This window comes from Capsicum annuum, chromosome 8, assembly GCF_002878395.1.
Source record: "Capsicum annuum cultivar UCD-10X-F1 chromosome 8, UCD10Xv1.1, whole genome shotgun sequence".
Taxonomy (NCBI): Eukaryota; Viridiplantae; Streptophyta; class Magnoliopsida; order Solanales; family Solanaceae; genus Capsicum; species Capsicum annuum.
Genome location: NC_061118.1, coordinates 151,952,860 through 152,024,948, shown reverse-complemented (window position 1 = coordinate 152,024,948; position 72,089 = coordinate 151,952,860). Strand labels below are relative to the sequence as shown.

The following is a 72,089-nucleotide window of genomic DNA, read 5'->3' as shown; positions in this document are numbered from 1 at the left end:
ACACCAGAACCAGCACCAGCACCAGCACCAGCACCAGCCAAGGGCAGTAGGCGGGCCAAAGTCCTAGCAGGTGCATCAAACCTAGCCAACCTTTTACCAACAGGAACCGTCCTGGCTTTCCAAACTCTAGTGCCATCTTTCACTGATGGAGGTTCCTGCCTTGTCACTCACAAGTACCTCACCGAAGGCCTCATCATCCTCTGCGCCGCAGCCTGTTTTTTCTCCTCCTTCACGGACAGCTTCCTCGACAAAAAAGGGAAAATATACTACGGAATAGCCGTGCCCAAAGGCTTCTACGTATTCAACATTGATCATATTCATCGTGATGAGTTCACTACAGTCCTCATGAAAGATTATTTAAGAAGCTACCGTCTTAAGAAAATGGACCTTATTCGTGCCCTTGTGTCACTCGTGATGTTCTTGATGTTTGCACTAGGTGATGCCAATGTGCAGGACTGCTTTTGGCCGAAAGCTAACCCCAACATAAAAGCTTTGTTCATGAATTTGCCATTGGCGTCCGGACTTTTCTCTACCTTCTTCTTCAGTATTTTTCCTACTACACGTAGGGGAATCGGCTACGCAGATTCGCCTAGAGAAGGTCCAAATTTTGATGATCATCATGTCTCTGTTCTTCCTATAGCTAACTCTACTCCAAATAACAAATGAAGCATGCCACGGATATATATGTGTGTCGTCTTACGCATTCAACCAGTTACAAGTACATTATTATGGTGATAACTCATATATATATACATAACTGTACTAAAACTGAGACTCGTCTCGATCTGTAATTGAAAAGATAAACATCCTATATTTAAGTATCCACTCTATTCTTTTGCGCTCTGTATTGTGCATAGAAGAGAATGTTTTCCGGTTTTCTTATATTTGGTAGGTCAAGATGTTCGGAACATTTTCTCTAGAAGATTAAATTCCTTAAAAATGAGAAAAATGACTTTTCTAATGAACGTGGAAAATCAAGTTCGATAAATGACATTTCATGTTCATTGTTTCCTTGCTCCATGCAACGCGCCCATCCCCCACTCCCCGAACCTCCATGCCCCATCCTATTCCCCATTCAACCCCAATAGTGTTTTGCTTCATTATATATAAATGTTTTTGGGATAATATTTTTTCATTTATGTATGAAACACTACCAAAAAAAAAAAAAGTAAGAAATTCACTTATTTTCTAATAAATGTGCATTTTCCACTGGAAACACTTTCCTTCCTACCAAACACACCCTACAATGTGAATTTCCACAGTTTTACGAGCATCACAAGTCTATTTGGTAGTTCAATGAAGTGTGTTTAGCATGGGGTAAGTCATGATCCGAAAAAATCAAATAATGTTATCAGTATATATGTCTCATTGTTAGGAAAATATTTTTACACGTGATACAAATGATTTGTTTTCTAAAGATTTTTTGATAAAGTTTTGAAACTGAAATAAGTATTGTTATCAGTTATTGTAAATATGGATTTATTATTTTAGTATATCTCTACAAACCTTTCTTATTTTTATTAATGAAACGTACAAAACCACCACTGGTAGTAAGATTAGCACATCAAAATATGATCTGTCAAGTTTGGATGGGTTGGGTTGAACATTTTCAAGATCAATTGCCCAAATCTATTCATCTAAAATTTGTGCTAATTTGGGTTAATGAAAAAATAACATAAACATACAACTTAACTTATCATATTTACAGAAATTCTCACTTAATTAAAAAAATCTTAACTAATTATATATCTTCGTTGGATGTATTGGGTGCTAATTATATTAAATTATAATTAAAATTATTTTTGTATAAAAACGTTTTTGTTTTGTTTTAATATGTTAGATATAACCTTAATTAAGAAAAGAAACATTATTTTGATAATTAAATAAATTATATAAGAAGACAAAAAGAAATATTTGATTGGAGTTGGGCAGTTCATGATGACCCATTATTTAGTCTCTTTTGACTTGACTCATTACTCCCTCAATATTTTTCAATTGCTGCTCGTTTTTCGCAAATTAAGATAGTTAAATTTCAAAGTTAAATTAACTTAGATTAATTTAGTTTGTTAAAATTAAAATTTAGATTTTCAAAAACTACGTGAAAAAGTATCATAAATTATAATATTTTTTAATTTGATTAAGAAATACATGTTAAAATATTAATTAAAATTTGTACAATTTGACTCTAGAAACGAAAAGGAGGCAATTAAAAGGAATGGAGGGAATAGTTATTAATTAAAATCATTTTAATCCACTAAAAAATCTGTCCAATCTATCCATATATTTGACACCACTAAAAAGGACAAAATTAATTAGGAGATCCATGTAACTCATGTGAGAATTTTGGATCTACAACAAAGAACTTGTTCTTCGACTTGACAAAATTAAGGAGAATGCGAATCTATGAAGGGGACTTGGCCCCTCTCGTCCATATAACAAGAAGCAAGTGACTTGCATCATGAGATGGCTAATTATAATACACTTTTAGTATCCGGTTCTTCTTTGAACTTTGCACATAGCAGACATTTTAGTGCACATGCTACCCTTTTATAATAAGATGACTTGAATTATGAGATGACTAAGTATAAGAGAATTTTGTGGTCCGATTTTTTTCCGAATTTCGCACATAACCAGCGTTTTAGCGCACAGGAGGCATTTTTACAATGAGATGACTTGCATCATTAAACAATAAGGACCACAATTAGTGGCATACATAATTTGCTTTTCCATTCTCATAAATATATTCTACAAGGAATCAATGCCTTGCCTTCAACTGGGAACCTGATTCTACCGTTTACCATGCAATTTATGTGATTGCACTCAAAAAACTTTCAACACAGAGAATTATATATTCTTCCTTAATTTTGTTATCAAAATATTTTCCTTGTTGCAAAAATGTAATTATATTTTGACACACAAAGTCGTCGAGAAGTCGTTTGGATTGTTGGGTTATTGGATCTTTTTCCCTTCTTATGTAGATAAATGAAGCCCAATTTAGATCAACCCACTTTTGTCATAGACCCATTACTATGGGGCATATATATTGATCTTTTTAGGTCTTATTCACTATCACAAAAAGAGAGTTTTCAGCAGCCAAAAAGAGACAAACAAAGCTGATTTTCGCAAACAAAGCTGATTTTCGCACCTAAATTTCAGCCACAGCTGTCAACTTCAAATTGCGATTCCCGCTTCGTTTCTTGTCCGATTGAGTTGATTTTTGGACTGCTTGTTTCTCTCATCTCAATCTTTGATTAGGAACTGATGGAGCTTGATTTGGTGGCCTGTAGCTCCTGTTCTTCATTCCCGAACAGTAGCTGCATTTTTTGTGCTTCACTCCTTTATTTCTCTAGTGTTAGGTGTTGTAGTTTATGTATTCTTTCTTGTTGTTTGACACTTGTTTTGTGGCCATTTTGGAGAACAATGTTGTAACTATTTGTTAATTATAGTGGAGGTTTGGTCCCGTGGTTTTTACTCTTCACACCGAAGCGTTTTCCACGTAAATTTGGTGTCTTGTGTGATTGCCTTTATTCTTACCCTATCGTATTTGTGTGGTAATTCATTTGCTGCCATATTATTTTGTTTTGCTTGATTTGCTTGTCTCCTCTTAGTTCAAATTGGAAAGGAAAGTTTGGACTTGAGTATTCTTCTGCTGCTATCCTGTCGGGCTCTTTCATAGTGCCTCTATCTTTTCCAACAAAGTGGTATCAAAGTGTTAGTTGTTACTGATTGTTGATTTGAATGATGGAGGAAAATATGAGCAAGATAGTGTGTTTGAATGGTAGTAACTATCATACTTGGAAAGGCAAGATGAAAGATCTTCTATTTGTCAAGAAAATGCATCTACTTGTGTTTGCATCTACTAAACCTCAATTCATGACAGATGAGGATTGAGAATTTGAGCACTTACAAGTTTGTGGTTATATCAGACAATGGGTTGAAGATAATGTTAGAAATCATATTGTGAATGAGACACATGCCAGAAGTTTGTAGGACAAGCTCGAGACACTTTGTGCTTCGAAGACTGGCAATAACAAGTTGTTCCTGCTTAAGCAATTGATGAATATCAGGTATAAAGAGGGCATTTCTATTTCTGATCATATAAATGATTTTTAGGGTGTCCTTAACCAGTTGTTTGGAATGGGTGTTAAGTTTGATAAAGAAATTTAGGGACTTTGGCTTTTTAATACTCTGCCAGACGCTTAGGAGACTCTTTGAGTTTCTTTGACTAATTCTGCTCCCGGTGGTGTTGTAACTATGGAATATGTTAAGAGTGGTGTCTTGAATGAAGAGATGAGAAGAAGATCTCAGGCTTTATCTTTTTCATCTTCACACTCTGATATTTTGGTTACTGAAGGAAGGGGCAGAAACAAGTCCAGAGATCTGAATGATAGAGATAAAACTAGAAGCAAGTCGAGGTCCAAATTGAAGAATGTTACATGTGACTATTGCAACAAAAAATGGCATATCATGAAATATTGTTACAAGCATAAGAGAGATATTAGACAGCAAAAAAATGAAGGCGCAGTTGTTGCTAATGATGATCTTTTTGTTGCTTGTGGTGAGAATGCCATCAATCTTGTTCGTGATGAGTCTAGCTGATTTGTGGATTCTGGTGCTACTTCTCAGGTTACGCCAAAGAAGGAATTATTTTCTTCTTATACTCCAGGTAATTTTGGAATATTAAAAATAGGCAATAATGATGAAGTTAAAGTACTTGGCATTGACACTGTTTGTTTGGAAAGTAACAATGGTTCCAAACTAGTTCTCAATAATGTCAAGCATGCTTCAGATGTTCTCTTAAATTTAATTTCTGTAGGGAACCTTGATAATGAGAGTTATGTTAACACCCTTGGTGCTAGCCAGTTGAAGCTTACTAGAGGTTCGATGATTGTGGCTCGAGGTGACAAGTTGTCTAACTTGTACGTATTTCAGAGCTCTACCTCTAGAGGCTTGATAAACTTGATGGAGAATGATACTTCATTAGAGTTGTGGCATAGAAGGTTGAGTCATATGAGTGAGAAAGGGATTGATAGTTTGGCTGAGAAAAATTTACTTTCTGGAGTGAAATAAGCAAAGTTGAAGAAGTGTGTTCATTACTTAGTCGATAAACAGAAAAGAGTTTCTTTTCAGAATCATCCGCCTTCAAGAAAGCTTGATTTGCTGGAGTTGGTGCATTCTGATTTGTGTGGTACTTTTAAAGTAAAGTCTCATGGTGGTGCACTTTACTTTGTGACTTTTATTGATGATCATTCTCGCAAATTTTGGATATTTTCTTTAAAGTCCAAGGATCAAGTACTTGATGTGTTCAAATATTTTCAGGCCTTGGTTGAGAGACAGACAGGAAAGAATTGAAATGCATCAGTTCAGATAATGGTGGTGAGTATATTGGTCCTTTTGATAGATATTGCAGAGAGCAAGGTATTCGACATCAGAAAACTCCTTCAAAAATACCTCAGTTGAATGATTTAGCAGAGAGGATGAACAGAACTCTAGTTGAGAGGGTTAGATGTATGCTTTCAGATGCTAAGCTGTCAGATTACTTTTGGGCAGAAGCACTTAATACTGCTACTTCTGTTAGCAATTTATCTCCTATTGTTTCTTTGGATGGTGATGTCCCTAATAGAGTTTGGTTTGGTAAGAATGTTTCTTATGATCATCTTAGAGTCTTTGGCTGTAAAGCTTTTGTGCATGTTCCTAAAGATGAAAGTTCAAAGTTGGATATTAAAACTAGGCAGTGTATCTTTATTGATTATGGTCAAGATGAATTTGGCTATCGTTTCTATGATCCAGTTGAGAAGAAACTTGTTAGAAGTCGTGATGTTGTGTTCTTTGAAGACCAAACAATTAAAGATTTTGACAAAGCTGAGAAGGTTGGTTCTCAGAGTAGTGGAAGTCTAGTTGATGTTGATCCATTTTCTTTGACTACTTCTCTAGAAAAAAATCTTCATGATGATAAAAATCAAGTTGATAATGAAGATGATGATCATGTTTAGAATGACCAACATGATGTTGTTGATGCTCCAGTGCAAGTTGATATGGTTGATTAGAAACTAGTTGTTGATGTTTCGGAGAGTTCTCTTAGACTATCTACTAAAGAGAGAATACATTCATCTCTTTAGACTATCTACTAAAGAGAGAATACATTCATCTCTTTATTCTCCCAATGAGTATGTACTCTTGACTGACGGAGGAGAATCTGAGAGTCTTAGTGAGGCCATGGAAAGTGAAGAAAAAGAAAAGTGGTTTGATGCTATGGAAGATAAAATTAAATCTTTGCATGATAACCATACCTTTGATTTGGTTAATCTGCCTAAAGACAGAAAAGCTTTGAAAAACAGGTGGGTTTTCGGGCGAAGCATGAAGATGGTAACCCAATTCCACGGTACAAGGCTAGATTAGTTGTGAAGGGATTTAACCAGAAAAAGGGAGTTGATTTTGATAAAATATTCTCTCCAATTGTGAAGATGTTATCTATTTGTGTGGTTCTAGGCTTAGCTGCAAGTCTAGATTTAGAGGTTGAGCAAATGGATGTTAAAACTGCTTTTCTTAATGGTGACTTAGATGAAAAAATTTATATGGAGCAACCCGAAGGTTTTGAAGTCAAGAAAAAAGAGAATTATGTTTGCAAATTGAAGAAGAGCTTGTATGGTTTGAAACAAGCTCCTAGGTAGTGGTACAGGAAGTTTGGTTCCTTTCTGAGTCAGCAGGGCTTCAAGAAGACTACTTTAGACCATTGAATTTTTGTGCAAACATTCTCTGATGGTGACTTTATCATTGTGTTCTTTATGTTGATGACATAATTGTTGTTGGTCATAATGATTGCAGGATTCAAAAGTTGAAGCAAGAGGTGAGTAAGTCTTTTTCTATGAAAGATTTAGGACCAGCAAACCAGATTCTTGGCATGCAGATTGTCCGTGACAGAAAGGCCAAGAAGTTGTGGTTATCACAAGAGAAGTACATTCAGAAAGTACTTCGAAGGTTTAACATGGACCAGGCTAAGGTTGTCAGTACACCTTTAGCTATGCATTTCAAGTTGAGCATGAAGCAGTGTCCTTCCAGTGATGATAAGAAGGAAGATATGAAGAAATTTCCTTATGCTTCAGTTTTTGGTAGTTTGATGTATGCAATGGTTTGCGCAAGATCGGATATTGCTCATGTTGTTGGTGTTGTTAGTCATTTTCTTTCTAATCCGGGAAGAGAACATTGGAATGTTGTGAAGTAGATTATGAGATATCTTTGTGGAACTTCTAATTTGAGTTTGTGTTTTGGTACAGGGACGCATATTCTTTGTGGTTATACTTATTCAGATATGGTCGGTGATGTTGATACTCGCAAGTCTACTTCAGGGTATTTGGTTACTTTTACAAGGAGAGCTGTGTCTTGGCAATTTAGGTTGCAAAAATGTGTTGATCTATCTACTACAGAAGATGAGCTTATTGCAGCCGTTGAAGCTAGTAAAAAATTGCTTTGGATGAAGAAATTCTTGGGGAAACTTGGTTGTGCTCAAGAGAGGTACGTTCTTCATTGCGACAGTCAAAGTGTCATACATCTTGGCAAGAATTCTACATTTCATGGTCGGTCTAAACACATTGATATGAGATACCATTGGATTCGAGATGTGTTGGATTCTAAGTTGTTTGAACTTGAGAAGATTCATACGGGTGATAATGGTTCCGACATGATGACTAAAGCTTTGCTAAGAGGAAAGTTTGAAGATTGTTGCATGATCGTCGGGATGACGGTCTCCTCCACATAGTTGGGAGGGGAGAATTGTTGGGTTATTGGATCTTTTTCCCTTCTTATGTGGATAAATGAAGTCCAATTTGGACCAATCCACTTTTGCCCATAGACCCATTACTATGAGACATATATCTTGATCTTTTTAGGTCTTATTCACCATCACAAAAAGAGAGTTTTCAGCAGTCAAAGAGAGACAAACAAAACTGAGTTTCGCACCTAAATTTCAGCCACAGCTGTCCACTTCAAATTGCGATTTTTGCTTCGTTTCTTGTCCGATTTAGCTGATTTTGGACTGTTTGTTCCTCTCATCTCAATCTTTGATCAGGAACTGACGGAGCTTGATTTGGTGTCTTGTAGCTCCTGTTCTTCATTCCCGAACAGTAACTGCATTTTTTGTGCTTTCACTCCTTTATTTCTCTAGTGTTTGGTGTTGTGGTTTATGTATTGTTTCTTGTTGTTTGACACTTGTTTTGTGGCCATTTTGGAGAACAATATTGTAACTATTTGGTGATTATAGTGGAGGTTTGGTCCCGTAATTTTTACTCTTTCACACCGAAGCGTTTTCCTCGTAAATTTGGTGTCTTGTGTGATTGCCTTTATTCTTGCCCTATCGTATTTGTGTGGTAATTCATTTGTTGCCATATTACTTTGTTTTGCTTGTCTCCTCTTAGTTCAAATTAGAAGGGAAAGTTTAAACTTAGGTATTCTTCTGCTGCTACCCTGTCGGGCTCTTTTATAGTGCCCCTATCTTTCCCAACATGGATATGCCTACCATCGAAAACACTGTTTAAAATAGATCACCAGCTCATCTTGAACTAATTTATTTACCCTAATTATTGGTTTCGTTAATTTTCATCGGCCAATTTTTGAACGTCTTATAAATCGTTGACTTTTGTAGTTCTATTTTACAGAATTAATTATAAGAGACCAATTCTAGATCACTATAAAAACTTTACATACCAATTCTTCTTGTTAAAAATTTAATCAGAATACTAAATAAAAGTATAATATTTCAACCCAAAAATGAGGTAATTGAGTGAGCGAGGTTTCTTTCTCAACAAAAAAACAAAAATACTTCATAAATCATAATGTATCATGCAGCTGGACTTCGTTGCCACGACATAGCGGGGGACAATGGGCTTCATTAAATAATTGGACCAAATCTAAAAGACAACAATGGGCCGGAGTCATGGTAATAATAAGGGACAACAACATAAATCTCGATAATTTGGAGGCTCAATTATAATCATTTTAATATTTTATATAATCAGTGTACATGTCGATTTTAGATTTGTAGAGATACACAACTAACTCTCAATATATCCAACAAAGATATAATTTTTTCTTTGTAAAACATACTTAGCTCACGATATATATATTTTTTATTTTGAGTCTGTCGAGATACATAATACATTCAACAAAGATATATTTTTTTCATTGTAAAGATACATAATTAGCTTCCAATACATCCAATAAAGACGCATAATTAGTTGGTATTCTTATAAATTACTTTCTAAGGACAGGAATTTGTGTAAATATGATAAGTTAAGGTGTATGTTTGTGTTATTTCCTAATAATATTTTAAAACCCAAATTTTGTAAAAACTAAAAAGTACATCTCTGACATGTAATAAACAATCTTAAAAGTATACGCGGTGTCATTTTTCCTATTGATAAACTATTATTCAATAAATTTTTTAAAAATTACACAAACCCACAATTTAAGATTCACTTATTACAAAAAATCTCATCTCTCCAAACATATTACAAAAATTTTATTTTTCTCTAAAAAAATAAAAATACATATACATAGCTTTCTATGTATATATCGGCCCTATATATTATGGATATGAATCGGCTTTGTTATGTATATGTCGGCCTTGTCATACTTGTTATGTATATGAATCAGACTTTTTATGTATATGTCAGTCTTGTCATATACAAAGGTTTCTATGTATATGTCGGTCTTGTTATATATACAAATCGAGAGAGATAATAAAGTAATTAAAATATTGAAAGAGAATGTAAATAATTCTAATAAGATTAATAAAAAGTTAACAATATTTTTATTAAGAAAACATATTTGTTGAAAATAAAAATAGCAACCTGAATGAAAATTGAGAAGACAAGTTTCACAAGTTGTATTCTACAACCACATCCTGTCACCCCTTATTTGAAATATCCCTGATTCATATTTCTCATCCCACCTCATGCCTATATTACATGCAAGTATTTTAAGAATAATTTTTTTTTTTTTTTTACTACATATCAAGCATAAAAAAAAAAAAAGAAAAAAGAAAAAAAGTTAACAACATCACTTATTTTTCAAAAAAATATCTTTGGCTAGAAAACATATTTGTTGGTAGTAGCAAAGACAGCCTTGGACAAGATAAACTCTGGAGGAGTGGAAGGTACATAATTGGAGTAATAATTAGCGGCAATGGGTGACGAAAGGGGAGGTTGGCTACCAGGAATTAAATTGAGGAATACACACACAAAATGTGTCAACTCCTTATTCAACATATACGTTGAAATTTGAATCAACTAATTGCACCGTATACTTAAATTCAGTCTTCTTGAAATAAAATATAGACTTTCGATTTTATTTTACTCAACTTATGTTACATCTATATTTTATAAAAAAAATAATATATATATATATATATATATATATATATATATATTGAGTTTATTTTATTAAACTAACTTCATTAATTATAATTTAACAATTTAAATTTATCTATTACTATTACTTTAGGCATAATTTAATAGTGGAATGCTATAGAAAAAAAAGATAAATTTCTCTTGACTTCATAAGTTGAAATAATTATTTTAAGCTAAAGAACCAAGTAAACTGTAAGGATGGGAGTATATATGATTATATCCGAAGTGTTTTATTCTCCTTTAGTCAGGGACGAAGCTAGTCTAATAATTGTGGTTTATTTGAACTTTCTTTGATTAAAAATTATATTATTAATATATAATTAAAATAATTCTTATGTATATATTATTGATGTTGAACCTTATTCGATGAATTTTTCTTCAGATTTTGAATCTCTCAGCAAAATTTTTGACTCAATCTCTGTCTATACTCAGTTTATGTAGAAGTTTTTTATAAAGATTTTGGTGGTGCGGTACTTGGCTAATTTGCATACTCTTGATAAAATTATTATTTATAAATATACAAATATCAAAAATTTATTTTGAATTATAAATTTTAAAATTCTTTCTTCTTTCTAAACTGTTGTATCCAGTTAACTAATATCACCACAAACTGGGGTGTACGGAATACGAAGAAGGTACACCTCTGAGTGTAAAGATCATTTGTATTTTTAATCGAAGAATATTTAAAGGATGAAATACGCAAGTTACTTTAGGATATGTCAAAAATATGAAATATATAAATAAATAAGAGACGTTAGCGGATTCAAAATTTTTAAATCATAAGTGTTTAAGTATTTTTAATATGAAAATTGCTACATAGAGTGGATGCTCAATCACTATATTTAAATTAATTACCATATTTTATACATAAGTAATAGTGTTTCTCTAAAAAGCAATGGACGCTTAAGCACCGATAGTGTATACATAGGTCCGCCGGCGATGAGAGGAGTGAGCAAGGATGTAACGAAAATAAGGGGTAATTGGTTAAAAGATCTTATGCTAGTACTAAATTCTATCCAAGCAATATCATGTCTGATAGCTAGTTAAAAAATAAATTATTCATATATAAACTTAGCACAATATAATTTATAATTTAGAAATCTATTTAATTAATAGATATTTAAGTTATGAAAAAATTTATAAGTGATTTTTTTGTTTTATGAATTAATTTCTCTAATCAGCTATCAAACGAGCCCGAGTTAATTGGATGTGGTGTGGGTGTGTGGAAGTTGGGAAAGGATGGATAGTGGGACCCAAATGAACGGAATCCTGGCCTCTTCAGAGTTCAGATAGCTGGCCTCAATTTCTTCCCTTGTTGTTGTTGCTGCCCTGGCCCTCTTTCCACCATACTTTCCCCACCCATATTTTCTGCCTCCCACCTATTTATCTGTTGCTACTATACAAAAAAAAATAAATCATATATCATTTAAATGAAAGTTTAGTTAGTGAGTACTAGTTGAGCTTCGCCAGTGGAGTAGTTTGTAGCCATGTAGATTCCCCCAACATCATAATTCATACATCAACAATTAGAAAGAGAATGTAAGTTGGATGAGATTTTTAAGAGTCCAAGCAGATCTCAAATGGACGGACATTATTTGCAATCGTCAGTCACAACTGTAATGGTTGCTAAGACTTCTGACATGATGCTAACTAAACAACTTCCTTTGTTCCCACATTCCTTTAACTTTTACAACAACAATTCACTACTATATGGTGTACAATGCCTCCTTTTATTTCATTTTACTTAACTCTTCTATTAAAATATTTATTTCAATTCATCTGATTGATTTATAAAATTAATAATTTTTTTTGGCTATCAATTTTATTTCTATCATTAAATGACTACATAAATAATTGTAGATAAATTTAAATTTTTTAAACATAATTAATAAGATTAGTTTACTAAAATAAGAGACCATTTTGGTCATAAAAAGTTTTTCCCTTTTTTTCAATTTTTTTTTTCACTTTAGTAAAAACTATGTTGTTTAGCCATGGAAATTCCAAAAACATTTTCAACTTGTTATTTGAAAAGTGAAAATAAGTAGGCGTTTGGCCATAAAAATTAAAGATTTTTGAAGTTGGAGTTGGAATTGAAGTTGGAGTTGTGTTTGACCATGTATTTTTTGAAAGATTTTTTTTTGACTTTTGAAAAGTATTTTTTAAATGTAATTTTATGTCCCTAACTTTTAAAAACTATTAAAATTGCCCAAATAACTACTTTACCTACTAACTAACATACAATCAAATGTGATTCTTAAACAATGAGAAAGATTCAAATAATTTTTGTTATGGTATTAACCTTTTTGTAACATCAGCTAACCAAATAACAATACAACTAGGGTGGACATTCGATTTGTTCGACTTGATTGTCTAATATCGATTCAGTTTTTCAATTTTTGGATTGACAAAAATGACAACCGTAACCAAATCGAAATAAATTTGATTTGATTCAGTTTCTATAAATTCGGTTCGGTTATTTCTAATTTTTATTTCGATTTTTAAGATTAAAGTAGTAAGTTTTTCTTTGTCATGACTGAACATTTAAAATTGATGATTTTGTTTAGAAAATATAATTTTTTTTCAAACCTATTTTTCATTTCCAAATATAAATAACTCACCATGGATGAAATGAAATGAAATAACCCAAAAAACATTATTTATACTGATTTCGATTTTTCGATTTAACCATTTTTTTGGAAAATAAAAAATCGAACCGTTTAATCGAATTTCTAAAATTTGAAATCGAAATTCAAAAAAACGAAATCAAAATTTTCAAATTGATCCAAACAAGACAAGATTTGGTACATCTTGTATACCATACCAGCAAGACAAGATTTTCAAATTGATCCAAACAAGTAAGCATTTGTACGAAGTTAATAGGCAAGATAGTAAACCATTGTACATATTTCTTGATGAGTAAGTATTATGTAATGGGCAAAGAAAAATAGGCAGTTAACAATTGGAGTTATATTAAAAAAAATAGGCTTTGTGTAATATTAAAAAAGATTGGGGCTATATGTAGAAATAATAAAAATTGAAATTGGAAAAAAAGTGAAAACAACAAAAAGTTGTTTTCACTTTTCACAAAACAAATTTGGAATTGTTTTTGGAATTTCTATGGCCAAACACCACAAATTTTATTAAGTGAAAAAATATTTCGAAAAAAAGTGAATAATTTTTATGACTAAACGACCTTTAAGTTTTTGTTGTTTTTACTTTTCTCCAATTTCATTTTCAACTTTTGTTATTATTACATATAACCACAATTTTTTAAATTTTTTTACAAAAATATCCTCTTTAACTTCAGCTAACCACCAATTTTGCTGTGGCTACGTGGGTTGAAAAAGAATCAAGATTTCATTTGTTTTACAGTTCCTGTTGTTTATATCAGGAAACATTTGGAGGTTTCAAGAGAATTTGTTAATGAGTGACAATTTCGTTTCTATTCTTCGAAAACCTGTGATTTTCTTTCTATTTCTAGTTTTAACAACAAGGTTACGTTTTAAGAACTTGAATTAACAGTTTGGTTCATGCAGCCAAATGGAATTTTGATGCAACAAAGGGTATAATAATTTGTCGGATTGTGCTTCAAACTCAAAGCTATTATAGCTTTAAAGGCATTAAACTAGTTTGAAAGAATTACATTTGGTTGTATGTTAGTAGATAAGTTAGTTAGTTGGGTGATTTTGATAGTTTTTTAAAAATTGGGGATATAAAATTATATTTAATTTTTTTTTTTCAAAAGTCTATATTTTTCTTTTCAAAAAGACATGGCCAAACACAACTCCAACTCTAATTTCAATTCCATTTTCAAAAAAATTCAATTTTCATGGTCAAACGCTTACTAAATCTATAAGTATGAATTGAAGAGGATAGAGACTATGCAGACCTAACTCTTGCCACGTAAATATAAAGGGATTGTTTTTAATGAACCCTCAATTTAAAATATAGCATATTCAAACAGTTTCAACAACAACAACAACAAACCCAGTGTATTCCCACCTAGTGGGGTCTGGGGGGGTAAGATGTACGCAGTCCATACCTCTACCTCTAATGAGGTAGAAAGGCTGTTTCCGATAGACCCCCGACTCAAGGCACGAGATACCACACAAACACATAGTGCACCACAGAAGCAGATTACATAACATAAATACGGCACCCATAAGTAATATAAAGCAGAGGAAAGCAGGGGAAAGCACACAGATTTGTATATTTTATGTAGTCACTAAATGATGGGGTAATATTGAAAGAACATGATAAACTTTTCTTAACTTCATAAATTGGACAACTAAATTAAAGCTATTATTTTTAATAAGAGGGACAACTAAAAATGAAACGGAGGAAATAAATTTTTGTTATATATAATATTATTACTATAAAAATTCTTAGTATATATTAGGTCGTCATCATCTTTTAGATAATATTTTATAAAGAAACTCGCAAATTTCCATGCTGAATATAAGGTAGTAGTTGTTTTACACCAAGAATTGGTAGAGACATTAAATTAAAGAAAAATAGTGGCTAATAAATTGAACAAGTTGTTGTCGAGTGAGTCTCGTTGCCATTTCCATTGCCCTGCCCTAAAAATATGTAATACATCACATGACATCCTTCTCTTATCTATAGTGTGAGGACCTTAAAATACTGCCCCTCCAATTTATGATTATGTGGATACCAAGCTGCATCGACCAAGCCCAATCCGTTATTCTTAAAAAATGTATTTTATAATTTTCAAAAAAAAAAATAAAAAAATTAATATAAATATTTGCAAGATAATATTTATATGGCGTTAGCATATACTCGCTACTCAAATCTCCTATGCCTATCAATAAATTGCAATAATTTTGATACAATACATATTAAATTCAACTTCAAGTAAAAACTTAATTATATAACCTTAATCTGAAATCATTATTAGTTTTTGCAAATATCTTAAATATAACCTCACAAAAAATAATTTTGTTAGATATAAACCTGTTCAATCTAGTTCATTGAAGCTTCACTTAATCAACATGCATGCTTACTCAAATCGAATAAAAAAACTTCTTCACTCCGACCAAAAGACGAGTTGAACTTAGTCGGCCCAACATAACTTTGACTGCTCTAGACATGAAAGGCACAAAGTATAGGTCATGAGGATAAAGATGTTGAGTTAGGGAGGGATAGAATTTCTTTTTTAAATGAAATAAATAAGAAAAACGTCACACCATCTTATTTATTCCGAGATTTATGTATGATACTTTTTTCGAGATTTATATAACTGAAAAAGAAGAAGATTTTTGTGCACAACACTTTTTGTACCACACATAAATGTTTAATAGTACATGTTCTTTAATATTGAAGTGTCTAATAAAAAATTGGGTCTGAATTCTCGGAACAAGTTTAAGGCTATTGATGAGTAGATTCATTACAAAAATTATTTTTAAAAGAAAAAAAAAATCTCAAAGCCCTTATATATATCCAATCTTGCAAGCTAAGCTCAAAAGACATACTACCATTATGATGACGAGCTTTTGTAATAAAAAAGTCCACCCTTTCTTGTGTGTATCAAATTCCAAAGACAATGGAACCCTGATGGACCTTTCCACCCCCCGTATAAATATTCTCACAACCCCATCAATCGGCGGCGACATCTCTGCAGTTGACACTCAAAAGCCTACCAGTTACGTCGACTCCGGCCACATGACACCGCCAGCTGCTGTGGCGAAGAAAGATCCCGGCGGAATTGGGTTCTTAGATGAAGTCGGCGGGAGTGTTGATGGACTAATGTCATGTACAGAGAGTCTTGGTTTTGAGAGTTCTGATGAGAGGACAGTAGATGATCAAATTGATCATATCGAAGAACTAGGTTTGTTTGCTAGGAAATCAAATAATTGTACTAGTAATATGTCTGGGACTAATTCAAGGTGCTGGCAAAGAAGTAGTAATTTTGGGGAGAAGAAAGAGAAGAAGGAGTTTCCGCCGCCATTATCGTCGTTGAGCCAAGATGGAAAGCCCAATTTCTTCATGCGTGCGGTGAGGAAAGATGGACGGTTAGAATTGACCGAGGTGAAAATTGATCGGCCTGAAACTCTCCGTGCTTCCCGCCAAGATGGACGGTTGAGATTGCATTTTATTCGCAACCTCGAAGAAGAAGACGAAAATTACTATTTTCCCGCGGAAACAGAGGAACGTCTAGACGATGAAGAGGAAGTAATTGAAACAGATGAAGAAAATGATGATGAAGAGGAAGAAGAAGATGTTGCGGAGTGGAAGTTTCCGGTGACACGTGGAGGAAGTAGAGATTGTCATCGGAGATGCTACGGCAGACACCATGATAATCTACATGTATGGAGGCAACGCTGTGTAACAACTAGGTGAATTATAATAATTAAATGAGAAATTGGACATTAGTTTTATTTAAATTAAATGCAGTAGGGACCAAGACGACATGGCCATCCATGTGAATCCGTTTACAGTACTCTGCCATTTCAGGGGAATCTAAGAAATTGTAAAAATGAGGACCCAATGAAGTTTGGAAATAAGAAGCTGCAGGCAGTGAAATTAAGGGCCTCGAATTGCTAGGAGTTGGGGAAATAAATAAAAAAAAGCATTGGGATTCTGTATTGCTGCAACAGAGCAGTAAATTGTGTGATGTGTCGACTGAGGAGTATCAGGGGAGGGAGGGGACAGAGAAGAGAATAATCAGTTACCTAAATTTTCTGAAAACAAATTACAGTACCTACGTGACAGACAAAACCAAGAATTATTTTTGGTTAAGAATACTAAATTTGGAACTTTCAGTTGAAGCACAAGTTGTACTTGTACCATAAACAGTAATGAACGTACTAATACGTATTTGTTTTATTTGTTAAAAGTTACTAATTACTAGTGCTGTACTAGAAAAACTTTTAAGTTAAAACTGGTACTCTTATAATATACTACTATGACGTAATTTCCAGTTGTGGGGAGAGATTTTTGTGGCAGATTTCATACGGAAGCATTATGAGATGGGTCTGGCGGCGATGAATTTTCTTCTTTTTTTTAGTATTTGCTTGATTTGCACACCCTTATCAGATAGTATATTTTATTTTTTAGGAAAAAAATCTTCAAAATAACGGCAATATCAATCCTCCTGAGAAGAACTCTTAGAATTACGCAAGGGGTTTTTAGTCTAAATTTAAGCATAAAGGGCCAACTTGTTGATGAACAAAGGCGGCTTAATATGATTGAAGACTTAAAAGGGTCAAATTTGTTTTTAAACTTACATCTATATTTGGTTTAAATCTATCTCCTGTTTTGAAAATAAAGATGAATTTTCACGTAGTTCAGAGGCAAATTCCATCCTTATTGATAATGACAAAGATATATTCACAACAATTCAAGATAAATTTAATATAATCCTTTATCCTAAATTTAAAGAAAGAATGATATACTATAATTGATCCAGATACTAGCTAGGTACATATTTTATTCCATTATTATCTACAAAACAAATAATTTGAATTGCGTTTTCAATAATATATTGATATTATAAAAATTGGACTCTCATCGCATGATCGCTAATATGACATTATAATCACTTTACCTTAATTATTGTGACAGAGATACTCACTTTGTAATTGATTTATTATCTTTGATATCATTATCGATTGACACTTCATAATACAGTAACCTTTTTCTGGTACCAACCATTGGGCTTTTATTAATTATTAGGGCATGAATATTGTGTGATAGAATCCACAAGAGCAAGATATGTTCAAATTTGCTTTGTGTAAGAAAAGGACATGACAAAAATGATATTGAAGTGGGAAATATATAAATAATCATATTAGTTCAAATACTAGACAGATGTATAGTTGCAGAAGAAGTAATTGGGTGGAAAGATTTGAAATAGTACGTAAAAAATGGGGAAATGCATGCTACCCAAACTTTGGCTCATTAATAATTATATTATCAGCAATCAGAGATGAAGCCAAACGTGACACTAATTGTGGACAATAATTATTGAGCTGGTGTGACAACTGTGTGGGTCTAAAAAAATAGACCTCCAAAAGTAATTGAAAAGGACATAAACAAGAAAATGACACTATAATACTTGACACTTCCAATCATCATAATAAGAAGAATAAACATCAAAGCAAATTCATAGAAATTTCCTTTGTGATGGACCCCTTGGCCCTTGTAGATATTTAGTGAATTATGGCATCATGATTCTTGGTCCAAGAATATACTCCAAGGCTATTTTATCATATTCCATTCAATACAAACTAGAGGCCTCCACACCAGTAATAACAAAAGGGTCATTCCACAAATAACAAATAGTTTTTCGCCGACTATAAGTTTATAAGTAATATCCCAGAAGGTATGTCATAAAAGACTTAACAAAGTTATGGAGCGAGGCAATAATTCAATTTCAGAATCCACAAATTATGTCATAAAAGGCATAACAGGTTATATTTTATACCACTTAATTTATTCCTACATAACTTATGTTGAGTAAGACAGAAAATTATTTTTAGAACCCACATAAGTTATGTTGTAAAAGAAAAAACTTAATTCCTTCAAAATTTATGCCTTCTAAGGTCAAAGTTCTCTGAACTTAAGTCGAGTGAATTAGGTCAAGAAAAATAGAGGCGGATTCAAAATTTCAAACTTGTGGGTTCCCAATAATAAAACTGGAAAAATAAGTCAAGTAAATTAGGTCAAGAAAAACAGAAACGGATCTAAGATTTCAAACTTGTGGGTTCCCAATAATAAAGCTGAAAAAAAATTACCAAGATAGTAGCATGGCATACATCTCAAGTATGCTCCTCCTACCACTAAGTTATCCTATTATTTTATTATGAGTTCCTACTCGTTAATGTTTAAACTCATTGAAAATTTTTCTAATATAATTATAAATTTTACGATAACGGGTGGGATTTCTTGGAACCCCCACCGAATACTGTAGATCTGCCCCTCAAGAAAAACATAACTTAATTTATATAGAATCTATGCCGTGCGAGGCAACAATTCTTTTAACTTATGCACCGAACACATCAGGTAATCGAAAAACTACACAATTATGCTGCATAACGGAATTCCTGCCGAACTTATGTGGAGCAAGTTAATATTTCTCTCAACTTATATCGAACAAATTAAGTCATATATAAGGGTAAATTAAAGATCAATCATATTCTATATATTAGAAGAGTGACTTCAACATGTCAATTTATTGACATTAAATTTAATTTTAAAGGTATTAAAGTCATTTTAAAATTTTGCAAGATCAAGTTGCTTTGTCTTTTGTGTTGGTTAGTTGGACCGCACCAAAAATTTAAAAACAAGCTCATATTTTTATGTGTAATTATAGACCTTGCCATCCCATTAACTTTCATATTTGACGAATATCAACACGTGGCCCTTCCATCTATTTCTCATTTGTATTTTTCATTTAATCTCCCATGTATTTTCATTTTCATTTCCCAATTTGAGTGGTGCATTATTTTTATTAGGATTATAAAAAATTTTAAATCTAATATATTTAAGTAAGTTACTAAGAAAATAATTCATAATAATTAATATAATTAAAAAAGTGAATAAATTTTATTCTGTATTGAAATTTTATATTAAAAAAATATTTCTTTTAACTTTTTTATTTTAATAAATTCAGAAAGATTTATTATTTTTTTCTAATATTATTTTTATCATTAAATATATGAAATACTAAAACCAAATTTAAGCTTTAACGTATACTTAATAAAGTAAATTTAGTAAAATAAACTTCTAATAATTATTTTCTTAAAATGTCAAGTCAATATATATCAAATTTAAAGGAACGAAAGAAAACACCTAATAAGATTTTACTTTTACAAGGAATAAATGTAATTTATTATTATTGTGTGTACAAAACACATTATCAATTATTTGATTAAGCATACTATTCTTATGAGCCGCTTTGAAGTTAAAATTTTAAGTGTTAATTACCTATAGGCTTGTAGTCATGTTTATCACCTCAAATTCAAAGCACACATAATTAAAAACTTAAAAAATAAAAATTATAAAATATTTGGCTTACTGTCGTAATTATATCAGTGTCAGTTAAATTGAAATAAAAAAGAATGTATTGTAAATCACAATAATTAAAAACTTAAATTATTTTAAAGATTGATTATTTAAATTCTATTTGTATCACATAAATTAAGACAAAGAATAGTATAAATTGGGCCTGTGCTAATACGGACCGTCGATATCTAGTTTGAAGACAAAAATTAAAATATCACCCAAATTGACAAGAAGTCTCATAGGTCCTAATGGAAAAGTTTCAAAATCTGTGCAGGACAACAGAATGAAGTTGCAAATAAACAGAACAAAAGAAGCAAAAATACATAACTTGTTATATTGGCTTTTGTAACTAACGTTTCTCTAAACAATGATTAAAAACAAAGCTGAAATAGTCGAAAATATTAGATTCCAGATAGGGGGCTAGAGAAAGGCAATATACATTCCACTTTTAAGTATGTTTGTCCAAGTTTTATTGGAAATAACTATTCTACCTCTATAAGATATAAAACAAGTTTGTGTACATATCACCTTTTTTAGACTTTTTATAAAATTACACTGAATATATTGTTGTTGTTGTTTGGTTTAATTTTGATCCATCAGTGAAAAGTCATCATGTCAACAATTCAACAAACACTCCTTTTCTGGTTTTGGGTCGAGAAAATGGGCCGAAGGCCTATCAAGTTCTTTTCCATTATTTTGGGCCACGGCCTTATGTCTTTCTTCTTGTTTGGGTCGATGAACCAGCCCAATTCCCTTTTTACTTTCTCTCTATTCCTCTTTTATTATTTTATGTATATTTTCTGAGATTGATTAAGAAAATACAAATTAAGATTTAATTACAACGTGATCTATTAAAAAAACAAAATAGAGGAACAAAGTTGACTAGTCATGGCCATCTGAAAAGGGAAAGAGACAAATTTATAATTGTTATAAATGTATTTACATTATAGTGAATGTCTATCAAGTGATATCTATTCACTTGACTGTCTACGGTTTCATTGCGTGTGCTCGGGGTAGAAGTTTTGTATAAATGTATTGCCATGCTATTAAGTATTTTGATTGTTGTTCTTTTCTTTCATTGAGGTGGAATAGAATAACTTGGTTGAAGCGTAATGATTATACGTCTGTAATGCATTGTATGTCCCATAATAGGTTCCATTCTTCTACTCTTTCCCGGAAGTCGATGACTATTCTTAGCTATTACCTTGACACCAAAGAAAAATTCGACCCAATGCTTTATTTCTATCCTAGTTGATCCTGAATCGACATTAGAAGTATATTGATTTTTCTCCAATAACCGAATACTTTTGTCTGTAAATACTGCATATTAGATTCCATTTATAAATTGATTTTCTTCTCTATGAGTGAAAGTCTCAATAAGAATGCTAGTTCTTACTGTTCATTATGATATGAATATACCACATCAATTCGTTATGTATGGATGATGAGATTCCATTGATACAAAGCCAATTCCAATAGACTTATTGGAGGGTCCCATTGGTGTGCATCCAGTAGGAATTGAACCTACGAATTCGCCAATTATGAGTTGGGCGCTTTAACCATTCAGCCATGGATGCAAAACGACTCAATGAGTGAAATAGGTTTTGGTATACCTTCTCGAGCTTCTATTTCTTCCATTAAAGGAGATTCGAGAAAAGATGGAATATGAAGATGTGTTTCCAGAACGAACAAGATACGGGTTGAGAAGGGGGAGTTAGCAAAGTTAGACAAGATTGGAATGGGCATAGGAACATGTATTGATGTACCAGATCGGTTAATGCTCCCAGGTTGATGCAATGTATTCCACCAGTTGACTGAAGACTTGATTATTGGTATATTGATCGGTCCAGCATGGATTGAAATAGGAACTGGTTCGAACTGGTTCGACAGATAGCTTTTGAAAATGCAGTTCACCCAGGTAAATAAGGAACAAGATAAATATAGAGGTTAAACGAGCATCCCACACCCAAAAGGTACCCCACATAGGTTTTCCCCGTAACCCCCTAGTAACTAAGGTAAACAACGTAGAAAAAGCACCTATTTCTGTACCGGTTCTGGAAGAGCGAAGAAAAAGGGGATGTTTTGTTAATAGGAATAAAAAAGTGTTTATAGTCGTAACGATATAAACAATAATACTCATCCGAGCCGCAGGAACATGTACATACGGAATACGAGAATTTCCACTTTGTTGAAAATCTAGTGGTGCTACCCAAAGACTTAAATGAATAGCCATCGCTGTTAAGAATAGTCGAAATCCAATGAGAATTTACGCATAGCTTCTGGTCTTTGACATAAAAAAAGAAGATTGTAATAACGAAAGGGACATATGAGAATTTGTTCTACATATGAGAATTTGTTCTTAGTTAGTGGAACAAGAAAGACGTGGATCTATATTCAATACGCAATCAAAGGATTTCTCCCCCCAAAAGAGAAAAAGTACCTTTGCTTTCTTTTTGCTCCGCTCGTGCGTGACACTCCTTGCTCGCGGAGCGGCATACCGAAAAAAAGAAAAGCCTTATGGAGACTACCTTACTTAAGCAATTTTTTTTATTCTTTTTCTTTCTTAGTTGTAGTTCCTATATTGGTTTTTTTTTCCTGGGTTTCTTAGGGCCCTCTGTCTTCAGAACGGTCCGCCTGGCCACTATGAATGAATATTACGTCAATAAAGTAAGTTGTTCTTTAAGTTGTACCTTTAACATGAAGATAGGGCAGCGATGCGAACGCTTGTGAGTGCATTAAGTAAATTAAACAGATACTCGCTGGTCTGAATTGTGCAGGATCGAGCCCTGGCCTTGGAAGCCATTCATTCAAGCCTTCCCAATCCTTTTTATTATTTTTTGATCGGACTTTCTATATCCATATGATATGATAAGGCTTTCAATCTTCCTATCTTGGGTTTGTGTGAAGCATGAGAACATGAGAAAGCACAGTCTTTCGCTACTTGTGTGACCCCGCCTCATGGCTTTCAGAAGGTCTTAAAGTGCATGTGATTCGATTTTCAAAATATTTAACTATAAAGAAAAAGGCCTCTTCTTGTTGTTCTTTTTCTTTCTCTCTCTTATTGACTATTGACATAGCAAAGTATGGTTCTATTGAGCGTGATACCTACCCTCTACAAAGTGGTTTTTGAAAAGGTCTTTAAACGACTCTTCGTCTCCAGTTCCAAAAGGTTTAATAAATGAATTTTTTCTCTGCCCACCACCCATGAAAATACGGACTATATAGGGCCGCCCACCCTAGTTGAAATACCATTTTATCCTACCTCGCTCACCGCCCCTCAGGCTTAAAAGCCTTTTCGTTGTCACCACTTACCTAGATCAATATGGCTAGTTTTTTAGAGAGATTTCTAGCTTGAATTAAGGCTTTGAAGTTCCTCTCTCTGTAACTAGAGAGGTAGGAAACCTGAGTTTAGATCCACCTCGATTTGGGATGTCGGAACATCAATCGAATCGAAAACCGAATCCTACAGTGACTCGGAACAGGTTCAGACTCCGATCAAAAACCTTTCCTATCTAGTGTCAGCTGATCCTTCAGCGTCTGCACTAACTAAATCGGAAGCAACATTCAAAAGATAAGAGTAGGCTCGTGGAGGATCAAAAGGTTGATTCTTGGTCCCCTAAAGTTAGAAAGCTGGTTAGACTGCAATCTATGCCTATGGAAAGAAAAGTCAGAAAAAGCGATTTATATGATCATAAAGAAAGGCTTTCCTATATATCTTTCTAGCGTACGCGGGTTTCTTTTGATTGTAGCCTATCGTTACCTGGATCAATCAGCCTATTCTAGTTCGCCTTGTGTCATCCAATTATAGGGAATTCATTGGATCGTGAAGTTGCTTCACACCTGGCTATATCGAGGGAATGAAAATGAAATTGCCCTTAAGAAAAGAGAAAATAACTAGAATGAGGAGAGGATGGTCATTGAGAAAGATGCCTTAACAGGTTGGTCATTTGTCTAGACAAGAACGTGAGTTCTTATTATCAGTGAGTTGCTACCTCTCATACTCTTCTTTCTATTTTTGGGTCGCTCTTCTTATCTGTCGTACTCCCAATACTCCTTCATACAAAGGCATCATAATATATACATCAAATCAAGATCAAATAAAAAATTCTCCATCCCTTCTTTATACTCGTCTATCTCTCGATTAACTAGATGAGCCTAGGATAACATACCGTCGATATGCGGGGTAATCGAACCGACTCATCTACAACTCATCTTTGAAAAACAGATGCGCTCCTACGTAAGGAGGGGGTAAATGAAAGTAAGAACCATGCGCATGGATGAAAGATCGCGCTTTGAGGGAAAAAGGGTAAGAAAGACTATAGAAAGGCTAAGTGAAGTACTTATAGGGACTTTTTTAATATTCTTCTTTTCTCTTCTTGCTTATCACCTTCTTTCCCCTTCCTCGCATCCTAATATAATAAAGATCAAGACGAGTAGCTCCAGGTCCAGATATCTCCCTTCGAGATCGCCAACATCAGTCTAATTAGCTTAAGTTTTTTGAAGAAAAAGGTAGAGAAGGAAGGGTGGTTGAAGCAAGACCATAAGAAGTACCTTTAGAAATTTGAGTACCCGATTTAGAGCCAGGACATCTTTGGCATATCCACCAGCAGCGCCTTTGGCATGATAGGAAGACAACATATCTTGATCCATCGGTAGCAGAGCCACTGAGAGAATCGAGTGAATGACCTCAATGATCATTTTAAAAGTAGTGCTTTACTAGCCTAACGACTCAAAGCAAGGTCAAAATCCATTTTTTTAAAACTGATTAATTAACGACCCATCACGCAAGGGCACATTGCACGGTAGTAGATAATTCAAAGAAGTGAAACTAAGACTGGAAACTTCCCTTTTTTTGACTTTTAAGTAAGTAAAACCCTGTTCTCTTCTCTTTCGACATCAAGATAATTGACGAAGGTGGTGCTTTGAACATTTTCACCGAAGTCAAAAAGATAAACATCTACCCGGTATACCAGCAATCCTTCTATGTAGATACCCCTTTTTTACTCTCAACCATTGCCGAGAAGAGAAAATGCTCAATGTTCTAGATATTCTTTCTTTATTCAATTCATTCCTATCCTTTTAGTTTTCAGTCCCTAATTTCATCTCCAAGCCAATCGATCACCTTCTTAGTTAACTGCGGAATCCGCCCTTGCAGCCATTGTGATATAACTAGTGGAAATGCCAGTTTCCAGCTATCCGGTTCAAGTCTTTTATTTTTCTAGCAAGATGGTGCTTGCAGCCTATGGGTTAGACTGCCCTAAAGCGAGTAGGAGTTTACTCACATGTAGTTGGAAAGTTTGAAAACAGAGCAAGAGTCTTCATTTCAAATGGGCTTTGATAGATCTTTTAAATTGAAAAAAGATGCTCAGTCCACTCTCTTTTCGATCCAGTTACAGTTGGAGTAGTAAGCTCACCTAGTTCCCCCTCTTTCTTTCTTTCCTGTAGTTTGAGTTTTAGTTATCTTTCCCATCGATCTCAGCGATCCAGTCTTAGTATTTTCCCTAATAGGAGGAGGGCCATTTAATATTGCTAGTCTTACTTTCATGGAGTGGTAGAAAGTAAAATTGGGAGAAATTTGATATCCTATTTTATTTTATATCAATTTTGCTCTTTTTGTGCCATCTTCAGGCGATCGAAGACTTTATCTAAGAGGTGGATTTCCCTTGATAGTCGGGCATATTATATATGATGGATATGAGTGAGCCAGGCGAGTGAATAAGTATCAGGCCAGGTTACTTTTTTTAGAGTCCTAAGGAGGCTACCTAAACAATCGTTGAAAGGCTTAAGAGAGGTCAGGAAGGACAAATCAAAGAGAAGGGTGGTTCGTAGATCAGTATGAGTATGAACATCAGCGTGAAGTAGTCGGGTTCACTCCTTATAAAGGAAGGGATTCGTGTACTGATTGCTTGCCTTAGCTTCTATAACCCTCGCTTGATAGATCTTCATTTGTTAGAATGAATTCCTTATTGCTCTAAACGAGCTACATGACTCAGGTAGCTTGTCTTTAGAACCTCCACTTCCCACATCGAGCTTAGAAACCCGGTTTTTTTCATTAAAAAGGAAAGATTTTAGCAATCCTCATCAAGGAAGGGGTCCCATGACACATCTGATTCATGAACAGAGGAGTCGTAAACAGACAGACTTGACATTCCTTATAAAGAAAAAAAGAGAGGATTCACAAAATCAAGTAAAGTTGAATAGCAAATAGAATGACCTAAGACCAAAAGTCTTGGAAGAGTGAGCGCAGGGAAGGATATTTTTTTGAATAAAGAAGTCGATTTCAAACTCACTTCACTCCTCTCGTTTATACTATTTTTCAAGGTCGGATTGGAATCTTCACTCCTTTCCTGAAGGAATTCGATGAAGAAGTCGTCTATATTATAGAGCTTTTTTCTCTCCTCTTGTTAAACTGAAAAAGAAGAAAGAAGTCCCTCGACTTTTATTTCAATAAGTGTTTGTAGACACAAAGTAGTGTGATGTATGGCTTTCTTTGTTATGTTGAATGAAGTTTTATGTCTTTTGTTCACTTAATTAAGTAAAGTTGTGTCTTTGTTTGGTTTGTTTTGTTGTGTTTGCATGTATGGTATGGGCCAAAACCAATTATAAAGTGTTCACTACTTATGTGAATTATGAAAATAAATAATAAAGACTTTTTCGTAAAAATGTGCATATGAAAGTTGAAAGAAAGTGTACTGTAGATATGCTTATTAAGCCTTTCCAGCTCTTAAGCTTCTCTTTCTTCCTTGAGTCAACCCTAATCTTGCTAGTTCAGTTCGTATGTATTACGTGAGCGCGTTGAAGTTGAACTAGTGTGCATGGACCTTATCCACACATTTTTCAGCCTGAACGCTAATAAGACAAAAACCCAGGACTCAAGCATTTTCAATCTCTGTTTTTGCGCGAAAGTATCATAAAATCTTGAATAGAATCCAACCTTATCCAAGCAGAAGCAAGCGAAAGAGGGGAGGCCTGGAATGTACATTCATAATTGATTTATATTCTATCCTCGGACGGGAAGACTCAAAGCTCTTTTGCCAGCTTAGCTTCTTGATGGTCTGTTCAATCAGTTGATTATGTCAAAACAAGGAGCAGAAAACTTGCTTTTGTTCCAGTTTCTGATTCAAGAATGTTCCTATTGTTTCTGAACGTTAATATTTAGGTGTGCCACACCTCCAGAATATCTAGAACCGGTTTGGATTGGTTCACTAAATATCCAAAGAAAGGCAAAAATCATCTATTCTTTTTCATGATATTCCTTATTCCCTGAGAAAGAACCTCCACTTGGATTCATTTCAAGCCTCTAGTTCTTGTTTAGAATTCTCGTAGATGAAGTTCGAACGAGAGCTTTGATACAATTCAAATTGACAAGCAGTAGTGACAGTATAATAAATGTCCTCCGGACAGAACAAAAACTTTAATTCCCGAGTTTACTTTGCCAATAGGCCAATCTATAGTGCTGTATCAGAAACAAGATTCAGTCGCTACAAGCGAAGAATAATAAGACAGTGGCTGTAAAACAGGTAGATTAACTAAAATATACTTGGCCCACTAAGCACTAGGAGAGATCGAATGTGTAAGGATAGTCTTCTTGGCTGGGGAACTGACCGTATCCCAAACCGACACAGGTGAACAGAGGTTGTTCACCCCTTTACCTTCTCTTTATATTCTCGCGTGAGTGAAGACCTGTAGGGTTTATATTACCTGGTACCGAGACTGGCTATTATTATTTTTTGTCCTTCAACTAATTATTTTCTTATTCAGAATGGCTAACACAATCAGTAGCCGTTGGCGTTGGAAGAGCAGGAACAAAAATAGGAATAGTCATAATAGTAAGTAGTTGTAGGAATCTCCATCGAAAGCAAGCATATTCTGTTTCATAACTCTTCTACCTTAACTTTAAACTTCTAGTTGAGCAAGAGAGGAGTGAATCAGTGGATGAAGGGAGCGAAGTTACGAAGCTAGAGGCTATAACCTACTTTAGCTCGTGGCCTTCTCTTCTTAGCAATAGCTAGTCATAAATCGCAATAAGAGTAGAAGCTAGAAGCATAAAAATAGCCATCAGACTTTCTCTTTCTCCTCATATTAGGAACTGGCATAAAGAAAAGGCTACAGAGGTACTTTAATCGGGAAAGCAATCCAGCCTGCCAGACATCGGTACAACCAAGGCAACAAACATAAGAAACAATAACAAAAATTAGCACCGAAATCCGCAATCGAAGAGTAAGTATATGTAGAGAATAAGAGTAGCAATAAGTAGCTTTAGGGAATAGGAGCAGGAGCGAGTAAGATCTTGAACTCTTAGGCTCCACCCTATATCTATATTCTATTCCCTATACCAAAAGTAAGATAAGCGCGGGATAAATATTTACTAGAAATAAGAAAATTCGCTTGTACCGAGAGCAAAGAGAACTCCTCTAGTCTAAAAGAAAGAATTACTCACTTCACGAGGCTGGGTGGAATATAAGATTTGAATCAAATATGAACGTATTCTTAAAATAAAATTCTCAGGCATTGGTTACAGACAGGACAATCGAACCTGAAAGGACAGACATAGATTGACCTGCATCCTAAGAATCGGACAGTCGAGAGATCGAAGAGATATTAGATTGATTGGTTTAATCACAAACTAGACAGACAAGCATCAAAGCCCAGAAAGCCACCAACCATAGAAGCATTAACCGTAAAGTCTGATGGGGAAGAACCCCTCTTCCGCATAAACACAGAAAGAAAAGTCAACAGTCCCAGAGCTTATTCTTTCAAAGAGCGCATTCCCATTCCCCGTACCCTATTATATTATCTAGCGGCTTTTTCTGTGTGTGGTTCTCTTTTATACTCTTGATCTGGGAAGAGGGCACTCTTCTGTAAGCCTTCGAGAGGGTTCGTAGCCTTGCTTTAACCCCACTCAGGGCATTGCTCGAATCTATAATTTTTTTTAAGTGTTCAAAAATTGTCTATGAACAAATCGGCTCTTGCAGCTCATAAGGTACGCTCTTTCATTCATTAGCTAGGGATTCGTATCTTGATTGCCTGCGAAAGCCATATCTCTTTAATTGCTTAGGAGAACCGGCCTTATTTAGTAAAGTAAAATCCTTTTCTTGCATTTCTATCTCAAGTTATTCTCTGTGAATCCACTTATGATGATGCTTGCACCAGCTTTGGATTAAAGAAGATCGGCTATAGAATCAAAAAAAGGAGTAAGAGACCTTCTGGCACCCCAGTTCTTTATTTCCCTAACTCCTTCTTCTCGGAAGAAAATAGTGGATTAGCAGATGATTCGGGAATAGAGCAGTGGCCCTATGTTGAGTAAGGGGTAAGAAGGTGCTCCTGCTGCTAAGTTGGAACTGGGGAAGTTAAAGTAGGACGTCTGGTGTGACGTCGTCCCTATGGACGTATTACATGTCCTACTCGTATTACTTAGGTTTTTTGACTAGGGTGTTACCTGCGTAGGAAACCTATTTACTTTAACGACAAGCGCAGTTCTTGCCATCAGAAACTTTGGTTGGCTAAGGAGAAAACGTGTTGGCATACCATTTCTGGATGTGGCGAAAGAGTCCATAGAATTTTATGCCTTTATAGCAAATCCAACTAGCTGAGCCAATGTAAGGATCGGTGGGATGCCGTAGCTTTAAGAGATAGGGTCGGAGTCTTAACTACCACACATCTACTATACCAAAAGCGCTCCATGAATGGATTAGTTTTTTAACTAGATAGAGACTACTAAACTATAGGCGTAAAGCAGGTCATGAACCCACAGTTTTGTCATAGCTTTGGAGTCCACATGCTAGATGCGAGGCTTCTTGTTGAGGCACAACTTTTATTCCACGGTTGTACCATTGCCTTATCGTGTTCCAGTATCCGCACTTGCTACTATCTTGGTGTTCCAAGGCTTTCTATCTGGCTTAACAGCCCTTCTTCTTCTGGTGTGCCTTGATGGTGTAGAAGATGAATTTTCTCTGGCCGTTGCAGGGCACTTCTTTGACTAATGGAACAAGGGCTCTAGGAGTTACACCGGTTTTCCTTCTGGCTTGACTGAATGGACTGAGACCAAGGAACAGCTATCGTGGTATTGGTTTTTAACCAAATTGCTACTTTTTCGCTCTTAGCTTGACTATCTCTACCGAGAAGCTCTCTCTCACTTTAGCCCAACCAATTCACAGACGATGAAAAAAAATCCTCAAATCCTAAGTACGCTAAATGGATAAAAACGAATCATTTGCTCATTATCTGGATTAATGACACCTCCGAATGGAAAGGACAAGGAGCTGTCAGATGCCAATCTCTTTTCTTTTATGCTGCATGTAGCTACCTTTCATCGGCACATTATTCGCTCTACTATAATGAATGAACTAAATGGAAGACTATCACGAGTGAGTGAACATCTAGCCAAAGCTTATCGTTTGGAGAAAAATCATGGTGGAAATGCGGTTGAAAGCTGAAATGAGAGGACAGAATGAGTGAAAGAAGTTACTGAAAGTAAAACCCCTTTTGTTGTTTTGGGCAACATGGGAGTATGAACTCGGTTCCCCGTATGACACACACAACTATTAACGCTCTTTCTTAATCAGGTCTGGAACGCACAGTGTTGTTCAACATTTCCCTTTGTCTTTACTGCTCGATCAGAGGGCTTATGGCTGCTTTCCTATTTTTTTCTGTTTTATGTCGCTAATGGTCGCTAGGTCCACTTTAGCTACAGGTTTGTAATATTTATTTTAAATAAATAGAGGGCGTCTTCACTTCGTAAGGCATGGCCCTATGCCTTACTCGCTCCGGGAAGTACTTCTTCGATGCAGCTCACACAGTCCTATTCAACTCTTCCAATTCTATGAGTGAGATTTCTACTCTCTCAAATGTAGGTTATATTTCATACTATTGGTTCCTTTCATTCAAGACGAATAAACCCTACTTAGGGTTTATTTCCTACTAGTTTCAGATTGCTATTTTCAACCCCATGAGGAGTCAGTCAATGCACGATGAGGAACTACCAATTGGTAACCAATTGACATCGGATTCCGGTGAAGCAAAAAAAGCCTTTACCTTTAGTCGAAAATAAATATAGGTCGGATTTCCACTTCTATAAGCAAACTCAAACCACAAAATTTATCTGTCCTACCAGTGAGTTACAGTTAAACGCCTTATTCGCTATATCGTTAGTGACGCTTATCACGCTTTCAATTAGTTAAACGATTTTCTTACCCGTTGAACTTATTACTTTTCACTTTTTAGTCATAAATTCAGATTGTGACCTACCAGTTACTGGTTTGGAGCAATCAATCTCAGAGAGCACTACTGGATGGTGGCTTATCGTCATCCATTATCTAACCGAAAAGACGTGAAGTAAGGACGTGTTCTTCTTATATGTAATTTGGAGTCACTTTTAATAGTATAAGGTATGGAATCCCATGCCGATTTTCGTAATACCCTGTTACCTTGAAAGATAGATTGGTTTGACTTTCTTCAACCCGGGCAAGTGATTAGTCCCTCTATGGTATCGCCTCTTTCAATATGGAATAACTGAACAATCGGAATCGAAGTCCTATTTTCACCTTTCTCGAATTAGCTTTCCGTGGTGACTCATCAGATTATAGACTGAAACCTTTAGTGAAGGGATTTAAATAGGCTTTTTAGAACTGTACCCCTAAAGTAGCAAATATAGGTCAGTGCTTTCCTTTTTTTTCCCTTCCCCGTTGTCCTTATTGTATTTTCATATTTCTAGAGGAATGAAAACAACACTTTCGTAATTCGTACATCACTAGTCCCGATACCATATCTTATCCATTTTTTTCTTAGAACTATCAATACCGAATAGCCGATTCGAAACTATACTTTTCGTAACTATACTAATAAGGGGTGGGGAGCAGAAGCGCAGAAGTGAAGTAACGAAAGCGATTTCCTAGGCTTTCGAAATGTGTTTTAATTCCAAGCTTTTTAGAACGGATCGACGTTTGGTACCTGTAAATACACTTTTAAGAATGATTTTATGCCTGGTAAAAGGGACTTCTTTTTCATTTCGATAGGTAGGGTAGGAATATACCTAGGAAGGAAGTGGAAGTGAAGTTCAAAGTTCCGACGTCAATTGGTTACCGGAGCCCTCATTTTATCAAACAAAAAATATCGTATAAAAAAGAAAATCACTTTTACACCCAATAACTCTCATGCTTTCCGTTGGTCAACAACCAACTAAAGTGCTCTATACATCTTCACTACTTGTACAGGCTTGACGGAGTTAAGCTGTGTTGAGGGAATCGTTTTGTCTCAATCAATCCAGAATGCCTCAACTAGATAAATTCACTTATTTCACACTGGATCTAGCACAGATCGTCTCCAGCCCACTTGAACAATTTGAAATAATCCCAGGAAACTTATATTTCTCATTCACAAATCCATCTTTGTTTATGCTACTAACTCTCAGTTTGGTCCTACTTTTGGTTTATTTTGTTACTAAACAGGGAGTAGGAAACTCAGTACCAAATGCTTGGCAATCCCTTGTAGAGCTTATTTATGACTTCGTGCTGAACCCGTTAAACGAACAAATAGGTGGTCTTTCCGAAAATGTTAAACAAAAGTTTTCCCCTTGCATCTCGATCACTTTTACTTTTTCGTTATTTTGTAATCCCTAGGGTATGATACCTTATAACTTCACAGTTACAAGTCATTTTCTTATTTCTTTAGGTCTCTAATTTTCAATTTTTATTGGCATTACAATAGTGGGATTTCAAAAAAATTGGCTTTATTTTTTAAGCTTCTTATTACCTGCAGGAGTCCCACTGCCATAAGCACCTTTTTTAGTACTCCTTGAGCAAATTCCTTATTGTTTTTGAGCATTAAGCTTAGGAATATGTTTATTTGCTAATATGATGGACGGTCATAGTTCAGTAAAGATTTTAAGTGGGTTCGCTTAGACTATGCTATCTATGAATGATCTTTTATATTTTATAGGGGATCTTGGTCCTTTATTTATAGTTCTTGCATTAACCGGTCTGGAATTAGGTGTAGCTATATCACAAGCTCATGTTTCTACGATCTTAATCTATATTTACTTGAATGATGCTATAAATCTTCATCAAAGTGGTTATTTTTTTGTATAATTGAACAAAAGCAAGTCTGAACAGGTATACTTAATTGTGGAGCATTCCGAGTCTTTGCTTTAGGGATCGTTCCAGCGCATCTCCCTACTTTATAGCAGTTATTGCTCCGGTTCCAGAAGGGATATAGCTCTTGCCTCAGCTTTTTCTTTGAAATCAGAGACTGTTCTAATTTCCTACTAAGATAGGCAAGCGGAGGGAGAACTAGACGTATCTTACGAGGCAAAGATAGGTTAGAATGGATAGCTCACGGGTGGGATTGATGGGATAGATCACTATTGTAGAAGGAGGTAAAATTGGGGGAAGAATTATCGCTATAAAGGTCCTCTCCCTCTTAGGAACATAGTTCTAAAGATTCAATCTCAAAGCGGTACTAAAGATTAGGCAGAAGAAGAACTAGAACTCGAATTCTTCGCCCCTCCCCCTGTACCAAGAAGCAAGTTCACAACATAAGGATAATTGGCTCGTCTATTAGAAGTTATTAGTTTATAGAGTTATCTCAAATATCTCGAGTAAGTAGACGGGATGGGTTTGATAGTTAGAGTTCTATTTCTTGGAAGGAAGAGACTATCGGGAAGCTCACTCTCAGCTGGGCTCGAAGCAGAGGGTAAAACGTAATATCTCTTGTTGGTTCAGCTCATTAAGTTATTGCAAAAGAGTCCTCAAAGAAAGCAAGCATCAAGTCATTCTGCACATAGCATACTCTCTCAGTTCTTCTCCTTTTACGACTGGTCGAAGGGGAATGGGGCAATCTCGAAATAGGCCAATTCGAGAAAAGGGTCAAGATAATGTGCTGCGGTCAGAACAAGGAATGCTTTATAGGAGGGTAATGAAAATTATGATATATCTCAATAGTTAACGGAAAGGAATAGGCGAGAGGAGAAGTGTTGTTTGCAAGCAAACCCAATAATGCCACGAGGCAGAGAGCCTTTCGATGAAGCCTGCACCCACTGGGAAAAAAGAATAATATACCTTGCCAGAGTTTCCCCATAAGGGGTCTTAAACAACATAAGAAAAAGCTTCGCCGACTACTTTATCCCCAAGAATGTCATAAAGGTTCTCTCCGGTCTTCCTCAAAAAGACAGCTTTACAGCGCAAGTCAAACTCATGATAGGTAAGCAATCAGGTGCACATGGTTTAGCGGTTTGCTGTGCTCTATGATTTTATTCTTCTCCAAGACCCGATACTTCATATGCTTCTTTAGCTTAGTAGGACTTCAAACACGCTATTTCGTGAAAGATTTCCCAATTTTATTGCTACGGATCCGTTGGAGCAAGCGATTAAGGCCAAGGGCAGAAGAAATGGGGAAATGCCTCTGCCAGAGAGGTATAGAGCTTGTAACCACATGTACGAACTGTCTAGGGGATAGTATGTAAATTAGCTCATAGAGAAAACTGAGAACTAACGCTTAAACTACAGGGATAGGAGGCAGAGCGAGCGTTAAAGAAAAAAGCAAAGCTCTCGGCAAAGTCGTGGATATCTAATTGGATTAGGAGCGGAATCTCCTTTTGATTTGAAAGGTTGATATAGCGGAAATTCCAGTTTTCCCTAAACTAGAAAAAATGAGACAATGAAGTCGCGATGCCTACCTTACCATCTTAGTCCAAATAAGGGTTATAAGGAGGAAGTGGATCATCACCTGGCCCAATAAACTCTATCTTCCCCCTCAAACCTAGTTCTTCCAATAGGGCATACCCTGCTTTATCATCAAAGAGAACTTTCTCATTCTTTCTTAAGAAAATATAAACCTCATTGACGAATCTATGAAATGCTATACCTGGAAACCTTTTAGGAAACTGACTATCAAAAAGATTCGTTAAGGCTATATCGAGTAAAATCCGAGTGATATCTTCCGCAGTGGTATACCGGAGCCACCATTGCTTGTATAGATGCTAATACCTCCCAAATCATCAAAAACAGTGAGCCTAAGAAAAGATGAAATTAGTCTATAAACTGATCCATCTCCAACTAAAGGCTTTACCCACGATTTGATCGTAGAGGTAGGAATATCTCTTATTTATTCCCCCAAGTCAATCCTACACAGTCTATCTACCCTTTCCTCTTGTTGAAGACAAGAATAAAAAAAAGAAAGCAGACAATCAATTCGGTAACCTTCTTTCAGCATCTTACTACGATAAAGACAAAGTAGGGTTATGGATAGCCCCATTAAGACCAATGCATCCTCTTTTCTAGAGGGCATAATTACATGAATTATATCTTCTCCACCGCCTTCCGTAATCATGAATTCTAGCCGCTCAGGTATTAAACCTTTTAAAAAGTCCCTTAGATCTCTCCCCATTACTCGCTTTATTTCTAAGGGTGATAGAATATATCCCCCTCCCCCAGATAATAAGATTTAGCATATGAAAGAGTCTGTCGAGAGGCATATCCATAAATGGAGGATTTTGACTCTAAACGAAGGAATCTGAGCTTTATCAACATTGATAAGCTTTTTAGCTTATGCAGGCAGCTGGTGGAACTTTTCAAAAGTGCCAGAAATCTCCTTATCAATGGCATAATTAGCTAGGCTATCTGCCACATCATTTCCTTCCCTGTACACATGAGAAAATCGAATTTATTTATCCCTCAACAATGTAATAATTTTCCTGACTATTGTATCAACAGCCCAGGGTACAGACACCTCTTGTATCATGATCAGTCTAGCAATGGTTGAATCAATCTCAATCACCACATTTGTGAAGCCTTTATGCACACAAATTTCAGTAGCTAACTGAATAGCCATTATCTCTGAATACATATTAGTTTGAACGGGTAGCAGCACAAAAAAATCGCCAGCAGCATCTCTAAACACCACAGCAAGACCAGTCTTACCTGGATTACCTCTAGATGCACCATCTGTGTTACATTGAATCTATTGTCCACTAGGGAATTCCCAACATACTCTTCTATAATGTAGCCTGGGGATGTATCTCTTCAACTCACTAACCAATTCAGGCCAATTAGAAGACAATCTTTTTATCTTAGGAAACCTGTACACCTATAAATTTTGTAGAGTTGCTAAAACCTGAGAAATTAGCCTATTCAAGGAGATATTACCAGTATACCTTCTTTTCTTTTTCCTCTTTTAGAGCTCTCAAACAACTACACAGGGTAATGTTTGATATAAGGGCTTAAGATATACATTTGTAGGGTGTTTCCACCACCTTTGAAATACCTGCTGTAAGCTAACACCATGTGTTAGACCTGTACCCAAGGAAAAGTACTGCCATACCTTATCAGCACATTGACTTTTCAAAATAGGATACTGCATGGTTTCTACTGTTGGTTAATTATAACACCAAGACCTTAAGGGCATTGTATATCCAACTCTTGTCAGAATGTCATCCAAAGGAAGTTTTTAATGTCACACTCTCCATGAGAAGAAATATATCTTGATTGGCAACCATAACGCTCTAACGCACGTCATTATGGCACTTTGGAACACTACCGATCGCCACCTTTTGCAAGCAATTATCGGTTATAAATGGGAATTATCATACGTTATCTTAGGTGCTTCTAATTTCTTTGGAGATTCTCAATGCAGCATACGCTGAAATCCGCCTAGCTACTTACTACTCTACTTAACAACAAATCCACAATAAAATGGAATGCAAATTGGTCGATAAAAAGAACCGCGCTAGTCGAAATTTGGGGAAAGATAGAGAGCTCTCTAGGCTCTCCTAATCAAATTGAGAGTTCTCTTTGCCAGACCATGAATATGCCACACCCAGCAGTTAGAGGAGTTAATCAAAAAAGTCAGGACTTTTGGGCAAATTTTAGTATCCAACCCATCTCTTTCTGCTGATTCCCCGAGTTGTCAGAATATCTGGTTTGATTAGGACCAGGAGTCCCATTCATTCATTTATAGGAGCGACTCTCTATTCTCGTTCTCCACCGGGTCATCAAGGGATTAGCCAGCTCAATCCATTTTTCCATCCGATGATCTTCACCCAAGGACTCTTCTATCTATATTGGTGATTCCGTTCGGCTGAGCCAACTATCAAAAGTCTTGCAAACAACCTATACTAAGCTAAGCGAGCTAGAAGCTAAAGTGAATCTTTTTTGGTATCTTTTTTTTTCTTTGACCGCGACTTTGTTTGGTCTTCCTCTTTCCTTTGGCCCATATTTCAAAGCTAGCAAAAAGTTTGAGCCTTTGGGATCTTTCTTAAAAGGCGGTAGATCAGTCCTTTTCTTCTGTTGATACTGAGACTGATGCTTTGAATGTCTCCCATATCATTCAATAATAAATATCCACTACTTGCCTTGTCAATGCTAGACTCAGTACCTCGCTTCCTTACTAGTACACCTACTAGACCCATACTCATTACGAATATGTTCACCAGACATCTGACTTAGCAACCTTCTGCTTAGATCGACAATGATAAGGAAGAAGATCTATGAATAATGTGATATAGAAGTCAGGAGCAACGGTCAACTTAGTCAGAGCGAAAGCGGTCAGGCAAGGTTATCGTCAGACAATGTAGTGCAAGCGACAGGTAGCGCTTGCCATATAAAGAAGGTGACTACAATGGGAGACAAAAGCGATGTGGGCTTGCCATATAGATGTAGAACTTGCAAGAAAATTTAGACGACGTTAGAAGTATGTAGCACTAGATAGGTTAGGGTAGCGCTTGCCATAAAGAAGCTAGCAAGAAAGCAGGTCAGGCAGGAGAACGATAGTACAAGCAAGCTAACACGCAGGTGAGGTTGAAGGGGTCTTGCTCAACCTTTAAATTATCGCAAGTGCAACCTTTGACCCCTTTGTCGACAACCTCTCATTTGTTCGACTACTTACGGGGCCTACTGTATTTAGGTATAAGAAGCCCCACCCCGAAAAAGATTGTAAAGCAGTACTCATGTTAAATTGGTCCCTTGTAAGTGAAAGAGCTCATGCCATAAATTGCTAATGAAGATTGGGTCCCCAGTCACTGACAATTGAGTGTGGCATTCCATGCAATGAAACTATCAGTAAATGACGTGTTCATTTTCAAGGTAGATCTTTTTCTTTGCCTTGAAAGATATTACGTATAAAGAGAAAGATAGCCAGTCCTCTTGGGCGGCCGAGAGTGTTATGTAAAAAGGACCAAGGAGGATCCTATCTATCAGAAGAAGGAGGAGAAGTAGGAGCTAGCCTTAGGGGTGGAATCGAAGCGAAGAAATTTATTCATGCCATGACGATCTATATGAAAGGGCAGTTTTGTTGATGTATTCCTCTTGAGAATGAAGAAGAAGAGAGATCTTATTTTTAATAGGAAAATTTGGTCATGTAGATTGATGTGTGAGCAGATGCTAACACATTTGAGGCTTTTAACTCTAAATAATTGCAAAGTATTAAGCAACTTTTGGTTGTTTTTGATTGTTTTCTTGTGCTATTGTAGTTGTAGCAAGGATGGGAGGAAAACATAGGAAAGATGAACAAAATAAGTAAAATCTGGTACAAGTGAGCTGATATGAGTTTGACGGCATTTCTTGCAAGCCGTCAGAGATGTGGTAAGCTACCAGAAAAAGGCATCAGGAAGAACAATGAAGAAGAGTTGCTGGATAAAGGTGACGACATTCTCAATATGTCGTCACAAGTGTGGTATGCCATCAGAAGATACCGTCAAGTGGGATAGAACATAGTGAAATAAGATGAAGGTCTGATGACATTTGCTACACACCGTCACTCCTCTGTTAAGCCTTCGGAGGATATCGTCAGAGTGTGGCAGAACAGGTTAAGGAGGCACGACTTCTGACGACATATCTGAGACACCATCAGAAGCCTGACGATCAACACCAATATGCCTTCACCTAAATTCAAGCCCAGCAGTGATTTTGTTATTTTATTACCTTAATTAGGCTTTAGTATAAATAGCAATTTTGGGGGTTTTTAAATTATCAAGTTTTCACTATTCAGAATAAGAACTTTGGAGAGAGAAACAGGTATATTTTTCTCTTTCACCAATTATTCTTAGTTTTCTTTCTTATCAACTATTCTTGGGTTTCTAACTTGGGATTTAATTAAAGAAATTGCTTGTTGTTTTCCATTTATACGTAAGTTGATTATTATCATCATGAATTCAACTTGTGATTTCTTTCATCAAATCGTGAGTGGCTAATTTCATTAGCCGGGGTTATAGGATCCAAGGATTAGGGTTTGATATGATGCTAGGTGTTTAACGGATTCAAGGAGTAGTAGAACATCTTGAAATTCTGTGGTTTTAACTGAAATCTAGTGGTTGGAAACATTAGATTATGCCTTAGGTTTTATTTGCTTCTATTGGAGAAATAGACTTGAGGAGGGGAATTATCAACAGGGACTCAGAAGCTACCAACCTTCTGTTTAATGATTAATGCCATAACTGGATTAATCTACCTGAGATAACATCCATTTGGATATAGATAAATTATCTAAGTTTGAGAGAATTAGATAATAAATTGTCTAGTGAGGTCGAGAGATAAGTAAGACAGTATCTTAGTCAGGGATATTCTGTTGTTCTACTTATTCCGAGGGTCTCTAGCATTACCTAGTATTTGTCAATATTTGAAACCTTTGGTGATCATAACTCTGGTTTCCCATTTATATTGATAAGAACACTATAATTCAGAAAGTGAAGATTGATTCATTGTGAACTTTAAACCCCCATCATTCGGAAACAATAAACTACCAGTAAAGTATTTCGTAAACAAATTAACGTTTACACCCTATTCCCTGTGGGATTCGACCCCAACCTAGTTGGGTTTTATATTGACAACGATCGCTTACACCCATTCAAAAGTTTAATTTGAGCATGATCATAGATCTTCTATTTCACCGGAATTCGTTGATTGCTCCGTACGAATTTTCAATGGAAAAACTCCTATTCGTTGTAAGATTACTGAAGGAAAGGTTGGTTATAAATTTGGAGAGTTTTCTTCTACACGAAAATGAAGACCTTTGAGAATAAATATTGGATGGGGAAGAAAAAGGGGGAAAAAGTAAAGTCTAAGCATATATGGCACGAAAAGGAAATCCAATTTCGGTAAGACTTGATCTGAATCGTAGTTCAGATTCAAGTTGGTTTAGTGAAAGAGACCACAAAAGTCACCGAATGGGTCAGTATTTTAGTTCTCCTAGATTATAATATCAAAGGAGGACGCTGCAATGCCCGGGGCAGACACATCCGGGGCGAACACGACTTTTCTAAGGCTAGAAGACAACTGGAAGACAACCAGGACTATAACATATCGTGAAAGAAGCACACTGAACGGGCTTGCTTCAATCGTGTCTCCGGGACACAGTTGAATGTAGATATCATGAACGCGAGCTGCAGGATACCAGGTTGAGAAACCCGGGCAACCATTCCCCTATGTGACAATCGTTAGCGCATCCAGGGCCCCGGCGCCCAGCTCAGCTGGAGAGGCCTAGCCTGATCTGAGAAGTGCTAATTCAGTTTGGATAGACTTCATTCAGCATCTAAAGCACACTATGCTCCACTTTATCTATATCAGATCCTCCATTACTTCTTCGCCAATACCTTTTATCTTTCCTTTAGCTGCTACTTTTTCCCAGTCCACGCCCAATTAGAGTAGTCAGTGTGCTGGCTCCGTCCTTCTTTGACAAAATGGATGCTGTAAGAGAGGTTGGGAAGGACTAACTTCACTAAAGAGGGTTTGTCTGTACGCGAGGAAGGTCTTATTCCTTTCTCCTTCCATTGCTTGACTAGGTTAACTTTTCAAGGAAGGGAAGGCATCCGTGTAGGTAGAAAAAGGCGAAGGTCAAGCTATTCTCATCGTTAATTCGGGTTCACCTTGGACCTCGCCCCAGAGTTCTTATGAAGATTCTAGTGGTGAATGTGTATGATAGGGCTCCCCATAAGTGCCAAAGATTGGTGATGTTATCATGATAAGTGTGGGAAGTCGATAGTGTACTCGATGATTGAAGGACCAATTGACTTGCAATAACTTCCCGTGGCTAGTAGGGGGAACTTTAATGTAATTGCAGATCCATTAGAAAAAACTTGGGGGTCGGCCTCCTAACTTCAATGTCTTTATTGAAGTGATGAGATTTGAAGCTATGATTTTCTCGTTTGGATTATTTGATTGGGCTTTCAATGACAACAAATTGACTTGGAGAAATAATAAAATCGGTCAACATTGTATCTGGGCCAGACTAGATAGAATCCTTTTGAATTGGGACTGCCCGCTTCTATATAAAAGCCATTTTCTTTCCACCAGAGTTGACCATTTGCCTAGAGTATCATCTGATCACTCTCCTCTAGTAATCTCCTTATAAGATTATAATACTCGCACGCCTGGGGTCTTTTGTTTCCAAAGAATGTGGATTCGACATTCTTATTTTCACATTGATCTTAGCCATGCTTGGGAAATCCTTTTCAAGTCTTCTCCAGGAAGATTGACTCGACAAATAAAGCACTGAATTGGCGAACTATTTCAGAATATAGAAATATCGTAAATAAAGAAGAAAAATTTGCTCTTGAACAGAGTTGTTCTTCTTATTAGAAAATAGAGTTAGATTCGGCCAAGAGTAAGCTTGAAAAACTTCTATTTTACGAAGAAAGATAGAGAATAAGCACCTTAAACGAAATTCAGAACTTGTCTCTGTATGGCAGAAAGCTCTTAATTTATTTCATACATTACTTTCTTCTCAAGGTTCGGTGCTTGAAGATGAGATCGTTGATACCATCCCCTCTCTAGTCACAGAGGAAGATAATAATATGCTTACGATCCCTCCTAATAAGGAAGAAGTTCAAAAGGCAAATTTTAGCACGTCGGTGCGCACTAACCCAAAAAAAGGTCTCCCCTATCCTTTAAAGCCATCAGGCTTTTCGGATTCTTTTTATATATAAAATATTTTGTTGGGATTTCAAAAACTTCCAGCTGGTCATTTTATTTCTTCACGGAAGGTGCGATCCCGCGTTCCATCAATGCTACTTTTCTTGCTTTGATTCCTAATATTTTGATCTAGGACTACCTCTATTTAACTCTGAAAATGCAAATTTCTCATCTTCTGGATAGAGTATAAAATAAAGTGGTAGGAGATGAAAGCATTGTTATCCAGTGGATTTTGCAAACATGTTCTTTTCTTGATGCCTATACACCTTCTTGCAGGGATTTCAATTTCAAAGGGAGTTCTTGACCAATTGGAAAAAATGTTAGCTAACTTTTGGTGAGGCGGTGATGAAGACAAAAGAAAGCTTCACTCGATATTTTTTGATAATATGTGCCTACCTATTCAGGAAGGGGCTTTGGGTCCTCCTACTACAAGACATTTTCAAAAGCTTTTCGTATGAAGTTTACCTGGTCAATAAGAAGGGGGTAGAATATTAGAGAGCCAGGGGTGGAACCAGAAATGAGTGATAGCTCCATTTCCAATCCACCATTTTGAGCCCTTAAGTATTGGTGGGGTTGCCTAAAAATAGAACTGATTTTACTCCAAGTCCTGACAACCAGGTTTGGAAGCAGCAAACCATAGGGTCTTCCAGATAGTTTCTTTTGAAAAAAGCAGTCACCTGGCCAACTCCTTTACTAGTTCTTTTTTCAAAATCATAGATGTGCTTGACACACATGGAAACTGTGAACTACCTTTAATGAACATTGAATGTTGAAATCCACTTAGATATTATGGGTCTTGGAGATGCCATAAAGAAAGAAAATACAGCATCTCATTAAAATCGTGTTAAGGCTATGATTTTATTGCATCATCATCTTGACGAAATTCTGAAAATTGAATACCTTACTACTAAGGATCCACTTGTTTTGTGGAATAGCCTAAAAGAAAGATTTGACCACTTGAAGATGGTCATCCTCCCAAAAGCACGATATGAATGCATGCATGGGTTCAAGCCCCATTGATTTATGCCTAAGACGCCTTTATATGGGTAAGACATTGAATTTGAATGTCAATACACCATGTTGATGATATTATGATGGCTAAGGCAAAATAATGTGTTTTTGATAAAAAGTCATGAAACCTGTCTATTGAATATGCTTCATTCCATGAAGTGAATGGTAGTAATATATTATAAGTCTGAAAGATGATAATTTGCTCCATTCTTGAAGTGAATGTAGTAGCAATATATGATATACTTTGAAAGGTATATGCCTCGATGTGCTCTGAAGTAGCAATATCATGAAAAAGGTTACAAGCTATCAAAATTTGATAGGCTTAAGGCACGATTATATTTTAATCCTGGAGAATACGAATCTTACTAATACAAACGTGCACTTGATTGTGGTAGTATCACAACTCACCTCCAAATGAGGCAGAATAACTGAGAAGAGTTATTTTGAAATCTACTTCTGAAATAGTAAATCTGAAATTTATTCATGTAATAGTAAATCTGAAATTTACTAAAGTAAAAGTTTACATGTCATGGTAAACTTAGAATTTGCTAGAATAAAAGTTCATGAACGATTGTGACATCTCGAAGATGTGCATATTGAATATTAGACATGTATTGAAGAACTAGAAGATTCTTCAAGAATTGTTTATGTCGTTTGTTCTCATGATAATTTGGTTGGACCAACTAATGTTGGAATTGAGTTCCTTAAATCTGGAAAATATAAAAGGTAAATATGGGCCCGTTCACCTATCATGTGATATGTTGAAAAGATGCATCAATAAGGTGATCACATGTATATTCATTGTCAACCTGCAGTTTGACATTCATAAAGTTGCTTGCTCAATAAAATTGAGTTAAGAACATAATTTTCAGATTGTGCAATCAAGAAAGTTATCTTAATGATGATGGTTTGGCATTGAATGTCTTCGATAAATAGCTAAACCATCGCTAATGAGAACAAAACTTCATGTATTGGTATGAAATATGATATGTTGCGTACAATAACACTTGTATGCATTAGACCAATATATTATGATTGTTTCTTCCCTCTCAATTGGTTCAAGGTCAGGAACCAACTATTCCATCTAATAATTTTGATGTGCGGTATACAATTAATAAATATACCATGATGCACAAAGATGGATTCCTCAAAGAAGATGGAAGATGTATGTTAGTTTTCCTAACATAAGGGGGAGATTATAATCAGCTATGAAATATGTTAGGAATTATCATCAAATCCTCATTCAAAAGATAATCAAGTCGAATGTCGAATGCATCTCATATTTAAGCTACAAGTGCTCTTATTTTGTGTTCATAAAGGACAAAGTCTACGCATGCATGAAGCATGGTAGACTAATAGGTTCCAAATGAAATAATCCTTGAAAAATAAGGAGCAAATAATCATAATAAGAAGGTAATGTGCTCTTGAAGAGCCTATGACATAACACTTCGTGAAACCTTATGAGAGGTTCAGGTACTTGAAAATAATGAAGTGATGAGATCTCAAAATGTTATGTTATACTGTGAACCAATACGAAATGATCTATCATCAATGTTATCTTTGATATAATATTGGCGCAATATTGTAAAAGATTACGAGGATCCGAATTCTACATTTATTTAAGCATGTTGACGTAGAAATATTTATCAAGTGACCTGAAAGGATGCATTTTGGTAAGCGTAAAACTTATTTGATTTACAGTCCAGACACTTGAAGATGTCCCACTTGACATGTTGGATATTGTTACTTGACAAACATCCATATGAAAATCCCTAAAGGATTCAAAATGCTTGAAGCATATAAAATTTCTGGGAAACTTTTTATTATCCTCATAAGATATAATTTGATGATTTGAGTATCATTGAAACTCTTCGAGAGTTTTTAAAAGCAATAGAGTATTTGCCTAAATGAGAAACATGCAAAAATTGAATAAGGATCCATTCCGACCTAAAAAAAAGAATGAGACGCTTCTTGTTTATGAAGTACCATATCTTAGTGCAATTTGCACTAATGTATCTTGCAAATTCTACAATGCCTGATATAGCTTTTTTTTTTTTTAGTTAATTTGTTAGCAAGTTTGCAATCTTGATCTTATTGGTCATGCTGATTTTGGGTACTTATCTGACCTACATAAAACTCGGTCTCAAATAGGCTATGTGTTCATATGTGGTGGTACTGCAATATCTTGAAGATATACAAAGCAGTCTATCGTAGCCACTTTGTCGAATCATACTGAGATAATAGCTATTCATGAAGCAAGCCGAGAATGTGTATGATTGAGGTCCATGATACATCTCATTCGAAAAAAATGTGGTGTAAAATATGACAATCTACTCACAATTTTATACGGAGATAATGTATCATGCATAGCACATCTTAATGGAGGATTCATAAAAGGAGATAGAACGAAGCACACTTCATCAAAGCTTTTATACATACATGAGCTACAAAAGAATTGTGATATCAACATGCAACAGATTCGTTCAAGTGAAAAAGTGATTGATTTATTCACCAAGTCTTCTCCAATTACAACTTTTAAGAAGATGGTGCACAAGATCGGGATGCAAAAGTTCAAGGATGTTCTCATTAGGGGGAGTTAATACGCGCTGTACTCTTTTTCCCTTACGAGGTTTTGTCCCACTGGTTTTTCTTGTAAGGTTTTTAATGAGGCAGCCAATATGCGTATTGTTAGAGATGTGTACTCTTTTTCCTTCACTAGATTTTTTTTCCCTACTAGGTTTTTTCTAGTAAGATTTTAACGAGGCAAATTATCTATCTAGACATTCAAGGGGAGTGTTATAAATGTATTTACATTGTAGTGAATGTCTATCAAGATCTAATAAGATGTAGTCGATATCTATCAGGATTTGAAGTATCTGACTTTTAGTCAGAAACTAGGAGTATTTTTTCCTATAAATAAAGGAATTTTGTTCATTGTATTCTCAATCTTACGATCTCTGATCCCTCAAAAGAAGAAATAAGAATTACTCTCTCTATTCTCTCTACTCTTCTTTTTGTTCTTTATTATTTTATAATAATAATTTATTTTTAGCATCGTTGTTAACTTATCATAGTAAGTCTCTTTTTTTCTCTTTTTAATTCACAAAAGCAGAAAAATGTAGTTTCTTAAAAGAGAACTAACGTGTTACCTTTGACTCATTACTTTTATGTTTGGCAACGAAACAATAGATGTATGTCATTGACAAGTTTTTAGCAAAAAGATTCAAACTTGAAATAACATCAAAATTTAATGATTACTTTGACTTGAAATAAATGGTATTATAAGTATTACTTTAATATCTTTGTAGGAAATAATTCTACTAAGTAGAATTTAAATATTTAATTGTTTATCTTACTTTTATCTTAGTCTATTCTAAAAAAACAATGTTAGTGTCTTTTTACTTTTTAGTGATGCTTTAATTCTAACTTTTATATAATATGCTTTATATCACAAGCCTAAAAGATCATATTTTAATAGATTTTCAATCTCTTTAAGTCTAAGATCATAAAGTTTATTTTCTTAAAATCGGTATGAAGATAATAATATTATATTATAGACATATATAAGTGACGGTCACGCTAAATCTTATTCTTCGTTCAATTTATTCAACCAACGAATCTCGTCATTATTCTCATTCTTTTAATAGTCCCCCCACTCCCCCTCCTTATAAAATTGCTAAAGTGTCAATTATCTGTCACACACATTCCTGTGGTCAAAACATCTAGAGCTTTGAATGTGCTTTCATTATTTTCCTTTTTCTTCCCCTCATGAGTCATGAGATGAGAAGCCCCTAAGATTCTATTTCTTGTCCTAGTTTCACATCTTTGCTTAATTTGCATCACTTAGCACCAAAAAAGTCATCACGTGCACGATTCACAGCTGCCAGAGAGGCTATTAATTAATTAAGCACATAAAACCAAAGGGACTCCTAATATTTTTTTTTTAGGCGGATTATATTGTATAGAAGACTTTCAGAATTTCTTTCTCCCTCTGTCTCATTTTACGCTTCAAATTAGTTTTTTTTTTAAAAAAAATTGATAATATTTATCAAATTATTATTTATTAAAAGAAATTATACTATTATTATCTTTAATTAAGTAAAACTTTATAAGTGGGATCAATAAGGGTAAAACTAAAATTGTGTCTTTAAATAGTTTTCAAATAAGAAAAAATGATATTCTTTTTTAAACGGATAAAAAAAATGACTACACATAAAATGAGATGTAGTAAGTGTTAATTAAATTTCATTTAGATACTCAAAGTATAATCTTTTTAATTGAGCGCTTGAATATATATTTTTCTTGTCTCAAAATAAGTGTCACTACTTTATTTAAAAAAGTTCCCCTTAAAGATAAAAATTACTTTGTTTTTCAGCTATATCCATGTAATAAAGAACCGCTTTTGCTTAATAATGTTCAATTCTCAAAAAACATCCAATACATAGTAGTTTAGTAAAATATAATGTCACGATCCGATTTCTCAAGTCGTGATGGCGCCTACTTTAACCTATCAGTAGACAAGTCAAGCCATAATCCAAAATTATAGGTAACGGGGCTAATAGGCAGAGACCAAATAAAAGATCACGTATGATGATAACAAAAACAATAATAAGTGAAGACTAAGTAAGAAGGAAACATATATATTATATCAAAACGAGAGGAGGAGAAAGGACCAACTATACAAATGAATTCCTCCCAAGATCTGATAAGGTCAGTACTAGAGCCACTACTAACAGATACCTATAGTACTAGATAAAAATCTAAGATGTAGACAACACATACAGGCAGTCTCAAGTGCAAAAGACCAACTGGAGTAGATAGAGGAAGATCAGCCTCGGACGACAACAAGCTCACCCTGCTCTAAATCAGTACTGGAAGGTAGGAGTCATGTCAGCGTCAATTGCTAGTACCCGAATTTGCACCAGGAAAAAGATGCAGAAGTGTAGTATGAGTACCAAAGCAACGGATACTCAGTAGGCATCATCACCCGACTAAGCTCAATATAGAAAAAGTATAACAACAATACGAAGATGTAGTCCAAGTCAATAGTAAAGGAACAGAAAGGGTAAACAACTAACAAGCTATGCCAATGAGATAAAGGAATAAATGTAAGCGGTATAGAAAATAAATAATGCAGTAATGCCGATGGGACACACAAGTGATGAAAATAACCATAAGTAATTTATAACTGTGCTAATCTCAATAAATCATGATAGTCATTCAGATGTGCACCGGACTTGAACCGGCACCAATGGGTAGTAACGAGAGGCCAGATACCAGACTCAAACCAATAGTAATGGATAATAACAAGAGGACACATACCGGATTAAAACCAGACATAGTGGGTAATAACGATAGGCCACATATATAGAACTCATAATCAGATGTCGGACTCGAACCGAAACTCAGAGGAATCACAATCATAATCAGATGCCGGACTCGAACCGAAACTCATTGTAACACTAATAATCAAATACTGGACTCAAACCGAAACTCATGGTAATATTAATAATCAAATGTCGGACTCAAACCGAAACTCATAGTAACATTAATAATCAAATGCCGGATTCAAATCAAAACTCATGGTAACCATACCCAACGGTAATATTAAAATCCATACCTTATCATAACAATGTCAACGTCTAAATAATCATTCGTCAATTTTAATTAAAAAGGGATAAATTCCAGATTTTGCATTTTAGTTTCACGTCCTAAAGTGATAGATGCTATATTATATTAAAAGATAATATTCCAATATTTACTAGAACGGGGTCCTAATTCAAAAAATAAGACAATTTATATAAATCAAATGATACTCATCTATAAGCACTTATCCAACGCTAGCATAATAGTTTACAATTTTAGTGAATAAGCTCAATCTAAATTCTAAAGGTAGGGTAAACGTAGCCTATCTGGACGCCAAAGCTATAATATCTTTCCACGAACTTTAAATAGTATCTCGCTAGAATCCAAATTTAAATGACATCAAAGAAATTATTTTTCACCACGCCTCTTAACTTATATGCAACTTTGTAAGACTAACTAAGAACTCTAATCAATTTTCTAAAGAAGAAAGAAAAGAAACAAACAGAAAAGGCTCCTAAATAAAGATGAACACAGACATACGTGCATATATATATGTAATGAAATTTCACATTTCTTTTTCCCACTTTAAAAAAATAAGTCAATACTAATATATATAATATGTAACTAGAGAAGTATGGCCCGTATCAGCACGGGCCCAACATTAAGATATTTTGATTATATATAATAAGTTAGATTGATGTCAATTTCAATTATGAATTATAAAATAAATAAAAAAAATATTAACTACTTGATAGTATTTTTTAATGAACCAAATTATCTCACAAGATAATTATGTATAACTTACTCAAATAAATAATAAAATTTGATGCATTTTGAAGTTTAGATCTTTAATCTTATGATTAAGATTTGCTACGTTAAGTATGAAATATGAAATTAAAATTGATACATACGATTTGATACCTGTTGAATAAAATAGAGAATAATTCAACAGGGTAGGATCATATCCGAGGGATTTGGGCCTCGGCACGGGTGTTAGGGTTGGGGAACAGGGAAGGACTAGTTTGGGATTGGGGGCAAAGTATGGTGTTAGGTCGGGGGTGGGGTGTGGAGTGAAGAGTGGTAAAGGTAGGCGTGTTACTAGTATAGATAGGGTGAGGGTGGGGTCTTGGAACATAGGAACCCTTCAGGGTAAGTCAATAGAGCTGGTGGAGATTCTTAGAAAGAAGAGGATTAATATTGCGTGTGTTTAGGAGACCAAATGGGTAGGGCTAAGGCTAGGGATGTGGATGGTTACAAGCTTTGGTACTTGGAGAGTGATAGGCATAGGAATAGAGTGGGTATCTTAGTAGATGAAGAACTTAGAGGGCAAGTAGTGGATATTAAGAGGGTCAACGATAGGCTGATGACGATTAAGTTAGTCATTGAGGGGTGTACTTTGAATGTGTGTAGTGTTTATGCGCCTCAGGTGGACTTGGACGGGAAGGAGAAGAAATGATTTTGGAAGGCTTTGGATGAGGTGGTAAGAGGCGTGCCTAGCTCTGAGAAGACTATTGTAGAAGGGGATTTCAATGGTCATATCAGGGTAGTACCGGAGGGCTATAGCAATGTGCATGGGGGTTATGGTTTTAGGAAGAGGAATGATGAGGGATTTTCTTTATTGGATTTTGCGAGGGCCTTTGGATTGGTATTAGCGAATTCGAGCTTTCAGAAGAAGGAGGATCACCTCGTCACCTTCTGAAGTGCAATAGCTAAGACGCAGATCGAATTTCTACTGCTTTGAAAGGGGGATAGGGTACTGTGCAAGGATTGTAAAGTCATCCCGAGTGAGAACCTTTCGACCCAACACGGGCTTCTGGTGATGGATTTAGGCTTAAAGAAGGATAGGAATAGGAAGAGAGGGTAGGGCATCCTAGAATTAAGTGAAGGGCTTGACTCCAGTTAGTGCATTAGAGATAGGGGAGAAGGTGGCGGAGACGGGGGTGTGGGAATGTAAGGGAGATGTGGATGGTATATGGGATAGAGTTACTAGGTGTATCAAGCAGACAGCTAGAAAGATGTTGGTGTCTCTAGGGGCTGGGTCGGTCGGCGGCAGGGGGATTGGTGATGGAATGAAGAAGTAAAGAAAAAAATGGAGACTAAGAAAGGGGTGTATGCTTAGTTGGTTGAGAGTACGGATGAAGAGGATAAGCAGGCTAGTAGGGAGGAGTATAAGTTAACTAGGAAAGAGGCTAAGTTAGCAGTTACGACTGCTAAGATAACAACTTTTAAGAGCTTATATGCGGGGTTGGAGGAGCGAGGTGGGGAAAAAAGGTTGTATAGGCTTGCTAAGAAGAGGGAGAGAAAAGGTCGTGACCTAGACCAAGAGAAGTGTATTAAGGGGGAGGATGGTAGTGTGCTGGTAGAGGACGCTCATATTAAGAGAAGATGACAGTCGTATTTTCACAGACTTTTGAATGATAAGGGGGACAGGGAGATTGTGCTAGGGGAGCTGGAGCACTCAGAGAGGTGTCACAATTTTAGGTATTATAGGTGTTTTAAGGTAGAGGAGGTCAGTAAGGCTATTCGCAAAATGAGGAGGGGTAGGGAGACAGGGCCAGACGAATCTCTGTGGACTTTTGGAAGTTTGCTGGCAGGGCTGGTTTAAGGTGGTTAATCAAATTATTTAATGGAATTTTTAAAATTGTAAAAAAGCCTGAGGCATGAAGGTGGAGCACCATGATTCCTCTATAGAAGAACAAGGATGACATCCAGAGTTACAACAACTATAGGGGTATTAAGTTGTTGAGTCATACTATGAAGATTTGGGAGAGAGTGATAGAGCGGAGGTTGAGGAAAATAGTGTCTATTTTGGAGAACCAGTTTGGCTTTATACCCGGTCACTCAACGACGGAGGCAATTTACCTGGTGCGGAGACTGGTGGAGCAATATAGGAAAAGAAAGAAGGATCTCTACATGGTATTTATCAACTTGGAGAAGGCATACAACAAAGTTCCTATAGAGGTTCTTTGGAGATGCTTGGAGATGAGTTGGGTCCCGGTGGCTTACATCAGATCGATTAAGGACAAGTATGAAGGAGCTAAGACCCAGGTGAGGACGGCGGGAGGAGATTCTGACCATTTTCCGGTCCTGAGAGGGTTGCATCAGGGATTGACTCTTAGCCCTTTTCTATTTGCTTTGGTAATGGATGTTTTAACGTGGAGTATCAAGGTGAGGTGACTTGGTGCATGCTTTTTTCGAATGATGTAGTGTTGATTGATGAGACGCGGGGAGGTGTGAATGATAAATTGGAGGTTTGGAGATAAACACTTGAGTCTAAAGGGTTCAGGTTGAGTAGGAGCAAGACAGAGTATATAGAATGCAAGTTTAATGACTTAAGACAGGAAGACGAGTTGGTAGTTAGGTTAGACTCTCAGGTGGTGTGTAGGAGGGATAATTTTAAGTATCTCAGGTCCTTGATTCAGGGAAATAGTGAGATTGGTGAGGATATCTCCCACCGGATTAGGAAAGATTGGATGAAGTGGAGGCTAGCCTCGGGAGTGTTGTGTGATAAGAAGGTGCCGCTCAAACTTAAAGGAAAATTTTACAGAGTGGCAGTCCGTCCAGCCATGCTATATGAAGTGGAGTGTTGGCCAGTAAAGAATGCCCATATCCAAAAATTGAAGGTGGCGGAAATATATATGTTGCGTTGGATGTGTGGGCTTACTAGGAGTGATAAGGTTAGGATTGAGATTATTCGGGAGAAGGATGAAGTAGCTTCGGTGGAGGACAAGATCAGGAAATTTCGGGTGAGATGGTTTGGGCATGTGAGTAGGAGGGGCGCGGATACCCCAGTTTGTAGGTGTGAGAGATTGGCTTTGGATGGTTTCAGGCGGGGTAGTGGTAGACCGAAGAAATATTGGAGGAAAGTGATTAGACGGGACATGGAGCAGTTACAGCTTACGGAGGTCATGACCCTAGATAGGAAGGTGTGGAGGACGCAGATAAGAGTAGAAGGTTAGTGTCTGCGAGTGGGCCGTAGTCGGAAGCTAGGAGAGCTTTGGGGTGGGGGTATTGTGGGTGAGGGTGCCTTTGGTTTGTTAGTATAGGGTTCTACTGTGTGGGTGCCTTATTTTTATTGCTCCAACGTATTTCATGCTTTATTATGAATTTACTTATTATTCTTTGTCCTAAGTCGGGGGTGTATCGGAAACAACCTTGCTACCTCTCCGGAGGTAGTGGTATGGATTGCGTACATTTTACCCTCCCTAGACCCCACTGTGTGGGAATGCACTGGATTTGTTGTTGTTGTTGATGATAAAGGTTTATCTAGTAATTGCATATTACATCACATGTGGTTTGCAATTAATAACCCAAAATTAAATTATATTTCCCTACTAAGCCGACATAAATATTCTTTGTTTTTATTCCCCCTTTTCTTTTATTTAACAATTTGTTCTTTGAAGTTAAATTAAATTAATATTTTAAATTTAAATTTTAAGTGTTTTGGAAATTATAAAAAAATAAAAAAACTACAAGTTATCATCTTTCATTTTAATTTAAGTTATTTGACTTTGAGAACACGATAAAACATACTTCTGTAAATGTTTTATCGAACTTTATTTTTGTATATGTTCCTTCTATTGAAACGTATGATTCGTTTGTTAGAGTATATAAAAATAAATTTAAATAGAATGTATTAGTAATATTTGCACTAATAATGCTTGTATTCGTAATACTGCCATTATTTATGCTAACATTATTTGTTATACACTATTTAATGTGATGTATTAGAACTTGTCTCTTCTATTTTTATATATTTAAATAAGAGTTTTAAAAAATTGCATATACATTCTAAGATTCATCCGGGATCTAGCATGGATTCAATATATGTTATATTTTGTCTCAATTTATGTGACACAAATAGAATTTAGATAATCAATCATACTTTTAATATGTATTTATATAATTTAAGTTGTTAACTATTGTAATTTATAATATTTTTTTATGTAATTTTCTAATAATATACATTACTTTTATTGTCCAAACTTTTGTGACATTAATAGTTAATTATATTTTTAAAATAATTTTAATTTTTAATTATTGTGATTGATAATACCTTTCTTCTGTTCCAGTTTAAGTGACACTAATATAATTTCAAGAGTCAATCAAATATTTATAATTTATATTTTTTAAAGTTGTTAATTATTGTGATTTATAGTATTTTTTACATATTTTTTTGAAATATATAACAAATTAAATTATTTCTAGATATCTTAAGTTGTTAACTATTGTAATTTATAATACTTTTTATGTAATTTTTGAATAATATATGTTACTCTCCCTGTCCAGAGTTTCATATCGTCGATAGCCAATTATATTAATTAAAATAACTTTAATTTTTAATTATTGTAATTTATAATATTTCTTCTATTTCAATTAAGTGACACAATGCTTAGATGATCATAATAATTAATTAGGGGTGATATAGTAAAATCACGATTGAAGCTGCGAGGCATAAATGTCTTAAATGACTTACAACAAATAATTAGAAGTGACATAACAAAATTACTATAAAAAATACCCGTGAAAAAAAATTAAGTGGATCTCATATAAAACATCAAGTTAATTCTAAACTTCAAGAGTTAATTTATCATTTTTATATCTATCTTAATTTTTTATTAAATATTATTATTTTTTTAATATCTAAATGGCTAATAATAATTAATTAGGATGGTATTTAGTAAAATCATGGTTGAAGTAGCTGAAGTAGACATGTCATAAATGTCTATTTTTTTTAGTTAAATATTATCAATCTTTTAATACCTAAATGACTTATAATAATTCATTAGGGATGATATAGTAAAATCACGTTTGAAGCAGCTGAAGCAGACATGTCATAAATATTTATTTTATCTTTTTAAATTAAAATTATTAATTTTTAATACCTAAATGACTTATAATAACTAATTAGGGGTGATATAGTAAAATCACAAATTATATATTATTAATTTTTCAATATATAAATGACTTATAATAATTAATTAGATGTGATATAGTAAAATTAAGGTTAAAGAGATTTGTGATAAATGTCTATTTTATATTTTAGTTAAATATTATTAATTTTTTAATAGATAAATAACTTATAATAATTAATTAAGGGTGGTATATTAAAATTACGGAGCAACAAAAATTTAAATGCGAAATATAGTGAAAAAATTACTTACTTTTAAGAGAGTAAAATAAAAAATATATGAAATATTTAATTATACATTTTAATAAGTATGGGCTCCACCATATTCAATAGAACTTTGGTATCATTGCAATTAAATAGAAAAGGGAGGACTTTTATTTAAGGCCATGATTGTAATTAAATGAAAATGGTTGGGCTTTTTCTTTAGATGTGTTGCTAAAGTTCAAAAAGCAAAGCATTAATGATACTATAAATTACATAAACCCACATATTATATTTCATTTATTATAAAACATCTCATATCCCCCAAACATATTACATTTATACCACTTTTTTAATTTCTCTCTCATAAATTACATATACATACAAACTCCTTTTTTACTTTCACCAAATCTTCCCCCAAAGTACGGCTAAACCCCCTTTTTACGTTCACTGATTCTCCCCCAAAAAGTACGGCTACAATCAAGCGACAGTTCCAAGTTTGAAATCAATCGTGTATCTGTCCAATTCCTAGTCAAGGGTATTCAATTTCAATTTAATCTTCTTCAGTTTCAACTGAATCTTCTTTTAACATTCTAAATATTTAATTTTTGATTATTGTTAAGAAAAAATTTCATTACATAGTTAAAATTTTCGAGAATTTTCAAACAAGATTTTGTTGCATGTATTGATTTACTAATTTTATGGGTTTCTACTTTACCAAATTATAGTTTAATTATTTGCATTTTTCTTTCTTTAAAAAAAATTAGTTGAAATTTTCGAGATTTTTCAAACAAGATTTTGTTGCATGTTTTGATTTACTAATTTTATGGATTTCTTCTTTACCGAATTATAGTTTAATCATCTGCATTTTTCTTCTCTTTAAAAAAAAATCTTCTATTTGAAGTAATAAAGTAGCAACTTAGTACTTTGTTAATGGAGGATTCTCTTTCCTTTAGTTTAGGACTAACTCAACTAGATAATAATGAGACAACAAATTCACTAGTTGATATCGTTCCCTTGTTATTTGCTAATGAGGAACCTAACTTTTATGAAAACAGATAAAAAAATCTTAACGACCCCATCAGGATGAAAAAGATTATTAAAGCATCAAATTCAAGGTCGAAAAAAAAATTAGAGAATCATCAAGAAAATTAAAAAAAAAAGGATAGTGGTCGACCCTGTTTATCAAAGGTATTTCATCTTTTATAATATTTTTTGTTATTGGTATATTGTGTTTTTTGAAAATGGTATTTAACTGTTGTGATTGATTATTGGAGTTATGAAGTTAAGTGTGAAATTGGATGTGCAAATACAAAGTTACTTTGTGTATATATTCTGCATATACATTTTTGTTGATGCTATTGGTTTGAACACCTTGATTTTTGTAGTTCATATATATGTGTGGTTATTGCTTGTATCTATTAGTAAGTATGTATGTGTTATACACATACATTATGTATGAAGTTAAGTGTGAAAATGGGATGTGCAAATACAAAATTACTTTGTCTATACATTCTGCATATACATTTTTATTGATGCTATTGATTTGAACACCTTGATATTTGTAGTTCATATACATATGTGGTTACTGCTTGTATCTATTAGTAAGTATGTATGTGTTGTACACATACATTATTCTTTTTATGTTGTTGAACATATAGATACATTCTATTATCTGTGTTTTGTGTACTGTGTTTTGATGCATTGAATATTAACATTTGTACATGTAAATCATATTTCTGTATGAGTTGTTTTTTGTTGTGTATACTATTTTTGAGGTAATAAATATTACATCTCTATGTTTAATTCATATACAAAAGAGTTATATTTTGTTTTATTTTCTTGTTTATTGTTGTGTTTATATACATCTAACATATGTATATTTAATAGATATACATACGTATTAAATATCTATTAAATATACATATGTTAGAAGATGTAGGAAAAAATCATCTATTAAATATATGTTAGATATATATGGTTGTGAATAGTACCTATGTATATTTCTAACACATACATGTCATGTGTTGTTATATGTGTAATTAAATTCCTAGTTTATATTCATGATTTTTTATGTCATGTCCATATATTCGTTCATGTGTTAGATGTTGTTTGATGTGCAATGAAATGGCTAGTTATTATGTACAGTATATGTTTTGACCATATAGACTCACATAATATGTGTTCTTCATTTTCAATAGGGTATGAAATATCGGATAAAAAATGTTCCTGTGCATTCTTTGCATTTCGGTAGTTATTGCAACTGCGTATTTGGTTCAGATATAAAGAATTGTGCTGGTGAAGAAGCTTACAATCTTTTTCATCAAACAATCTTTGGGTCTTTTTTGGACATGCCCCAGTGTAATTTTCAGAGTCAGATTTCCAAATGTATACTTATGCTTGAGTTAGAGCAAGAAAATTCGAATGAAATTCACGTTTACATGCACGAAACCATTCTGAAGTTTACTATTTTAGAGTTTGCTTTAATATCTGAACTTAAATGTACTGGAAACATTGAGGAACACCTGTATACTCATTCATCTAAGTCCGTATTAATGGCGAAGTACTTTTCAAGTTCAAAACATACTGTCAAAAAGTGTATTTTTGTACAACGATTCAAGGCGAAAAATTTTGACAACAACACCGATGCTTTGAACATGTCCATCCTATACTTTATTCATACCTTTTTGTTTTCTCAAGTATGTGATGCTACTATTATCCGATCGGACTTTGTGATGGTGGAGGATGGCAGGTATGAACAATTTTCATGGGGAAAGGCTTCTTTTCAAAAGCTGATTGCAACATGGAGATAAGATTTTTTTGTTAAAAAACAGCTATACTCTATTGGGGGAATGCCTCATGTGTTGAATGTTTGGATGTATGAATGTTGTTCTGAGGTAGACAGTACTATAGCTGAGCGTGTCGGTAATGTAATTCCTAGGATTTTTAACTGGAAGATAGTTGGGATTAAGGTCAAGTATGAGAAGTTCATGGCCGGTATGTTCAGCAAGGTAAACACTTAGTACTACATTTTGAGTTTAAATTTGTATTTCACTCTGCTGACTTTCCAGTGAATCTTAATGTACCCATTTTTTAATGCTTAACAGTTTGTGTACACTAATTTACGGCCAACTCATGAAGAAGTACAAAGATTTGATTTGCCAATAATCGAAGGGGTTGAATTAAATAATAATGAATCTGCCTTATCACATGATACTTATCCAGATCGTAGTGGTAAAAGACACGTTGTCAACATGCATACTCAATCGAACATGGACCATAAAGGTTTTGAAGATTTCAGTATTGTTCCACCACCTGAAATCCTAATGAAGGTAGGTCTAAGTACTCATGCATCCGCATCGCAATCTACGAAGAAGAGAAGGACAGTTCGATTTGATACTACAACTGTTTCTATGCAAGATAACGAGAAAACTCCACCGTCTGTTTCAGGAAAAGTATGCCAATAGATCAATCATGAACTTATGATTCAGAGCGTCTTGATGCACCAATGCTAACTCCGTCATCATCCGGCAAGTCAGGTCATCAGGACAGTTCTGATCAAAAGTGGAATGAATTGAAGTTCTTCTTACAGTCTTATGTAAGTTTATGCATATAGCAAACACTATGTACAATTAAATTATACAAATATTATCAAATTTATTGTTTTTTTATTTGCAGGTTGACCAAAAATTCACCTTCCTTCACAAAGTAATGGTTAAACAACATGAAGAATCAAATGACAAAAGAAATACACAACACGCAGAACTTATGTGCATGCTAAAACACATCAAACACGCCAATAAAAAGGTAAATTTAACTGATTTTACTTATCACAATTAATGATTTTTGTATTTAACTATTGAAGTACATTCGTGACATTATTATTTTTGATATACATCACAATTTTCTATAATATTGAGATACATCATAAATTGTTGATAGAATTTTTTATTTTAATTTCATTGAAAATTGTTCACTTAATAGAATACTTCATTGTACATAAACAGGTTGTTGACTAATCAAACTTGTAATGTTAATACGATACGATTATGGATGTTACAAAATACACACACACTTATATATATATATCTAAATATACATAAAATACAAACACACAGTCATTTATATATCCTAATATATTTTATTTCTGTCTTGTACATCTAAATTATGTATATTGTTCAATATACATAACTTGATATGTATATGTAGATTATATACATAACACTGTAATGTATTTTTAATAACATACATAAGTTTGTGGTCTGTAGTACCCATCATACAAATCCATCTTATCAACATTTCTAACTCATTCACACATAATCAATTATATATGTCGGATGAATCCAATATTATATTTGTTACTCAACATTTTATATCTTTATCAAACACTTGGCATAAAACACCTCATTCATTGCAAAAAAAAATTTCACATGTTTTTCCGCAACAGGATCAACAAGATCAAGATGTGGAATACTTACAAAAGGAAGATGTTTCATCAAAAGAGCAGGTTGTTCATACAAATTTCTTTTCAACTAATGCAGACAATGCAAAAATGATATGTTTTTATAACTATGCATTTTTTTTCTATGATAATGTTGTTCTTACACATATGTAATCCTAATGTCATAAGGATGATGAACTTGGAGGGTTTACAACTGGGGGTGTTCCATCAATAGACAATTTCAAAAAGATGGATATCGTCACTAGTTCGAAAGATAAAGGAAAAAAGATATTTTTTTCAAAATGACTTTTTCTCAAGTGATATATTGATATTAAATCTGCACACACACAGTCATGTATATATTCAAATGCATTTCATCTATGTTTTGTACATTAAACAAGTTAAATAATAAAGTTATATATATATATATATATATATATATATATATATATATTTTTTTTTAATTTACATAACTGTGTTATGTATATCAACTTATCCTACATAACTATGTAGTTAGTATTTTATAAATAACATAAATATTTTGTGTATAATTGACAACATACAGTACTGCAATGGTATGTATATGTAGATTATATACATAACACTTTAATGTATTTTTAATAACATACATAAGATTGTAGTCTATAGTACCCATCATACAAGCCCGTCTTATCAACATTTCTAACTCATTCACACATAATCATTTGTTACTCTACATTTTATATCTTTATCAAATATTTGGACAAAAACACCTCATTCATTGTAATTTTTTTTCATATTTTTTCATAAAATAGCAACAGGATCAACAAGTTCAAGATGTGGAATGTTTACAAAAGGAAGATGTTCCATCAAAAGAACAGGTTGTTCATACGAATTTCTTTTCAACTAATGCAGACAATGCAAAAATGATAAGTTTTTATAACTATGCATTTTTTTACTATGATGCTGTTGTTCTTACACATATGTAATCCTAATGTCACAAGGATGATGAACTTGGAGGGTTTACAACTGGGGGAGTTCCATCAGTAGACAATTTCGAAGAGATGGATATCGTCACTAGTTTAAAAGATAAAGCAAAAAAGGTATTTTTTACAAAATGACTTTTTCTCAAGCGAGATCTTGATATAAAATCTATACACACACAGTCATGTATATATTCAAATACATTTCATCTATGTTTTGTACATTAAACATGTTAAATACTAAAGTTATATATATATATATCTTAATATACATAACTATGTTATGTATATCAACTTATCATACATAACTATGTAGTTAGTATTTTATAAATAACAAAAATATTTTGTGTCTAATTGACAACATACAGTACTGTGTAGTACATTTTTTATAACTTATTTAACAATAATGATTTATTTATTGTATTTTTCCAAACAACACCTACAACATCAACAAGATCATGATGTGGAATGTATGCAACAGGAACATGTTCCGCCAAATGAGCAGGTTGATATAGAATTCTTTCTAATAGAGGAACAAAAACAAAAAAAGGTATTCTTTTACAAAAAAAGGTAGTTTCACATAGTTAGTTTCAACTTTTGTATTAAAGAAAAAATTAAAATAAAACTTAGATTTTTTTCTTATGTACGTTAACTGATGTTCTCTATAGTTATATTTATTATTAGTTTGTATATGTCATTTGTTATACGTATATGTTTATAATATACATAGATAATGCCTCAAAAAAAAGGAAACATCATCATAACCATTCCATACATATTTAAAATATTTTTGATTCTCGGCCACAGTAATAACTCATTGCACCCAGAAATTGCTCGTGATAAAATGTACAAAAACATTTTGAGGTTAGGTATATCTCATAGTATAAAAGTTATTATTTCATAAAAATACACTTATTTAGTTTTGTATATGTTTTTTAATATATAACAGAATTTTGAAGGATTTAGTTCAGATGTTGAAACTTCCACATTAGATGTGCATGTCGAAGAAATGGTGAATCAGGAAATGGAGGATATTGGAACTGTCACATTGAATTCTCTTGTTGATGCAGTTGTAAATCAGAATCCAAATTACTCTAAAGTACAAAACCCTGAGAATATTCATGAAGATCATTCGGTAAATACATAAAGTGAATTTTTTTCATAATTGTACTGTCAATATTTATAGTCAATTTTTTTCTTTACAAACTTGTTTAAAGAAAACTTACATTATATACATTTAATTATCTATATAGGATGAATACTTGAGTACCCTTTCAGAATCTGCTCGATTGGAGATAGATGCTATAATGCAAGGTTTGACAGCACCGGTAGATGATATTCCGCTTGAAGTTGTTAAATCGATGGATGAAACAGTTAACTTGCATTCCATATCTGATAGCCAGATTCCATCAAATTATCCTGATTCAGTTGTTGCGGCTTATCCAGCTGTAAAAACTCCTGCTAAACGAACCAGGACTAGGTCAAAAATTTTCAAGTCACCATACACGACTGACTTTGCATCTGGTTCAAAGGCTCTTAAGGATGAAAGCACAGAATTCAAATAGACATTTGTATTTAAAGGTTATGAAATATTTGACGATATGCCAAGTTCTATCATTGAAAAGCACAAAAAATGGGTTCTTGAGGGTCTGCTGAAGTTTCATTCAAAAAAGTAAGTTCTAACAATACAAATATCATTTTGTTTCATGAATATGCATGTACAATTTACACATTTTTCTTAATACAATTATTCAACTTTTTATAGAAAAATGAATAATGAATACTACAAAGCAAAAGCATCTTCCCTTGGAGTTCAGCAATATGATTTTGTTGTTGCTTATGCTCATTCTAAAAATTGGTTTTACTTGATGTCGTAGAAAAATTCATGTTGGAATAATGATGTATTTTTAATTTGAATATTACCTTTTAAAAATTTTCATACATACATACATACATATATTGGCATCTTATTCATATTACACTTACAAAGAATGTGTTACAGTTTGAAAATATTGATCTTTGTAGTTCATATACACATATTCTACATGTGAAGAACATATATATAAATATTATATTTGTTTGTTATGTTGTGTATTGTTATGTACATATACATATAACATTTTTATAGTAAATATATATACATATATTACCACCTGTTTAAGGTTATGAACATTACCTATGTATATTTCAAACAAATATATAGCTCATTCATATCGCTAACTGTTAAATGAAATGTCTTACTTATATTCATCATTTCTTATATTTGTACGTATTAGTAAGTATGTATATGTTCTACACATACTTTGTTCTTTTGTTTTAAATATTTATTTTTCAGGTAAGGAATATTACGTATTTATGTGCAGAACATATACTTAAATTTAATATTTGTTTGTTATCCTATGTATTATTACGTATATATACATATATAATTTGTATATTACATATATATACATATAGTACCATCTGATTAAGGTAATGACATTACCTAAGTATATTTCAAACAAATACATGAATGATATATATCGTTAACTGTGTAATAAAATTTCTTGCTTATATTCATTATTTTTTATGTATTGTTCATATACACGTCTATGTACTAGATGTGTAATGTAATTACTTGTTGTAAAGTACATAAATGTTTTAAGTATATTGGCTCACATATTATGTGTTTATTATGTTCAATAGGTTATGGAATATCGGATAAAGAAATATTCTTCAGAATTCTTTGTGTATGTAGGATTCATTCTATGTATGTGTAGAATTGCAATGAATAACTATACGTATGTGCAGATTCATTATATAACTGTGCAGATTAAAATATTTTATCGTAACTGCCTGTAAGTTATATATATAAACTCCACAATTATGTTTACTTTTTTTTACCTATTATTACTGTTTGTATATATATATAAATATGTTCACATTGTACATCAACCTAATGTCTCTTCTTTATATTTTAATTTTGTAGTATATTGATGTGATATTTTATCACTTGTGCAAGAAATCAAAATTACGGACTGATCAAGAATACCGATTTACCACAACAAATTATTTTTTCAAGAATTATGTTGAGAAGACATACCGTAGATATTACCCTAGTGATTCAGACATGGTACTTTCTACTCAACAGGATTATGCTGAGCCTGTAGTTGTCGCCGACAATGAAAATGCAATAAACAACATAATCAAGGAATTTTCAATACCAGCTGGGTTGCCCCGGCACCTTGTTGATGAGGTGTATGTTTCAATGAACTGCAATCAGAATTTTCACTGGGTGTTAGCTGTTATAGATCTAAAGGATAGACTTATACGCATCTCTGATTCGTTGTCCAACATAAGAAATATGGACTCATTCGTCGAGATTCAGAAGTTGGCAGTGATGCTCCCAACCTTCTTATCTGACAGTGAATTTTTTGAACAAACATCCCTGTATCGATTGACCAAACCTTGATGCATACATGGATAAACTGAGTGATACGATGCAGTTAATGAATACCAATTCATTTGAGGTTGAGTATGTGCAAAACATTTCTCAACAAGATTGTGATAGTCTGTAAGTAATCTGCACTTAGTGTTTTCTTAAGTATTATTTTACAATGTGTTATAATTATATAATGTGTTTATTTTTTCGTGACAGAGACTGCGAAGTTTTTGTTGCTGGATATGCAGAATACATAAGCGAAGGAATGCCTGTCCCGACAGTGTCAGTGAGAATGAAGACCCTCCAAGACTAAGGCGAACAAAACACTCAATTCCTGATGAAATGGCCATTGTTAGAATTGGGTAAGAGGACAGTTTATTATGATTTACAAAATGTTTACTAATATGAATTTTGTTTGGAATGTTGCATTTTCAACAACTTTAGAATTTTTTCTTATTATAAATTTGTTTTAACAATTTTTTAAGCAATGTTTATGGATTAATGATAAAAATTTCTTTGCTTATTATTCTTTTGTGAACATGATTTGTCGTTCTATATATATTCGTGAACTAATCTACATATACATATGTATACTAAATAATACTGATAAACAAATGCTTACAAACCACATTTTTTTATACAAATAACATATCATTTAAGTTTATGTTTTTATTCTTTTAAATATATACGACTACGTATACATATACATATTGTATATCGCTGATATCATATGTATATTATACGCTTATTGCATTATTAAACTATTGTATTGTTTGTTGTGTGTATAATTGTTATCTTATGCTTATAAAGAACAAATCAAATTAACTTCCTGATTGAGTGTATATGTAGTAATATACACAGCATAATCTTATGCTTAAAAAGAACAAACCAAATTAGCTTCATATTTGAGTGTATACGTAGTAATATACATAGCTACACATCACTATCTTATGCTTATAATGAACAAACCAAATTAGCTTCCTGATTGAGTGTATATGTAATAATATACACAGTACTCTAAACTACAAAACATATTTCTTCATTCCTATATATAGCAACTTAGCATATTTTATTTTTTCTTGAATGTGTGTATATGTCAACATATAAATATTGTTTATACCTTCATTCTTATGACTAAATATAATTTTTAGAATGCATTTACATGTCAACTACACTGCATTTAGTCTAAATAATTTTATAAATTTTGCAATGTTCATAGAATATTTTTCAACACCACTCATTCATAGAACAAACTCATAATTTACATATCCATCTTATAAGCTTTTAACATACATACAGTCTTATAAGCTACATACATTTAAATATGAATTGTTTGTCATTAATAAGACATATTTATCAACAAATAAAAATAAATACACAAAAAAATGTGAGCAAAAAATGGCAAATTATATTGATCGAAACTCAGTAAACAAATACTTAACTTTCTTTTTGATAGTTTGAATGTTAAAATTTCAAACTAAATTTGAAAATTGATGAGCTTAACCATGCAAACAAATACTTACAAAAAAAAATAAAAATACTTAATATCAGTAAACAAATACACATAAAAAATTGAGTGATAAATTGATCAAAATTAATCATAAATTGAACAACAATCTTACTTATTTTAATTTTAAAATAGCAAACAAAAACTGTTAACTAACTTCATTTCTAAAAAACAGAAAAAGAATCGAGTGATTAATCTTCAAGAGTCAACAAAAACTAAAACTTAATTCTCTTTTGGGAAGAAATTGCAGGAACGCCTATTGTGTCCTTCATGTCCACAACGTCCTCAATGATTTGTGCTTAATGAAAGTGTTTCGCTAGATTTTTTCTTCCGCCCTTTCTTCGGCCTTCCTGGAAGCCTTTTGAATATTGGGGGCAACACTTCTTCCTTAGCTACACTATTAGGAACATTCCAGTCTGTCCTATCTGGCATGGGAATGCTTGGAACTTCATAAGTCTTCACCAAAGTAGCTGGTTTGTAGTAATCAGAACAATATGGACCAAATTCCTTTACATGTTTAGATTTCAATACGGCAATAGCATGAGCACAAGATATTTGGTCTATTTGGAACCTCCAACAGCTGCATGACTCACTTTTAAGGTCGATAATGTATCTTCGTTCAGATTCATAAACAGAATATATATACGGTGAAGACGCCTTAACCTGAAGAGAATAAAAAATACATACATTGAACTTTATCAGTAATTTTTGTTTCAATTTGAAAAAATAAAATGTTTACTTTGATTATAACAATATATATAACTGCATGGTAAAAACTCACAAAAATTGATACATACCGTCATCCTCAACGCTTTCGTACCATTGATACGCCAGAAACATTATCAGATATACATAGTATTATATGTATATTAATCGAAAGTTATTTATATGTACATTATATACATAACACTGTAATGTATTTTTAATAACATACATAAGTTTGTGGTCTATAGTACCCATCATACAAGCCCGTCTAATCAACATTTCTAACTCATTCACACATAATCGTTTGTTACTCTACATTTTATATTTTTATCAAACAATTGGGTAAAAACACCTCATTCATTGTAATTTTTTTCCATATTTTTTTTCATAAAACAGCAACAGGATCAACAAGTTCAATACATATAACTGCATGGTAAAATCTCACAAAAATTGATACATACTGTCATCCTCAACGCTTTTATACCATTGAGAGTTAAGATTTCATCAAATCTACGACCCAACGTAGTACTTGTATATGAAGTTATCTCACTGTTTTTACAGTTTCAAGATCCAAATAAAATTCGCGCCTCTTCTAAGAATCCATATATTGGCAATTTTCTGGCCTCCACTAAACACCCATTAATACACTCAGCAATATTTGAAATCATCATCCAACCTTTGTTTACCGGTGAATGAAACCTACTACACTTTTCATATCCAACTTCTTGTAGATATTTTTTCACTCTCGAATCAGCTTTTTCAATCTTTGCCATTAGGTAGTCAAAATTCTCTTTTCGATAAGCCTTGGCCATTGAATAATACAAATCACTAATACTTTCTTTGCTTTTTCGAAAGTAACCACAAATATTTTTTCAGAGATGCCAAATACATGCTAGATGTGGGACATTTGGATATACAACACTAACTGCTTTGATGATACTTTCATTTCGATCAGAGAAAACACACATGTGCCATGTTTTCCAAAAACAACTTTGAATTATTGAAAAACCATGACCATGAGCTGTCATTTTTCGTATCCACAACTCCGTACGTAAGCGGTAAAATGCATCCTAATTTACGTACAAACTATATTAGTATTGATAAGTTGTCAAAACTAATTTGTTATACTACAACATATATTTTATAATGAAATACAAATTCTAAACAAATATAAATGAAAAATATCATACCTGCACCGTCGAGTGTACTTGCTGACAGGAAAGTCCTTTGATATGGTCCACTTAAATGCGCACCATCAATAACTACAACGGGTCTACAAAACTCAAAACCTCTTATCATTGGATGCAACGCTATAAAAAGATACATAAATTGATTATCCCAAGACTTATGCATTGCAATGTGAGAATTTGGATTGACATTATTCAACATATATATATATATATATATATATATATATATATATATATATCTCGGCATCTGTCTATACCCATCAGCTGGACTACCTCTAAGCATCGCTAGGGTGCGCTCCTCTGCACGCCATGCCTTCATATAATTTATATCAACACCATATACAACTTTTATTTCTTCCATGATGTAATACCCCGGGAAATTTTTCGTCGAAATTTTTTGCGTAAACGTGTTGGGTTCTATCTTTAAGAATGAATTATAAATTTTTCGTGCGGAATATCTTAGATTATGACCCATAATTGCGTAGAGTATTGAATAAGATTTCCAACAATATATGGATCATCCAAAACGGACACCCGAGCGACGAGTTATGAACATTTCGATCGAACCGTGAATACTAGTGAACAGTAAAACATGCAGGAAAAGTACTGAGGCCTGGCGTATTTTTGCTCCAACTTTAAACAATCATAACTCCTTGTACATAATGATCTGGGTGATCTACTATATACCAACGTAAAGATCTACGAGTCATCTTTCCAATGAAATTAGTTTCATCCAATTTGTCTATTGGAGCAAAAAGTTATGGTCAATCTACTTCAGCCTATCAAAAGTAAATTTTTGGATCAACTTCAAATGATCATAACTCCTCGTACACAATGATATAGGTGAGATACTATATATTAATGAAAAGATATGAGAGTCCTCTTTCTAATGAAATTAGTTTCATCCAATTTGAATATCGGAGTAAAACGTTATGGTTGATCTACTTTAGACTACAAAATAGTCCACCAAAGGACAGATTCGAGAATTTTTTTGTTTTTTAGGGGAGTTTTGGTCATTTTCCCTCACCCAAAATCCATCCAAACCCTATATTAAAGCCTATTAGAAGCATTATATGTTATATTTCATCAAATTCCCTCAAAAAGAAAACCCTAAGCTCCTACATCCAATTTCAAGAACCTCCAAAGTTCACCATTAATTCTGCAAATTTATTCAATATTCCAAGTTCCTATTTCAAGAACTCCAAGAACCATCATTCAAAGGCACGACATCTCAAAAACGAGTATCGATCTAAAATTCATCATTCAAGGTATGTGGGGTTTTTCAACAAGAACTCTCTTTCGTTCTTGTGCCCAAAAGTAATTTTCTTTACAAAGGCATGATTTTTATTTGATTTTTACGAATTTGAAGCATGAACCCATATCTTATGATGATTATTATGAAATCTTGATGTTTATGATTTTGAAAGACGAATTTACTTGTGTGGAGATATAAAGCATGAATCTTGAACAATATTTATCATGATTTTGATATTTGGGTCATGAATCCCCATTGAAAATTGTATTTTTTTTTTAGAAAGTGTGTGTTATAAGCACGTTGATGTTGAATATTTGAGATATTTTGAATGATTTGACCTTTTGGTCTTAATGGAGTTGTTTTGAACTCGAGTGTGAAAGAAATCCACAACGTGGTTGATTTTGATAGATGGGAAGCATGGTGGCTCCCGATGTATATTTATATATTACTGAAATTGTTTTGTTGTGGATTGTCTTTGAAATGATCTGAGCTAAGTCTAGGAGAAATATTTAGCACCGAGTGGGAGGTATAAAACGATCTTACTTCCCTAGAACTACGTGCCCCCGTAGGAGTGAGCCTGAGGCTGATTTATATAGTGATCACTAGTTTGTGTGGATTTGATATCGATAGTCCTACTCCAATGGCAAGGATAGGACGGCTCTCCCCAACGTGGGTTGTACGTTGGACTCCATGTGGCTCACATGGTTTATGTCGGTTATAGGATCTCCCAGTGTGTGTGTGTTTCCTTGTGTCTATGGTGAACGGTGAAGTGATTTGAAAGGGAAATTGTGAAAGTTATTCTTTCGAAAGATTTAAATGATATTTACATTATGAGAATTGATATTCTTGATGCACTGAAAGTGATTGACAAATTATATGATGACTCACATGTGTTATTATACTTATTTCTTCCTCTCATGATTATGATGATTTTCTTCGGGCTATGTAAGTCTTTCATACATCCTGCATATTTCTTATAAATATTTATGATGATGATGTTTATAAAACTGCATATACCCCCATATACTCGGTTCCTTTCCATAGTACTGACCCACTCTTCGGATGTGGGCTGCATTTTCTCGAAATGTAGGTTCAGGTGCTCAGTTCCAGGTTCGACAGTGATTCTTCGAGCACGCTGTTCTACATCCTCTGTCGTGGTGAGTCCTCATGTTTCGAGGACGTGATGTCTGATGTTGGTTTCACAGAATTATTTATATTTGATAACTGAGTATGAGTCAGTTGGGACATGTCTCAATGGCTCGATGGTTTTATTGATTTTCTTAGAGGCTTGTCAGACTAGTATAGATGTTGGGAGTTGACTAATAAGTCGTATTTTGTTATCTTTCTAAAATTCTTTTATTCTTGGATGATGATTACTCTATTGATATTTGAGGGTTATTTATGGAAACCCCGTTGATTTGTGTTGAACTGAATGAAAATGGCTCAAAGGGTTAGCTTGGGGCTACTCGTAGCCTCAAGCACCGTGTGATGCTCCGGGACCTGTTTTTCGGGGCGTTACACATGATGTCTCCCGGTGTGTACTTTCTTTTATAGTTAACTAATTTAGGACCAACGAATTCACACACAAAAGCAGTAGTCGCCATAATATTCTTCAGAATCCTATCACTCAAACGACATGAATGTTCTGGATTAAATCTTCTGATGATAAAAACATCTGTTTTTTTTATAGCTAGATGCTTCCAACATCCATTCACAATCCTCATTATGGCATCGGAGGAAATAGCTGCAATATGCAGTAACATATACTGTAATAAGTTTTTGTGGATGTTCATAACATTTCAATGTTACTATTTAGAGAAACTATAACAAAACCAGAAAAAATATATATATTCCATGCCCGAATAACATTGATTTTATTCCACATTTACAACATATACATTTTTTATAAGTCATCAGTTGAAATTTTAGAAAAACTTATGCATATAAACTAATTTCGAATATTTAAAATGTTGATACCAGAAAAATACATATACATAAGAAATATTATGTATATGTTAAACATTTGAGAATTATATACACTTCTTGCCTTCTGCACATTCTTTTATTCATTGTTCTAGTACTACAACACCACATTAACATAAACAAACAATATAGAATGTTTACTTAAACCTACAATCAATCACTTCATGCGATAAAAAAATTTCAATTACATATCCACTTCAATTCATAACAATTTCAATCCATAAATAAATTACAACATAACTAACATAACATAATCTATACAGTTTACCAAAAAATATTTCTAACACAACAAAATAAATTTATTACCTTTTTTAATCTAAACGTTTAGCTCTTGAATTGAATCCATGTGTCACAACATACTTTGACATCACAGAAACGAGCGTCTTTTTATCCTTATACATCTGTTTCACCTTCACATCAATGCTCCTGCTATCACAAATAAGATTATCAAGATCGAATTTCGGAATATACAACGCATATTGATTATGCTTCTCTGCAATTGCTAGAGCCATAGCGTCTGATTCAACACCCTCTACGCAAACAACAGTTCCTGTATCTCTATCAAACTGTATCTCATCGGAAGACTTATCAATTGTTGATATGCACAATGGATACATCAAGAATGCTGGTTGCGCTTTCTTCAACTCGACATACGACCGTACTCCATTGTCATTACTGATATGAAAAGGTGAAGCATTTCTGTCGACTACATAACGTACCTCAATAATTTTTCGAAGTTCATCAATGTTTAATTCCATAGCAATTGACGAAATCAACTTCAGGTAACTTACTGATTCCGCAACAACTATTCCTTCGTTTTTATAATTTACATATTCCGTTTCTGTTCTCCACTTACCAGCGTACCCCAAAAGTATAACAATATTCATCTTCTTGATGTCGAATTCAAATTTTTTTTTCAACACTATCAACATAAATAGTGACTGCACTTTTTTTTTGTGTGTGAATTGAGTGTTATTTGTTTTTCTTGAAGTCGAAGAAATTTTTTTTTTCAACAGGATCAACAAAATCTGTGTTTTTTTTTTGTATATGTGAATTACGTATGAGCTTTTTTAAATGTATTTGACTAATTCAAAATTTCAAAATTAGCAGTTGTTACATAATTTAAGGAAGGCATTAATTCACTAATTTAATTTGTTGAATTAAAAGCGTGATTAAAGAAAGGAATCCGTTAGTTTCTTTTTTATATGCCAGAAATATTATCAGATATACGTAGTATCATATGTATATTAATCGAAAGTTATGTATATCAAAAAGGGAGAGAGAGTACAGATTTTAAGAAAAATGGGATAGGGTGTAATTAGTTATAAAAGGGTTGATTATTGTGTTATTTATACTTAAAGATAACTATGATAAACAAGTTAATTTTACAAGAAGACCATTATATCCTTGAACATTTTATCAATGCCTTTAAGTTGCCATGTTGAAACTAATGTTTCTGTTATATAGAAATGTTAGGCAGCATTAAAAGTGGTCCACCTTTTCTCCATTTACACGTGTGTGGTAGTGGCCGCATCAAGTAATTTTTCTACATCGCCTATATATTCGGATATTATATAAATTCGTGATAAAA

The 72,089-nt window shown here is 33.9% G+C and overlaps 4 protein-coding genes, 1 non-coding gene and 2 pseudogenes across 5 annotated transcripts in view; 4 read left to right on the top strand and 3 right to left on the bottom strand.

Moving 5' to 3' along the window:
* LOC107879799 (protein DMP10) overlaps positions 1–925 on the top strand; it is a 1,044-nt gene extending 119 nt beyond the window's left edge. Inside the window, exon 1 of the mRNA XM_016726743.2 lies at positions 1–925. This exon is cut by the window's left edge and continues 119 nt beyond it. Coding sequence (XP_016582229.2) covers positions 1–666 — 666 coding nt within the window. The 3' untranslated portion in view covers positions 667–925.
* A 14,483-nt stretch (positions 926–15,408) lies between these two features.
* On the top strand, positions 15,409–17,270 carry LOC107879800. The gene has a single exon (XM_016726744.2). The coding sequence runs from the start codon at positions 15,798–15,800 to the stop codon at positions 16,761–16,763; it is 966 nt and encodes a 321-aa protein (XP_016582230.1). The 5' UTR covers positions 15,409–15,797; the 3' UTR covers positions 16,764–17,270.
* Positions 17,271–21,801: 4,531 nt separating this feature from the next.
* Positions 21,802–22,755, bottom strand: LOC124886431 (annotated as a pseudogene).
* On the bottom strand, positions 21,933–22,006 carry TRNAM-CAU. Its single transcript has one exon. It is a non-coding gene; the product is annotated as a tRNA-Met (tRNA).
* Positions 22,756–32,695: 9,940 nt separating the features above from the next.
* Positions 32,696–33,520, top strand: LOC124886672 (annotated as a pseudogene).
* An 18,315-nt stretch (positions 33,521–51,835) lies between these two features.
* Positions 51,836–62,002, top strand: LOC124886671. The gene is made up of 9 exons (XM_047395561.1): positions 51,836–51,970; positions 57,869–58,045; positions 58,142–58,489; positions 58,713–58,841; positions 59,482–59,541; positions 60,270–60,335; positions 60,459–60,557; positions 61,387–61,572; positions 61,691–62,002. Exons 1-9 carry the CDS (start codon positions 51,836–51,838, stop codon positions 62,000–62,002), a joined length of 1,512 nt encoding a protein of 503 aa, XP_047251517.1.
* A 3,648-nt stretch (positions 62,003–65,650) lies between these two features.
* On the bottom strand, positions 65,651–66,882 carry LOC107879323. The gene is made up of 2 exons (XM_047395560.1): positions 66,757–66,882; positions 65,651–66,028 (listed from the first exon to the last, which is right to left on the bottom strand). Exons 1-2 carry the CDS (start codon positions 66,880–66,882, stop codon positions 65,651–65,653), a joined length of 504 nt encoding a protein of 167 aa, XP_047251516.1.
* Between the last annotated feature and the right edge of the window lie 5,207 nt (positions 66,883–72,089).

Bases quoted from the DNA above. Each gene is read 5' to 3' on its own strand.
- LOC124886671 (XM_047395561.1), top strand. From the start codon at position 51,836: ATGGTATTTATCAACTTGGAGAAGGCATACAACAAAGTTCCTATAGAG. The intron at 51,971-57,868 runs GTGAGGACGGCG...GTTAAAAAACAG, and splicing joins ATGAAGGAGCTAAGACCCAG to CTATACTCTATTGGGGGAAT. The intron at 60,558-61,386 runs GTATTTTTTACA...AATATATAACAG, and splicing joins TAAAAGATAAAGCAAAAAAG to AATTTTGAAGGATTTAGTTC.
- LOC107879323 (XM_047395560.1), bottom strand. From the start codon at position 66,882: ATGGCCAAGGCTTATCGAAAAGAGAATTTTGACTACCTAATGGCAAAG. The intron at 66,029-66,756 runs GTAAACAAAGGT...TATTCTCTTCAG, and splicing joins GTAGTAGGTTTCATTCACCG to GTTAAGGCGTCTTCACCGTA.
- LOC107879800 (XM_016726744.2), top strand. From the start codon at position 15,798: ATGAGTAGATTCATTACAAAAATTATTTTTAAAAGAAAAAAAAAATCT.